At 38.0% G+C, this 72089-nt stretch overlaps 1 protein-coding gene and 1 pseudogene across 2 annotated transcripts; both read left to right on the forward strand.

Moving 5' to 3' along the window:
- Positions 1-30047: 30047 nt before the first annotated feature.
- On the forward strand, positions 30048-46598 carry LOC107824789 (uncharacterized). 2 transcript variants are annotated; one of them, XM_075225480.1, is made up of 20 exons: positions 30048-30276; positions 32784-34313; positions 34633-34944; positions 35031-35189; positions 35325-35418; positions 35510-35670; positions 35784-36417; positions 37191-37255; positions 37411-37512; positions 38191-38333; positions 38522-38577; positions 39942-40603; positions 40696-40886; positions 41043-41337; positions 43213-43482; positions 43562-43671; positions 44143-44452; positions 45355-45762; positions 45885-46125; positions 46203-46598. In XM_075225480.1, the coding sequence occupies exons 2-20, from the start codon at positions 32844-32846 to the stop codon at positions 46226-46228; spliced, it is 5709 nt and encodes a 1902-aa protein (XP_075081581.1). In that variant the 5' UTR covers positions 30048-30276; positions 32784-32843; the 3' UTR covers positions 46229-46598. The 2 variants fall into 2 exon arrangements, with proteins under 2 accessions (XP_075081581.1, XP_075081582.1); XM_075225481.1 differs by lacking the exons at positions 45355-45762; positions 45885-46125; positions 46203-46598 and adding an exon at positions 44577-44732.
- A 5459-nt stretch (positions 46599-52057) lies between these two features.
- On the forward strand, positions 52058-52899 carry LOC142166376 (chromatin remodeling protein EBS-like; annotated as a pseudogene).
- Positions 52900-72089: the final 19190 nt, after the last annotated feature.

Consider the following 72089-nt stretch of genomic DNA (forward strand, 5'->3'; position numbering starts at 1 on the left):
ATAACCCGGATATCAACAAAGAATCAGAAATCAACAAATGCACGACATCACCCTTCGTGTTTTTACTCTCGTCCTCACCAAAGTAATCATATAATAAAAATGTGCGCGGCATCACCCTTTGTATTTTTACTCTCTTTCCTCGCCATATAATCAATAAAATCAGCACGGAATGGTACATCGTGCGGCACAGCATCACCCTTCATGCTTTACACTCTTTCCTCACAAAACAAACAATCCACGCCATCACTCTTCGTGTTTTAACTCTCTTCCTCACCCAAACAACAATAACAAATAATAGGGCAAGGAAATAAAGAAAATTTGCAATAAGAATCCCGACAAGGGAGCAACAAGTCAACAATTTAATCCCGACAAGGGAACAACATCAATAACATCCACATCCCGGCAAGGGAGATAAAAGAAGTAAATCAACAATAGCCCGGCAAGGGTGACAACATAATGATCTCTTCTCTTTCTACTTTTACTTCACAATTCACTTCACAACTCGAGCCAATGCACTAAAAGTTCAATTGTCACTTATGCTTTCATAATTCGTTATACAACTTGAGCCAACGCTCCTCAATGTTCATAGGTCACAATTCATTCCACAAACTTTATACAACAATTAGAAACCATCAATACATGTTCCTATGCCCATTCCAATCTTGTCTAACTTTGCTAACTCCCCCTTCTCAACCCGTATCTTGTTCGTTCTGGAAACACGTCTTCCTATTCCATCTTTTCTCGAATCTTCTTTAACGGAAGAAATAGAAGCTCGAGAAGGAATACCAAAACCTATTTCACTCGCTGAGTCTTTTTGCATCCATGGCACATCACAAAGGCATGAAAGATACAACAAAGTCATGATAATCACAATATAAAGACTCACGGGCATGCTATACACCAACGTATAGATACTCGTCACCATGCCTATACGTCGTACTCAACAATTACCACATACCAAATAAGAGTCAACTCCTAATCCCTCAAGCTAAGGTTAGACCAAACACTTACCTTGATTCCACGGACACAATTCACGATTCAATTATAGCTTTACCCCTTGATTCCACCACCAATTCGCTCGTATCTAGTCACAAATTACTTAATTACATCAATAAATGCTAAATAAATCAATTTGAATGCATGAAAATGAGTTTTCTAAAGTTTTACCCAAAAAGTCAAAAATCGCCCCCGGGTCCACATGGTCAAAACCCAAGGTTCGAACCAAAACCCGATTACCCATTCCCATACGAACCCAAATATATAATTTGTTTTGAAATCGGACCTCAAATTGAGGTCCAAATCCCCAATTTTTTAAAACCAAGGTTCTACCCAAAACACCCAATTTCCCTCATGAAAATTATTAATTTGAAGTTGAAATCATGTTAAAAGATGTTAAGGAGTGAAGAAAATGAGTTAGAAATCACTTACCAACGTTTTGGATAAGAAAGGTTGTTTGAAAAAAATCGCCTCTTATGTTTTTGGGGTTTTGAAAAATGAAAATGACTGAAAATCCCGTCTATTTATACCCCTCGCAGACCCCTTGTGCGGATCGCACAAAATGGACTACGGCCGCACAGTCCTTCCTGAGGATACTGCAGTCTAGTGCACCTGTGTGGACCGCACAAAGTCGACTGCGGCCGCACAGCCCTCCACCGCGCACCGCACAAGGTCGATTGCGCACCGTACTGGCTCCTTCCGCGGTCGCACACGTTTTCTTGCGGACCGCACTGGCGGATTCAAAGACCTGCAACTTTTGGTTTTAAGTCTAAGACATCCCGGAACCTACCCGAAACTAACCCGAGCCCTCGGAACTCCATACCAAGTGTGCATACTAACTCAAAAACATCATATGGACCTACTCGTGTGATCACATCATCAAAATAACATGTAAAAATCATGAATTAAACCTCAAAACTCAACATTTTCATCAAGAACTCTCAAAGTTCATAACTCTCCAACCGGAAGTCCAACTCACGTCAAATAAACTCCGTTTTTCACCAAACTTTACAGTTATCTTTCAAATACTATAACAAGTTTGTACCAGGATCCAGAACCAAAATATGGTCCCAATAACAATGGTTTCAAACATTAATTCTTTTCTTTATTTCTTAGATAATTTAGTAAAACAATTTCTTTCAAAAATTGATTTCTAAGGCTTGGAACCTCGAAATTCATTTTCGGGCATACGCCCAAGTCTCATATTTTACTGCGGACCTCCCGGGATCGTCAGAACACGGATCCGGCTCCGTTTGCTCCAAATTTGGTCAACCATAATCAAATGTTTAACTCTATAGATTTCTATTTCTCATATTTTCACATAGAAGGCTTTCTGGATATAGGTCCAGACCATGCACGTAAATCAAGGTAAGGTAAAAGGAGGCTTTTAGGCCTCGGAACACTGAATTCACTTGCAACACAAGTGATGACCTTTTGGGTCATCACATTCTCCACCTCTAAAACAATCGTTCGTCCTCGAACGGACATAAGAAGGAAGTACCTGAGTCGGGAAAAAGATGGGGATAACGGCTCCGCATATCGGACTCAGACTCCCAGGTCGATGCCTCAGGAGGCTGACCTCTCCACTGAACACGAACAGAAGGAAAACTCTTCGATCTAAACTGACGAACATGTCGGTCTAGAATAGCTACCGGCTCCTCCTCATAAGACAAGTCCTTGTCCAACTGGACAGTGCTGAAATCTAACACGTGGGATGGATCGCCATGATACTTCTGAAGCATGGACACATGAAATACTGGATGCACGGCTGATAAGCTCGACAGCAATGCAAGTCCATAAGCCACCTCTGCCACTGGATCAAGAATCTCAAACGGGCTAATGAACCTAGGGCTAAGCTTGCCCTTCTTCCCAAATCTCATCACGCCCTTCATAGGCGACACTCGAAGTAATACCCGCTCACCGACCATGAATACCAAATCACGAACCTTGCGTTCGGCATAACTCTTTTGTCTGGACTGAGCTGTACGAAGCCTATCCTGAATAATCCTAACCTTGTCCAAGGCATCCTGAACCAGATCCGTACCCAACAACCTAGCCTCTCCCGACTCAAACCATCCAACCGGAGATCGACACCGCCTACCATAAAAAGCCTCATAAGGAGCCATCCAGATACTCGACTGGTAGCTGTTGTTGTAGGCAAACTCTGCTAAAGGCAAAAACTAATCCCACGAGCCTCCAAAGTCAATGACACAAGCTCAGAGCATATCCTCCAAAATCTGAATAGTCCGCTCAGACTGCCCATCCGTCTGAGGATGAAACGTGTGCTCAACTCAACCCATATGCCCAACTCTCGCTGAACTGCTTTCCAGAAGCACGAGGTAAACTGCGTACCTCGGTCCAAAATGATAGATACAGGCACACCATGAAGACGAACAATCTCCTGGATATAGATCTTAGCTAACTTCTCGGAAGAGTAGGATACTGCCACAGGAATGAAATGCACTGACTTGGTCATCCTATCAACAATGACCCATACTGCGTCGAACTTCCTCCGAGTCTGCGGGAGTCCAAAAATGAAATCCATAGTGATTCGCTCCCACTTACACTCGGGAATCTCAATCCTTTGAAACAAGCCACCAGGCCTCTGATGCTCATACTTAACTTACTGACAATTCAAACACCGAGCCACATATGCAACGATATCCTTTTTCATTCTCCGCCACCAATAATGTTGCCGCAAATCCTGATACATCTTCGCGGCACCCGGATGAATAGAGTACCGAGAGCTATGGGCCTCCTCTAAAATCAACTCCCAGAGCCCATCCATATTAGGCACACAAACTCGACCCTGCAATCTCAAAAATCCACCATCACCTAAGGTAACCTACTTGGAACCTCCGCGCTGCACCGTGTCTCTGAGGACACACAAATGGGGATCATCATATTGCCAATGCGGATACGCTCCAATAATGAAGAACGAGCAACTGTGAAAGCTAACACATAACTGGGCTCAGAAACATCCAACCTCACGAACTGATTGGCCAAAGCCTAAACATCCAAAGCAAGCGGTCTCTCACCGACCGGAATATAAGCAAGACTGCCCATACTGGCTGACTTCCTACTCAAAGCATCAGCCACCACATTGGCCTTTCCCGAATGATATAAGATGGTGATATCATAATCCTTCAACAACTCCAACCACCTTCTCTACCTCAAATTCAACTCCTTTTGCTTGAACAAATACTAGAGACTTTTGTGATCCGTGAACACCTCACATGCCACGCCATATAGATAATGCCTCCAAATCTTCAATGTGTGAACAATGGCTACCAACTCCAAATCATGAACCGGATAGTTCTTCTCATGAATCTTCAACTGCCGCAAAGCATAGGCAATGACCTTGCCACCCTGCACCAAGCCCAATACATGATGCATCGCAAAAAATTGTATAAGGCCCTGAACTTGTGGGCAAAACCAACACCGGTGCCGTAGTCAGAGCTGTCTTGAGCTTCTGAAAGCTCATCTCACACTCATCCACCATCTGAATGGGGTACCCTTCTAGGTCATCCTAGTCATCGGGGCTGCGATAGATGAGAACCCCTCCACGAACCGACGATAGTAGCCTGCCAATCCCAAGAAACTCCGAATCTCTGTAGCTGATGCTGGTCTAGGCCAGTTCTTGACTGCCTCGATCTTCTTCAGATCAACCTGGATACCCTCCGCTGATACAACATGACCCAGGAATGCAACTGAACTCAACCAGAACTCACACTTCGAGAACTTAGCATATAACTGACTATCCCTCAAGTTTTGAAGAACCACTCTAAGATGCTGCTCGTGCTCCTCCCGACTGCGGGAATATATCAAAATGTCATCAATGAAGACTATCACGAATGAATCCAAGTAAGGCCTGAACACTCTGTTCATCAAATCCATAAAAGCTGCTGGGGCATTTGTCAACCCGAATGACATAACCAAGAACTCATAATGCCTGTACCGAGTGCGGAAAGCTGTCTTAGGGACATTGGACGCCCTAATCCTCAAATGATGGTAGCCAGATCTCAAGTCAATCTTCGAAAATACCTTGGCACCCTGAAGCTGATCAAATAAGTCATCAATCCTCGGCAATGGATAATTATTCTTGATTGTAACCTTGTTCAACTGCCGGTAATCGATACACATTCTTATCGATCCATCCTTCTTCTTAACGAACAACACCGGTGCACCCCAAGGCGAAACACTGGGTCTAATGAAACCCTTCTCAAGCAAGTTTTGCAACTGCTCCTTCAACTCTTTCAACTCAGGCGGGGCCATACGATACGGCGGGATAGAAATGGGCTGCGTACCCGGAGCCAAATCAATGCAAAAGTCAATATCCCTGTCGGGTGGCATACCCAGCAGGTCTGAAGGAAAAACCTCAGGAAACTCACGAACAATGAGCATAGAATCAAAAGAAGGAACCTCAGCACTAGAATCACGAACATATGCCAAATAGGCCAAACACCCCGTCTCGACCATACACCGAGCCTTCACATACGAGATAACACTACGGGTTGAATGACCAGGAGTCTCTCTCCACTCTAAACGAGGTAAACCCGGCAAGGCTAAGGTTACAGTCTTTGCATGACAGTCCAAGAAATCATGGTAAGGTGATAACCAGTCCATCCCCAATATAACATCGAAATCTAACATGTCTAGAAGCATCAAATCTACACGAGTCTCAAGACCCCAAATCACAACTATACATGAACGATGGACACGATTTACCACAATAGAATCTCCCACCGACATAGACATATAAACAGGATCACTCAAAGAATCACTAGGCATAACCAGATATGGTGCAAAATAAGAGGACACATACGAGTAGGTTGGATCAAATAACACTGAATCATCTCTATCACAAACCAGAACCATACCTGTAATAACTACATTTGAAGCCTCAACCTCGGGCCTGGCTGGAAGCGCATAACATCAGGGCTGGGCCTCACCACCCTAAGCTACATCTTTGGGATACCCTATTGCTGGCTAGCCTCCACCTCTAGCGGCCTAAGCTCCACCTCTAATACATCTACCTCTACCTCTAGTACCTTTACCCCCACCTCTAGCTGGCTGGGCGGGCTGTGGGACACATGGTGCCTGAACCATGGCACGGGAACCCTGATGCTGAGAGCTACTCGGTGCTCAAGGGTAAAACCTAGTAATGTGACCCATATCACCACAAGTGTAGCAAGCCCTTGGTTGCTGAGACTGCTGGCCCTGACAGCCTGAATGACCACCCCAAAAACTCTAGAGCGGCGGCGTACTAATAGGAGCTGGTGGTGCACTGTAGGACTGCTGATCAGAATACTGCATCTGAGGACCACGTCTACCTGAAGCACTATGAGAAACCTGAAGTGCTGACTGAAAAGGACTAGGAGGGTGGCCTCTACCATATGAACCCCTACCTCCAGACGAGGTACCACTAAATCTGCCTGAATGACGGGACCTCTTGTCCGACCCATGACCACCTCCCTATGACAGAACCATCTTAACTCTACGGGCCACATTGGCCGCCTCCTGAAAAGTAATCTCACTCCCAACCTCCCTAGCCATCTGAAGACGAATCAGCTGAATAAGACTGTCAATAAACCTCCTCACCCTCTCTCTCTCTCTCTCGGTGGTAAGTATGACAAGGGCATGACGAGCCAAGTTGATGAATCTGGTCTCATACTATGTAATAGTCATGGAACCCTGCTAGAGACGCTCAAACTGCCTCTGATAGGCCTCTTTCTGAGTAATAGGGAGAAACTTCTCCAGAAATAGCTGTGCAAACTGCTCCCAAGTCAAGGCTGGCGATCTGGCTAGTCTAGCCAAGCAATAATCTCTCCACCAAGTCTTGGCGGATCCAGACAAGCGAAATGTAGCAAAATCGACCCTATTGGTCTCAACAATCTCATGTTCTTGAGAACCTCATAACAACTGTCTAAATAATCCTGGGGATCCTTAGTAGATGCACCGCTGAAAGTAGTAGTGAAGAGCTTGGTGAACTTATCCAGCCTCCACAAAGCATCGGCAGACATAGCTGCTCCATCACCGGTCTGAGACACCACACCCGACTGAACTGCTCCAACTGGCTGAACCGCTGGAGTCTGAATCTGGGGAGCTTCCTGCTCCAGAGTGCGAGTAGCAGGAGTCTGGGCTCCTCCTCCATCCTGAGAGACGGCTAGTGCTACAAGAAGCAAGTCTGCTCGGTGACACTCTCCATAAGGCCCACTAGTAGGACCAGAGCATCCTGAAGAACTAAGGTGGCAATAAACCCCTCTGGTACCTGAGTTGGGCCCACCGGAACTGCTGGGTCCGGAACCTCATCATCAAAGTCAACCTGAGGCTCCACCGCTGGTGCTGCTACTCGGGGCTGAGCTTTGTCCCTACCTCGGCCTCTAGTATGGCCTCGCCCTCTGCCCCTTGTGGGAGCTGCTACTGGGGGCTCGGGCTGCTGGTCAGTAGATGAAGAAGCGCGTGTTCTCGCCATCTGTGAAAGATCAGAGTAGGAATTCAATTAGCATTGACAAACCAAACCGCATGATAGGAAAGAATAAATGTGAAGTCTTCCTAACTCTGTAGCTTCTGAGGGATAAATACATACGTCTCTGTACCGATCCCTCAGACTCTACTAAGTTTGTCTGTGAACTGTGAGACCCATGTAACCTAGAGCTCTGATACCAACTTGTCACGACCCGGATTTTCCACCCTCGGGAGTCGTGATGGCGCCTACTAATGTGAGCTAGGCAAGCAAATCATTTAACTACTGATTTCATTACTCAATTATTTCTTTAAAACAAATATAAGACTATAGCATGAAAACAACGGAACTTTAAATAATTAAGCGGAAGATAACAACTAAATATCTAAAATATGCATCTATTACAACTCTTAAAACCTAAAGCACCCAAAACCTAGTGTCACAATGTCAAAGACGGTCTAAGATTTACTACATAAAAAGTCTGAAGAAAATGACAATACATTGTTTCTGAATAAAAGGAAAATGAAACAGGAAATAGGAGTAGAGGGGACGCCAGAGCCTGCGGACGCCTGCAGGTCTACCTTGGATCTCCGCGTGAACTGAAGGTAGCCTCAACACTACGGTCTGAAAGCTGCTCCGGGATCTGCACACAGTGCAGAATGTAGTATCAGCACAACCGACCCCATGTGCTGGTAAGTGTCTAGGACTCCTCCTTCCATTGTATAGTTTGTATAGGACTCTATTCTTTATTACGTAGTCTATTAGATCACGTTTGATAAGCCTGTATATATATAGTCTTGCTTATTAATAAAATCAGTGAAGCAAGCAGCTTCTTCTCATAAACTCTATCACTAGTTTTCACATCAATATCTATATTTATATCTGCTTAATATAAAATCCAACTCTCTTTTCTCCTTATTAGTACCCGCAGTGCTAAATTATCAGTCTTTCTGCAAAGATAACTCCAGATGAGTTCGCATGATTTGGCTTATGGGAGTTTCAAGTATTCTGTTTGGGTTATTTCTCTCCACATCTAAATGGAAGAACAAGTAATTAAGTAAATATAATTTCTATGCATTGAAAGACAAATCTAAGAGGTCGTTGTTACCTGTCACTAACTTGAACCTATGCACCATTATGTAATTTATGTTTAACATCAACTACACGAAATTAAAGCGTAATTGTGAAAAGGTCAAGGTTACCGTTAATTGAATTGTAATATATGAGTTTGAATTATTTAATAGATTACTATGGAGTAGAATTTATGTGAACCATTTGGTAAGGTGCTTAGAACGACCATGGTGTTTATTGGTTAAAGTCTCCTAATATTAGTGTCTCAATATAAAAGGAATTGCTTCTAATTGTGCTATGCCGCTGTCGGGGTAATTGGTTTTTTGGCTCTTTACAAACTTGTTTTATTTTTATGACCCTACCTCTTTTTCTACACATGAGAGATTTGATTTTACACGTATCGTAAGAGATCTGTCTTTTACACATAAAAAATCTAAAAAGATCATTTTCTTAAATTCAAAATTGTAAAGGGTCATAATATACAAATAGCACGCCGGCTATCCCAACAAAGATGAGCTCATCATGAGTGTCACCAAGGCCTTCATTCGTGAAACGTTGTTATAATTTGTAGCACTTTAATAGGCTCTATGTCACAACCCGGATTTTCTATCCTCGAGAGTCGTGATGGCACCTACTAATGTGAGCTAGGCAAGCCAATCATTTAACTACTTATTTCATTACTCAATTATTTCTTTAAAACAAATATAAGACTATAGCATGAAAACAACGGAACTTTAAATAATTAAGCGGAAGATAACAACTAATATCTTAAATCTGCATCTATTACAACTATTAAAACCTAAAGCACCCAAAACCTGGTGTCACAGTGTCACAGACGGTCTAAGATTTACTACATACAAAGTCTGAAGAAAATGACAATACATTGTTTCTGAATAAAAGGAAACTGAAACAAGAAATAGGAGTAGAGGAGACGCCAGAGCCTGCGGACGCCTGCAGGTCTACCTTGGATCTCCGTGTGCACTGAAGGTAGCCTCCACACTACGGTTCGAAAGCTACTCCGGGATTTGCACACAGTGCAGAGTATAGTATCAGCACAACATACCCCATGTGTTGGTAAGTGTCTAGCCTAACCTCGGTGAAGTAGTGACAAGGCTAGGACCAAACTACCAAATAACCTATGCAGTTCAAATACATATACAATGGAAAGAAATACAGAAATAACCAGTCAATATGGGAAGGGAAGCATGCTGTGGAGGAGATAACAATTCCAAATAGAAAGACATCAAGTAATGAAAGAAACAATATAACCCGAATATCAACAAAGAATCAGAAATCAACAAATGCACGGCATCACCTTCGTGCTTTTACTCCCGTCCTCACCAAAGCAATCATATAATAAAAATGTGCATGGCATCACCCTTCGTGCTTTTACTCTCTTTCCTCACCATATAATCAATAAAATCAGAACGGAATGGTACATCGTGTGGCACGGCATCACCCTTTGTGCTTTACACTCTTTCCTCGTAATAATACACGGTATCGCCCTTCGTGTTTTACACTCTTTCCTCACAAAACAAATAATGCACGGCATCTCCCTTCGTGTTTTAATTCTCTTCCTCACCCAAACAACAATCACAAACAATAGGGCAAGGAAATAAAGAAAATTTGCAATAAGAATCCCAGCAAGGGAGCAACAAGTCAACAATTAAATCCCGGCAAGGGAACAACATCAATAACATCCACATCCCGGCAAGGGAGATAAAAAAATAAATCAACAATAGTCCGGCAAGGGTGACAACATAATGATCTCTTCTCTTTCTCACTTTTACTTCACAATTCACTTCACAACTCGAGTCAATGCTCTAGAGGTTCAATTATCACTTATACCTTCACAATTTATTTCACAACTCGAGCTAATGCTCTAAAAGTTCACTGTCACTTATGCTTTCACAATTCGTTATACAACTTGAGCCAACGCTCCTCAATGTTCATAGGTTACAATTCTTTCCACAAACTTTATACAACAATTAGAAACCATCACCAAGGCATGAAAGATACAACAAAGTCATGATAATCACAATATAAAGACTTACGGGCATGCTAGACACCAACATATAGATACTCATCACCATGCCTGTACGTCGTACTCAATAATTACCACATAGCAAGTAGGACTCAACTCCTAATCCCTCAAGCTAAGGTTAGACCAAACACTTACCTCAATGCCACGAACACAATTCACGATTCAATTATAGATTTACCCCTTTATTTCACCACCAATTCGCTCGTATCTAGTCACAAGTTACTTAACTACATCAATAAACGCTAAATGAATCAATTTGAATGCATGAAAATGAGTTTCTAAAGTTTTATCCAAAAGTCAAGAATCGCCCCCGGACCCACATGGTCAAAACCCGAGGTTCAAACTAAAACCCGATTATCCATTCCCCCACGAACCCAAATATATAATTTGTTTTGAAATCGGACCTCAAATTGAGGTCCAAATCCCCAATTTTTGAAAACCAAAGTTCTACCCGAAACATCCAATTTCCCCTATGAAAATCATTGATTTGAAGTTGAATCATGTTAAAAGATGTTAAGGAGTGAAGAAAATGAGTTAGAAATCACTTACTAACATTTTGGAGAAGAAAGGCTGTTTGAAAAAAATTGCCTCTTATGTTTTTGGGGTTTTGAAAAATGAAAATAACTGAAAATCCCGCCTATTTATACCCCTCGCAGACCCCTTGTGCGGACCGCAAAAAATGGACTGCGGCGATCACAAGTGTGCATACTAACTCAAAAACATCATATGGACCTACTCGTGCGATCACATCATCAAAATAACATGTAAAAATCATGAATTAAACCTCAAAACTCAATATTTTCATCCAGAACTCTCAAAGTTCATAACTCTCCAACCGGAAGTCCTACTCACGTCAAATAAACTCCATTTTTCACCAAACTTTACAGTTATCTTTCAAATACTATAACAAGTTTGTACCGGGCTCCGGAACCAAAATACGGGCCCGATAACAATGGTTTCAAACATTAATTCTTTTCTTTTTTTCTTAGATAATTCAGTAAAACAATTTCTTTCAAAAATTGATTTCTAAGGTTTGGTACCTCGGAATTCATTTTCGGGCATACGCCCAAGTCCCATATTTTACTGCGGACTTCTCCGGATTGTCGGAACACAGATCCGGATCCGTTTGCTCAAAATATTGACCAAAGTCAACCATAATTAAATTTTTAACTCTGAAGACTTCTATTTCTCATATTTTCACATAAAAGGCTTTCCGCATATAGGTCCGGACCACGCACGTAAATCAAGGTGGGGTAAAAGGAGGTTTTTAGGTCTCGGAACACTGAATTCACTTGTAACCCAAGTGATGACTCACACTATAGGCACTAATTTGAGGTTGAAGTTTTAACTAATACTTAATACTATCCAACATAAGAACCACTACTGATAGATCTTTGCTTAAAATCAAAATTGATCTTTAGTTAGCCGAACATGTAGTAGAAGTCTAAAGCAGCATTTGAATAAATCAAGCAAGTCTACTAGCAACTCATGTACAATAAACGTCTTAGATTGTTCGAAGTTACACTTTAATACCTTATGTATGCTCCAATAATGCCATGTGCATGTTTTTTTGAATTATACTCCCTATGTGACCTAGAGGCTAGAACACATTTTAGATTTTAATTTGAATATTTAATTTCAATACATTTTCTCTTTTGAAATTTATACTGTTTTTAAACAGTTCAATAATTCACCATATCTCTATATGTCTTTACATATTACTTTTAATTTAAAATAGTCCATCCGTTTTATTTTATACATTATTATTATCACATGCGAATCTTGTCGAACTTTATCTGTTTTACAATTTGAATACAAACACAGAGCTAACACAGCGGAATATTAATAGGAACGTACCTTCAGACATGGTTGTTCAAGTAATGTGAGGAATTCCTTGGCAGAACCTTGAGAGAAAACCTAATGAGTCTTCTAGCCTGTGCCTATCGTAGAATGCCAGACTGATGGAGTCACCGGTGTATTTATAGGTAGGTTAGGGACTCTTAGGCAAATACTTTAGCCCTAAGGACTTCTCCATTAATTATAATTACTCTAGGGACTCCTAATATATGGTAATTTCTTTCCATCAAAGAAACTACCATATATGCATAACTACAGAATATTATCTAATATATTATTTCCTTTGGAGACAAGGTAAATAATTTATTATCTTATATGTGGGCCACACTAGAAGTCTCTAGAAGAGACGGTAATTTTTAACATTCTCCCACTTGGCCCACATATTAAAATCAGATAATCCTTTATGAGAAATAAACGTATAATATGGCCATAAACTTTATCAATCAACTAAAAGTTATGCGACAATCACTTTAACTAGAATATATTATTACACGAATTATGGCGGTCATGCTTTTAGACAAACACTTCCTTCTATTACAATACACAATATATTCTAATAAAGTATCTAACAACTTATGAATGAACTTAATACAAGTCATTCAGAGTCCAACTTTATTAATCCAATGATCACAAATAATACATGAAAAACCAAAAGTGTGCACTGTCATGTATATCAAAATAAACATAATGTCTAGACAAACTATTAGAGAGCAAAGCAAGACTAAATTGAGCTACTAAGCCCCATATGGGTTACATGATCCTTGAAAATATTAGCCGGCAGACCTTTAGTCATAGGATCAGCAATCATCAAAGTAGTACTAGCATGCTCAAAATTCACATCTTGCTTCTTCACATAGTTTCTAACCATCAAGTACTTTATGTCGATGTGCTTGCTTCGGCTGCCACTTTTATTATTCTTAGAAAAGAAAATTGCAGCTGAATTGTCACAAAAATTCTCAATGGCCTTGAAATGGAATCGACAATCCTAAGGCCGGAAATAAAGTTTTTCAACCATAACGCTTGTGATGTAGCTTCATAGCATGCTATAAATTCAGCTTTCATTGTGGATGTTGCAACAATGGTCTGCTTGACACTTCTCCAAGACACAACACCTCTAGCAAGAAGGAAAATGTATCCTGAAGTAGATTTACCAGTGTCTTTGCATCCACCCAGATCAGAGTCTGAATATCCAATCACCTCCAATGAGTCAGAGCATTTGTATGTGAGCTTAAAATCCTTGGTTCCTTGCAAATATCTCAAGACCTTTTTACCAGTTTTCCAATGGTCAAGACCAGGGTTACTTTGATATCTGCCAAGCATTCCTGCCGCAAAAGCAATATCAGGTCTAGTACAGACTTGTGCATACATAAGACTCCCAACAAGGGAAGCATAGAGAATGTCTTTCATTTGCTCCTTTTCCAATGCATTTTGTGGACATTGATTCAATGAGAATTTGTCACCTTTAATTATGAGTGCTGCTATAGGTGAACAATTCTTCATCCTGAATCTTTCCAGAATTCTTTCAATGTAGGCCTTTTGAGACAGTCCAATTAATCTTTGGGATTTGTCTATGTGAATCTCTATGCCAATGACATAAAAGGCTTCACCCATATCCTTCATCTCAAAATTCTGGATAAGGAACTGCTTAGTCTCGTGCAACAATCCTAAACCACTACTTGCAAGCAAAATATCATCCACATATAGGACTAGAAAAATATATTTGCTCTCACTTATCTTAAGGTATATACACTGATCAATGATGTTCTCCATAAATCTAAAAAAAGAAATAATATTATGAAATTTAATATACCATTGGAGGGAAGCCTGCTTTAGCCCATAAATGGATTTATTCAACTTGCAAACAAGGTGACTTTTGTCCTTATCACAAAATCCTTCAGGCTGACTCGTGTATACTTCCTCTTCAAGATCTCCATTCAGGAAAGCAGTTTTCACATCCATTTGATGTAACTCTAAATCAAAATGAGCTACTAATGCCATGATTATTCTCAATGAATCCTTCTTTGATACTGGAGAGAAGGTTTCATTGTAATCAATGCCTTCCCTTTGAGTAAAACCCTTGGCTACAAGTCTGGCTTTATATCGTTCGATATTACCCTATGAGTCTCTTTTAGTTTTAAAGACCCACTTGGAACCTATGGTAGAGGATCCATTTGGTAATTCGATGAGATCCCAGACTTTGTTTTTAGCCATAGATTCTAACTCTTCTTTCATGGCATCATACCAAACTGTGGAGTTTTCTCCACTCATGGATTGTGAAACGAGCATGGACCATCTTGTAGTCCAATATCATAATCAGACTCTTGGAGATATACAACATACTCGCTAGAAATTGCTGATTTTTGAATTCTTGAGGATTTTCTCACTCCCACTGGTTCAGACACTTCTTCAGTAGGTTCAGGTAAAGCGAGTTGATCTTCATGTGGATCCTCAAGTGGTGGTAGCTCTTGAACTTGTTGTTGTTCAGATAATTCATGAGAATTTTTCTGAGCAGTATTCAAGTTCCCAATATATAAAGGTACCACAGGTGGTTCCCTTATTTCTTCCAACTCCACCCTTTGAGTCAAACCACTCCCACTTTCTTCATGTTCCTCAAGAAATTTAGCGTTTCTAGCTTCAAAAATTTTAGGAGAATGAGAAGGACAATAAAACCTAAATCCCTTAGAGTTAACTGCATAGCCTATAAAATAATCGCTTATTGTTCTTTCATCCAACTTCTTTAGCTGTGGGTTATAAACCCTCACTTCAGTTGGACATCCCCAAACGTGTAAATAATTTAAACTAGGTTTCCATCATTTTCATAACTCAAAAGGTATCTTGGGGACAGCCTTGGATGGAACCCTATTTAAAATACACACAGTGGTTTTTAAGGCTGCCATAAGGATAAAGGTAAACTTGATCTGCTAATCATACTTCTTACCATGTCCATTAATGTCCGATTCCTTCTTTCTGCCACACTATTTTGTTGTGGTGTTCCTGGCATGGTATATTGAGCAATTATACCTTCACTTTCAAGGAACTCGGCAAATGGACCCTTAACTTGTCCCTTATCTGTGTACCTACCATAATATTCTCCACCCCTATCAGATCTTACAATTTTGATCTGAGCACCAGTTTGTTTCTCTACTTCTGTTTTGTAAACTTTAAAAGCATCAAGTGCTTCTGATTTGTTAAACAGAAAATAGAGATACATATATCTTGAATAGTCATCAATAAACGAGATAAAATATCTCTCATCATTCAAGCAAGGGGTAGGAAAAGGTCCACATATATCTGTATGTATGATCTCAAGTAATTGAGAACTCCTTTTGGCACCTTTAGTTGATTTGTTGGTCTGCTTACCCTTTATGCAGTCCACACAAGTCCCAAAGTCAGAAAAATCAAGAGCTTTTAGAACTCCATCATTAACCAACCTTTTGACTCTATCAATATAGATGTGTCCCAATCTCTTGTGCCAAAGACCAGATGAGTTCTCATTGATAATTAATCGGTTAGTGCCAATTTCTTTGTCATGCAAAGTTAAAACATTGCATTCAAATATGGGGTCTAGCTCAAGTTTATATAAATTTTCATTCAAATTTTCAAAACTAATAACTTTATTATCTTTCAAAAGTTTCACAGAAGGATAATGAAAATTCAAATCATATCCACTAACTGATAGTCTTGAAAGATAAATTAAATTTCTAGAATATTCTGGAACATAAAAAGTATTTTCTAAATCTAAGTGAAACCATCCTTCAAAATGAGCCTATAAGTCCCCACGCCTTCCACACGTGAATGCGTCCTATTGCCAGAATAGACGTATTGTTCACTTCCTATCGGCTTCCTCTGAGTTAGAAAGCCCTGCATGATTTTGGCAATGTGAATTGTAGCACCAGAATCAATCCACCATGTATTATCAAAAACTTCAGTAAAATTAGATTCATAACATACAAAGGTAAAATTACCTTTCTTCTCAAGCCATTTCTTGTATTTCAGGCAATCCTTCTTCCAGTGTCCCTTCTTCTTACATAAACGACAAGCATTTTTGTCAAAGGTGCTTTTCTTCTTCATGGGAACACTTTTGCCCTTCTTTGCATTTCTCTTACCAAGAGTCACCATATTAACACTTTCAGGTATCTCATGTTTCAACCTCTCTTCTTCTTGAACACACATAGTCAAAAGTTCATTGATTGACAATTTATCCTTATGTGTGTTGTAAGAAATCTTGAACGGACCATATTCCGCAGGAAGGGAGTTGAGAATGAAATGCATAAGAAATGGTTCAGACATATCCACCTCAGGGGACTTGAGTTTAGCAGCAATGTCTCTTATCTCCATAATGTGCTCACGCACTGTACGACTTCTGTCGAAAGTCATACTTGAGAGCCTCTTCATAAGGGTGTTGGCCAATGCCTTGTTAGAGCTAACGAATTGTTCATCAATTGCTTTCATGTAAGCTTTGATCTTATCGCTATTAGGGATAGAACCCCTAATGCTTTGGCTTATGTGGGCTTTTATGAGCATTAAACTTAAGCGATTAGATCGCTCCCACCGCTCATAATTAGCCTTAGCAGCTGGAGTACTTGATTCCGTGGGGATAGGTGGTTCATCCACACGGAGTGCCAGGTCCAGATCCGAGTACCCTAAAGTGAGAAGGACCTTCTCCTTCCATTCAGCATAATTGTCACCAGAAAGCATTGGAATTCAATCATTCTCATTAAAAAAAGCGGTAGGAAAAGCGATAAAGACTGCAAAATAAGGATAAACATACATAAAATATGAAGTACAATCCATCAAAGGTGAATTGCGTAAAATACCGATTTATAGTAAATTCTAAACCTTCATGTGAGCAGAGGTTGCAACCCATGCATAGAATTTACAACTTGATTAGACTAGTAAACCAAAATACATAAAAAAAAATTATCTATACCTGTGGGCATAAGATAATTTTAACTTAAAGGTTTACTATCTCATTCCAATTAATCTAACCAAAATGGTTACCTCCTTGTAGGATCGGGTTAATATTTTAATAAGATAACTGGACTAAATAGATATTATAACCTTTAATCACAAACGTTATGTGATTAATTAACCCAATTTCTTTTATATTAAGTACTCAAGATGCTGCGGCCACTCCTAAATACATCATATAAAAGAAAACTCAAAAATGACATCTTAGTAATTAACCTTAATAACCAACTTAAATAAAAATGTTGATTCATCTCAAAATAGGCACACAGAGTATAGGCAGGCTGCCTATATCACCCCTTAAAAAAAACTTAAACTAACCACCTTAAAAAGTAGCAAGACTAGTTACAGATTCCATGTCATATAATGAACTACCAAACATGCAGAATGCATTATAGTTAATTCAGGACTTGTTAAAAACTGCATTCGACATTGTTATTATCAAATTCGGATTTCTCTTCAAAGGGACAAAATTAGATATATTCGGTCAAAGGTTTAACAATTATTAAAACTGAAAACAAAGTCATTTAATTGACAGAACCAATCGAATGAAGTTCCAGTGTCATCAATTTTTCAAAACAGACATGGAACTTTCAATTAGTCATACCGTAAACTTTGGAAACCAAAATTCGTCGAGAATTCACACAAACAGTAGGTTTCTTCCATATATTATAAAATTAGCGGCATATAATATTTTAACAGAAGCCTTGAACTATATAGTAACATAGATCTTTCCAAGTATGCATACTTGATTTACGTATTAAGCCAAGTAATTTCATGATTACAAGGAAAGGAACAACTTTGAATTCCATAACATATAGATCTTCATAAAACACTAAAGCAGCCAGAGATTCTATCATTAAATAATCTATTTTATTGTGTTTAATGCTTCAAGAAAATCTAAAAATACACTACATTAGCTATGACACAGTACACAATAGAATCAATTCATAAGTCAAATAAGAAATTTATAACATAGAAGATTTAACTGTGCTGCCGAAAATACTTCGTTAATGGTCTATCAATTCTCATCAATCATACAGTCGTTTTAAAACACTAAACAAAGTAAATATGAGTCGTTTTAAAACACTAAACAAAGTAAATATGAGTCGTTTTAAAACACTAAACAACCGGCTAAAGTCAAGCTCTGATACCACATGATGAAAAATTCGAATACAAACACAAAACTAACGCAGCGGAATATTAATAGGAACGTACCTTCAACCATGGTTGTTCAAGTGATGTGGGGAATTCCTTGGAAGAACCTTGAGAGAAAACCTAAAGAGTCTTCTAGCCTGTGTCTATCGTAGGATGCCAGACTGATGGAGTCACAGACGTATTTATAGGTAGGCTAGGGACTTTTAGGCAAATACTTTAGCCATATGAATTTCTCCATAAATTATAATTATCATAGGGACTCCTAATATATGGTAATTTCTTTCCATCAAAGAGCATAACTCAGAATATTATCTGATATTTTATTTCCTTTGGGAGACAAAGTAAATAATTTATTACCTTATATGTGGGTCACACTAGAAGTCTCTAAAAGAGATGGTAATTTCTAACATTACGCACTTTTAACTTTGCATGGGTCTTATTAAATTAAACCCGTTAAACTTGTTCAAAATGATAAAAGTACCACCTTTGAAGCCCATGTGGCACGAGCAATGTCTGCACTGTGCAACACGCGAAATGAAGAAAAAAAGCTCAAAATTTTATTTTTTTCTTGTATTTTCTAATTATAAATATGTATTTTTTACTTTATTTATTTTCTTTTGTGTTATTTTAGTTTGGTTTGATTTTAATATTTTAAAAACTAACGGTTTGGTCATGGTTTAACGAAATCGATATCATCGAACTGTGAACACGGCTATTTTGACCATTTTCACCTTGTTTCTATCACAATGTCCTTTGAACGAGTACTTTGATCAAACAGAAATATAATTGGCTTCTGAAGTTAGCAGTATTTTTTATCTTGTAGAATTTCGTATAATTGAGTTGGTTTAGTGACAAGAACTGAGTGAGGATAATATTTTATTATTTTTTTACAGTCATACTTTTTTAACAATTTGGTATTAAACAATATTGACCAAATTTATCTAAATTTGTAAGGCGTACACTACTAAAATAAGCGGAAAAAACGACAATCAAAATCGACCGAAAACCGACAGATTCGTGGCGGTCGGTAATCGTGTTGTCGGTAGAGCCAACCAACCGACTTCGGTATTTTTCGGTCGGTCAATTAAATTCCACAAATGACCAGTAAAGAAAAATCTGTTGAAAAAACTTACCAAAATCACTCGGTATTTTCAATTATCTAATTAAAAAAATTACACCATCTGAGAATCAAACGGGGGTCTGTACTATGGCAGGATAGTATTCTACCACTAGACCATTGGTGCATTTTGATATAAGAATTTTTTATTATTTTATTTATACTCTTTAATTGCATTTCGCGCCAAAATAACCGCCCGATTTCGTTTAGTTTTATTAAAAAAGTAAAATTACCAACCGAAATCGATTTATTTTTTAAAATGACCGACCGAAATAACCGATCGGTTTCGATCGATTTTTTGAATATTAATTTAAATTTATTTTAAATGAAAAACCCACCAAAGTTAGTCGGGTTCATGAAAAATAAATTTTGAGGGGTGCAAAAATAGTTTTTCGCATTTTTGCACAAAAAAACGATCAAAGTTGCTCCGTTTCGTAAAAAAATTTGAAAAATCGACCGACTTTAATCGGTTATTCGGTCAATTTTTTAACCGATCGATGCAGTCGATTTTGACCGAATTTCTAATAGTAGTAGGACCTATTTAAGTAAGAAGTGAGCCTTATAAGGAATTTTTTTTTCATTTTTAAAGCACAAGGATAAAAGAATTTTATCTATCCCAAGACATTCTTAGTTGTAGTTCAAACTCCTTTTAAAAGAAAGCTAGCTAGACAAAACAATGATATTTTTTGCATTAACATATAAAAATAAAGCAACTTACAAATACTTAATAATACATCTAATTTAAACCTAAATATAAGTTAAACTTTAATTAGTTAAGTAAATTATTTAGAGATGTTTTAATAAAGAAAACTTCCAAACTAATCATTTTACAAGGCATAAAGTTTCATCCATGAGTAAGACTCCAGCCATAACATAATCGATAAATTCAAGATGTACTTTTACAAGTGAATGTGTCATGATCCAAATCCCATAATAGGTTGTGATGGCGCCCAATGATATTGTTAGGCAAGCCAACGCTTGAACCTCCAAACATAATTATCCATTTTAACTTTTTAAACCGAAATTTCATTAAATAAATAGAATTAAATTCATATCTCATATAAACATATGTTATTCTTTACTAAATTATCGAGTATGAATAAATCATAAAGTGAAGTGATAATAATAATATTAGGTACAACTTTGAGCATTCACTAAAAATTTCACAAAACCCGGTGTCACAAGAGCATGAGCATCTACTAGGGAGTACAGTACTAATACAACCTCTTTCTAGAATAAAAAAAATAGATAGGATAAAATAACGAATATGATGGAGATTCTATGTGCTGCGGATCGTAGAATGGAATGCAGCTCGCTATAAAGTTCCCTCAGTAGCTGCACCTATGCGCCAAGATGACCACCAAATGAACCTGTCTCAGTACCTGCTCAATTAGTGCAGAAGTATAGTATGAGTACGTAAATCAATGTTTACCCAATAAGTATCTAGCCTAACCTCAAAGAAGTAGTGATGAGGGGTCGGCATCGATACTTACTAGTGGTCCAATAAATCAGGTATAATAAAAGTAGACAGGAATGAGGTATAACAGGTAAAAATAAGGAAACAAATATATGTGCATAAGAAGCTCCTCAACAGAAGAATAAATACGAAATCCTCGATGACCGGTTACAACCTCGAATAGAATACATAATGGTCAACACCAGATAAAAATATCACTTCTCAAGTCAGGAAAACTCATAGGTAAACTGACTCCTTATCAAATATTATGCACGATTCTGCTGAGGCGAGTGGCCCGTTCCCGTAAGAGTAATGGCATATTTTTTGTTATGGTGTACGACCCGATACCAGCTGAGGCGTTCATCCTGATTCCATAATCGTGTACACTGTCGAGGGTCGATCGGTGCGAACCATAGATGTATCTCATAATACTATCGGGGTTGTACGACCCAATCCATAATAGTACTGTTAAGGCGTTCAGCCTGATCCCATAAGAATAGTGAAACTTGACGGGTCACTGGCCCCACTCATGAATATATGTATGAGTTATGAAATTCAAGAAGCCTTTCAGACAATTTCGTATAACGCGGGAGAAATCTAAAAAAAAGTACAAATTATACTTCTAATCAGGTAGCTCGCCAAATATCTCAAATAGTAATTCGATATTTTATGCAAGTCTAGTTTCAGGAAAAAGTGTGAAAGTTTAAACATGTAAGAATAACTCAAGTATTACAATTAAAGCATGACATGAGTATAAGTCTACTTAGTCCTTATCAGGAATTCTAGCATACGAATGGACACTCATTATCTCATATGTGCGTAGCCTCCACAAGATGTAGCACATAATAAATATAACACCTACGGGGTAAATTCCCCCTCACAAAATTATACAGGAGACTTACCTCGTTCCGAAATCCGATAATTGGCTCCAACGCCTCTCTAACACCTCAAACCGATGCCAAACGATTCGAAACTAATCAAACAACATCCAAACCGATCAAAATATACCTCAATACTCATAATTTAATAATTAGAAAATGTGACCGGATTCCAAAAATTATGAAAAATAAATATTACATATAACTTATATAGTACATATCCAGAAAATCATCCAATTTCGTCCATGAATTGACCCTCAAATCAAGGATTTACCATTTCACGACTTTGGGGCTCAAAACCCCAATTTCTACAATCTAAATACGGATAAAAATGACAATCAACGAATAATCATGGGAAAACATCAACATGAAGATTATATATTTACCCTCTTGTTTAAATGAGAAAAACACCGTGAAAATTACCTCAAATGAAGCTCTAAAACTCAAGATATGCTCAAAATACTAAAATACGCGATATAAAACACTGCCGAGTTGATTTTTGTTCATCTCCTTCGCGGGACACCTTCGCGTTGATCAGTCAACCCAAAATTCCTTCTTCGCGTTCGCGAAAAATAAAAGCTCACATTAGAAACCAGCAATCTTTTCCAACATGAAAAAGGGCATAACTCTTTTTTACAATCTCGGAATTCAATGATTCTTGCTAATATGGCTCTGTAATTATGATACGGATCTACTGGTTCAATCCAATCATAAATCAAAGATTTTTTTCTCAATATAGTACCCTTTACGCAAAAAAAACGACGCCGAAACATCAAACAAGAGCGCGACCCAATCCAAACTCATCCAAAGGTCACTGAAATTTAACCAAAACTTGCTGAGAAGTCTGAAATCATCATAAAATATGTTGAAACTTTTAAATCATGAATCCAAACTTATTAAGTCCATTATTTGACCATGGTCAACTCATTTTCTTAAACCTAACTAGCATACAACTTAAGTGTTTGAATCACTCTTAAACATTCTGGATCATGACCAACTTCACACACAAGTTCCAATCAATAACGTGAACCTATCGAAGATCCCAAAATACCATCCGAGTCCGATAACACTAAAGTACACTCTAAGTCAAACTTAGCAAATTTTAAACCTTTAAAATGTAAACTTCCAATAATAAATGTTGATTCGCTCCCGGACCATCCGATACTCAATCCGAACATACGCCCAAGTCCAAAGTCACCTTATAAACCTATAGGAACCTTTAAATCTCGATTCCAAAGTTGTTTACTCAAAAGCTAAACTTTGGTCAACTCTTCCAACTTAAAGCTTTCGAATTGAGAATTAATCTTCCAAATCAACTCCGAACTTCTCAAAAATCAAATCCGACTACATGTGCAAGTCATAATACATGAAGTGAAGCTACTTAAGGTCTCAAACCATCGAACGACATGCTAGAGCTCAAAAAGACCAGTTGGATCATTATAGAAGAAATTTCAAATAGAGATTGGTTGTGGCCCAAAAAATTATGAATCAATTTACAAGTCCAATGCCTATATCTTGGTTGTACCCATTAATCTAAAATTTCAATTTAATCTAAAACTACATAAATAATGTAAATCAACTATGTATCCGTAGCATTTAAAATTATAATCAAGATGAGGGATATATATTGGTACTAGTCTCTATTTCGCGTGCCACACACGTGTAGCCCTAGCAATTACTGTAAAACTTATGTTTAAAGATAATGAACTTTTATAAATAATTTAACTATCTATTTTACGTTAAAAATGTCATCACAACATATAAAGATTACTTAAAACTTGTATTTGTTTGATCATTGATGGAAGCGACTCTACTGTGAAAGTTGTTCTAGTAATTGTCAATAGTAACTTAGATTTTTGACATGTTTTTCGCATGAATTTTAAAGCTTAAGATTGATTTTTGTTAGGGTTTGAACTAAAAAAGAATTCCTAAGAATGCCCGATCTTTGCTTTCCGAAAGGCACTATTAGTTTTTTATCTTTAGTATAATTTTATATATCATCTAATATTTAATTAAATATACTATTATTTTCTCCTTCTTTAGACAGTAAAACTTTTATTGTATGCAGTAAAACATGTGCTTATGAGCCATAGGCTTAGTATTAGACTATTAAATGCATCTCGTCTTTATTTTTTCCTTAAAATAATCGACGTGCATGGCTGCAATTATTTTAATCAGATTTTACCCATTCGTTTGCTTGTAAACTATATTTAGTGTATCTTTTATTAGTAAACTGCGGGATATTTTATTAAGGATTGTTTAGGTAAACCAGAACTTATAGATTTCGCCTCAGTTATTGACACATAGCATTGCATTTTGAAAAATACAAAAACTCTTCCGATGGTAAAATTTGTCCAGCTAAAAATAGATATACTATTTACAGTAATTATAAATATTTCTTGCTCAAGCTCAAAAAGTCTCAGAGAGGTACATACTTTTCCAATTAGGACCGGATATATTAGCTCATCCTCTCGAATAAGATCCATCCTACAAGTAGATAATTATTTTATTAAAGCTCTTTAAGATACTTTATCAGAAAAGCAAAAGCCTAAAATTCTTTAAGGTAAAGAAAATAATACAAAGATTAATTGCTAGCAATAATTACCATCATTAGCATCAAACAATGAGAGCACCATGTTTTCTATTCATAATATTTTCTTTTATTGGTTGTTGGGCACTGATTTGATTCGAGATACTTTGGAGAAGGTGAAGCTGATTCAAGATCGACTTATGTTATGTGGTATTTCGAAGTGATTCTTGATGTTATTCCCATGTTGGAATGGTTTGATGAGTTGAACATGTCATGGTTTTCCTTAAATGGTTTCACTTTGTATTTTATAGGTTTTGGTTAATTTTTCCGTGTTATCACATGCCTATTCCTTGTTGCTATTAATTAGCTATGCTTCTGTTGTTCGTTTTATATTGATATTCTATACAGGTTATTGTCTAGTGAATGTCTTGACTTGAAGCTCGTCACTATTCTGCCGAGATTAGTCTTGATATTTACTGCGTTACCGATTGTGGCATACTCATACTACCCTTCTGCACATTTTTATGCAGATCTAGGTACTTCAGAGCGAGCTGGTCGTTAGTAAGATAATCTCTTCAAGTTACTGTGGAGACTTCAAGGTATGCCTGTTATTCCGCTCGCAGGCCTTAGAGTCACCTTCTAGTATTTGTTACTGTTTGTCGTATTTCCAAACGATATTGTATTTTGAGGTTTTTGTTTACTCTCTGTAGAGCTTATGACTCGATATTACTGGATTTTGGGGATTTACGGGACTGTTGTATTCCACTTTTGAATATGCCATGATACTCTTCAACTTTCATTAATATTTCAATTGGTGTTTTGATTTGTTGATCTCATTATGTGTTATGCTTACCTAGTCCTAGGGACTAGGTGCCATCATGATCCTCGAGGTGGAATTTTGAGTCGTGATATTATTACGGGTTCAAACAAATACACTTGGTCAAGTCAATCTTTTTTCATTTCTAATTATGTTTTACGGTAAAAAGGGAAATGTCAAGTAATTTTTTCCACATTTTTATGGTTGCTTACTTTTTATTATTAATGCTTGATTTCTTATTGTGCTTGTGTCCAAGAGACTAGGTGGGTAGGGTCTAAGGTGCCGGAAGCGGACGGGGTTAAACTGTGGCACTCAGGAGGTAAGAGGGGTAGGAGCGGAGTGGGCATCTTCGTGGACAAGGATCTCAGGGAGCTAGTAGTAGAGGTTAGACAAGTGAATGATAGGCTGATGGCTATTAAATTAATGGTTGGAGGGTGTACTTTGAATGTTATTAGCACTTACGCACCCCAAGTGGGTCTGGATGAGGTTGTGCATGGTATTCCGCCCACTGAAAGGATATTCATAAGAGGGAATTTTAATGGTCATATTGGGAGGTCTTCTGGGGGCTATTATGAGGTGCATGACGGCTTTGGCTTTGAGGTCAGAAATAGAGGAGGTACGTCGTTGTTGGATTTCGCTAAGGGGTTTGATTTGGTAATAGCAAACTCGAGTTTTCACAAGAAGGGGGAGCACTTGGTTACCTTCAAGAGCACAATGGCCAAGACGCAAATCGACTATCTTTTTCTCCGGAGGTGTGATAAAGATCTGTGTACTGATTGTAAGGTTATTCCGAGTGAGAACCTCACGATCCAGCATAGGCTTTTGGTGATGGACTTAGACATCATGCTGAAGAAGAAGAAGAAGAAGACAGTTGGGCGTGGTTGACCGAAGATAAGGTGTCTGACTAAGGACAACGCTTAGGAGTTGCAAGAGAAGTTGTTGGTTGTAGGGGTTTGGAGAAGTAGTGGGGACGCGAGTAGTATGTGGACGAGGACGGCGAACTATATTAGGGAGGCTGCGAGAGAGGTATTAGGGGTCTCTAAAGGCTACGCTGGAGGCCACATAGGAGACTGGTGGTGGAATGAGGAGGTCAAAAGGAAAATAGAAGCCAAGAAAGTAGCATATGAGTTAGTAGAGAGCACAGACGAGGATGAGAAGAGGAACATCAGAGAAGAGTATAAGAAGGCTAAGTTGGCGGTCACGGAGGCTAAAACTGCAGCATTTGCTCATTTGTATGAAGAACTGAGGGACAAAGGCAGTGGTATAAATTTGTTACGTCTGGATAAGGTGAAGGATAGGAAGGATCGTGATCTGGACCAAGTGAGGGCATCAAAGACGAGAATGATAGAGTTTTAATGGAGGAGGCACAGATCAAGCGAAGGTAACAGACTTACTTCCATGAACTCTGAATGAAGAGGGGGATAAGAGCATTGTGTTGGGCAATTTGGAGCACTCCGAGAGCCATTGTGATTTTAGGTACTGTAGGCAATTTAGTTTCGAGGAGGTCATAGGGGCAGTGCATAAGATGAGCAGGGGCAGAGCGACCAGGCCAGATGAGATCCTAGTTGAATTCCGGAGGTATGCGGGTAGGGCTGGATTAGAATGGATAACTAGGTTATTTAACGCTATTTTTAGGACGAAGAAGATGCCCGAGGAGTTGAGGTGGAGTACGATGATCCCGTTGTATAAGAATAAACGAGATATCTAAAATTGCAACAATTATAGGGGTATCAAGTTGCTTAGTCACACAATGAAAGTGTGGGAAAAGGCGGTAGAAGCGAGGTTAGAAAGACGATGTCTATTTCTGAGAACCAATTCGATTTCATGCCGAGACGTTTGACTACAGAAGCCATCCATCTTATTAGGAGGTTGGTGGAACAATATAGGGATAGGAAGAAAGATTTGCATATGTTGTTTATTGACCTAGAGAAAGCGTACGATAAGGTCCCTCGGGAGGTCTTTTGGAGATGCCTGGAGGCTAGTGGTGTTCCTGTAACGTACATTAGAGTGATTAAAGAAATGTATGATGGAGCTAAGGCTAGGGTGAAGATAGTGGGAGGGAATTCAGAACATTTTTTGGTTGGGATGGGGTTACACCAAAGATCTGCGCTCAACCTCTTATTTACTTTGGCGATGGATGCACTGATGCGCCATATTCAAGGGGGGGTGCCATAGTATATGTTATTCGTTGATGACATAGTACTGATTGAAGAGACGCGAGGCGGTGTCAATGAAAAGTTAGAGGTTTGGTGACAAACTTAAGAATCTAAGGGTTTCAAGTTGAATAGAGCAAAGACGGAGTATCTACAGTGCAAGTTCAGCGTAGTGTCAAAGGGAGCAGGTATAGACGTGAGGCTTGATTCATGTCATCCCTAAGAGATGAAGTTTCAAGTATCTCGGGTCAGTTATCCAAGGGGACAAGGAGATTGACGAGGATGTCACACACCGTATATGAGCGGGGTGGATGAAATGGAGGCTAACATCTGGCGTTCTGCGTGACAAGAATGTGCCACCAAAACTTAAGGGTCAGTTCTACAAGGCGGCGGTTAGACCGACTATGCTGTATGAGACAGAATTTTGGCCAGTCAAGAACTCTCTTATCCAGAAGATGAACGCAGCTGAGATGAGGATGTTTCGATGGATGTGTGGGAACATTAGGTTAGACAAGATTAGGAATGAGTATATTCGATAGAAAGTAGGCGTGACCCCTATGGAAGATAAGATGCGTGAAGCGAGGCTTAGATGGTTCGGGCATGTTGAGAAGGAGAGGCATAAATGCTCCAGTGAGGAAGTATGAACGACTGGCGATGACAGGTAGGAGAAGAGGTAGAGGGCGGCCTAAGAAGTATTGGGGAGAGGTTATCAGACAGGACATGGCGTGACTTTAGCTTACCGAGGACATGTCCCTTGACAGTAGGGTGTGGAGGTCGAAGATTAAGGTAGAAGGATAATAGGCGGTCATGTGGTTTTCTGATCTGTTCCAGGTTTATTAGGGCTAGCTGCCTAGTACATTGTCTTCGACTCTTAGAATATTAGTATTAGGGTTGTTTTAGTACTATCTTTCCCTTCGGTTTTCTAGTACCCTGTCGTGTTACTGCTTGTGGCTATTACTTTTGCTATTGCTACTACTTTCTTCCATTTATTTTTCTCCGGTCCTTACATTGTTGATATCATTTTCCCGTCCTTGTTATTATTATTTACTTATTCCTATTCTTGCTCTCGAGCCGAGGGTCTTTCAGAAACTGCCTCTCTGCCCTCCAAGGTAGGGGTAAAGTCTGCGTACACATTACCCTCACCAGAACCCACTTGTGGGATCTCACTGGGTTGTTATTGTTGCTTGTTTATTGTGCTGAATTACCATTTACTGCTCATGATTCGTAAATATTAAATTACTCATTGCGATGATACAAGTACTAAATAAATTACTCCCTTCAGTTCATAATAAGTGACATTTTTGCTTTTGGCACACCCCTTAATAAAATACTAACTCCTACAAAATAAATAAGTATTTTGACTAAATTACCCTTAAATAAAATTTGTATATTGTTAACTTGACATATTGAGATATGTAAATAAGGGCAAATTTAAAAAGTTAAAGTTAATTCATTCTTGATTATATGAAAAAAAATACTTATTTTGGATCAAAATAAAAAAAATCAAAAGGTCATTTATTATGGACCGGAGGAAGTAGTATACTACCTAAAGGTTAATGACGTAATAGGAGACTTTGAGCTAGCTACCCAATAGATTTTCAACGTAAATTTGAAAACTTGGTGAGGAAGTTCCTTGACAGGGCACCTAATATTAAAGGGATAAAATATAATTTCTCAACTTTCTCTGACCTGTTTGGCCATAGATTTTGCCAAAATATATTTGGGGTTTTTTGGCAAATACATATTTGGCCATAGATTTTATCTACATTTTGGCAAATTCCCAAAACCCAAATTCCAAAATCAACCAGCCCAAAATATTACTATTACATTTTTTAAAAATTGCCCCAAACTTTTGTATTTTATAAAAGAACCCACCATTTATTATTTTGTAATAATGTTATTTCGTGTTATCGGCCATCTGATAGTGTATTATGTAGTTCATTATAAAAATGATAATTTTGTACTAAATTTATTTATGTTCAGGATTATGGTTTGCGATAATATAATGAATGTTATTGATAAAGCTACTGTTGAGTATTTGTGATAGTTTTTAGAACTTGTGGGTATAAGTCATGTTTCATGTTTTTTCTCAAAAAAGAAAAGTGAAATATATTTTGAAATCTTATGTCCAAACACATTTTCATCTTCAAATCAAACTTTACCCAAACCAGATTTTTCAAAATAAATTTAGAAATCTACTGCCAAACGCTAACTTTATGTATCTCATGTAACTAAATACTAGCAGTTTTTTCAGTTTATTGAATAAATAAACTACGGAAGGCCCATTTCAGAGAGGGGCTACCTTGGGCTGACTAAACGGTCTGGTCCCATTTCATCTGTTGTGAAAGTCCGCCTCGTTTTGGTTGAAGAATGAAGTATTTTTAGCCCCTGAATTCCTGACAAATTTCATTTTTGTTCTTATTTTTTCTCCTTTCACATAGTTCAGTAATTCTGTTTCCTTTCACATATTGAAATTTGAAGGAAGAAAAAAGAAAAACCCAACTAAGGATAAATAGGATTATTTTGGTATACCAATAAAGGAAACAGTTTCACCTTAGCGAAGGAACCGGGTCGAAACATACCTATACCCATTGTTATTCTCTAACTTGGCAATACTCTTCTCCTTACTTATTCTAGAAAATAAACCGAAGGAAGAATACATTTATGAGTACTATTTATCTTTGATCCGTGTGTATTAAAAATCACTAAAGTGAAGAGCTTTCAAATTGGGCCAAAGCCACTCTCCAGTTCTTCTTCCAATCAAGGTAATCTCATGCCTCAATTCCTTAGTTTTTTGGTAGAATTCGTGCTAGATTTTCTGATTGAAGCGTTTTAACTTTTGACATTGGGATTTAAAGAATTTATTTCGTATTTGTTAATATATGATGGGAGTTTTGGTATTTAGTGGATTAATTTTGGTTTTATTCCTGATCTTTTGATATTCGAACCTTTCTTGTATTCAATGGCAACTGCTGGGTTTTGTATCAAAGAAAAAAGAGAGTACTTTATGCTCTTTGTGTGTATACATGATAGTAAATGGTTTTAGCTTTGAATTACTACTTGAGGTCTTCTCCTTCTTGTTCTTCACTGATCCATATTCAAATTTCCCTACACACTTCTGCTTAATTCAAGTTTACTGAGCTACATGATCTATATGTACATACTAAGTTAGCCCATCTGTTTTTCATAGATTAATTGAGGTGTGTTCAAGCTGATTCGAACTGTAGAGTTCTAAGAGAAAGTGTAAATAAACTTACATAGTCTCTGTGTGTGTATTCATGAAGTTACAATGTCGCACAAAACCCTAGATTCATGTCACGCCACTGAATCCTGTACATCCATTCTTGGATGCCCTTTCAGCTTCAAATCCAAATCCCTAGATTCTGATTCCCCAAAACCCTACTCTACATAATCCCATGGGCTTCAAACTAGGCGCCAATGTCCAGCTGATCGAGCCACTTCCTTTCCCATTTAAGCCTTTGACATGTCCAAACTCAGTTTCTATGATAGTGATAGCTGTTTATCGCTAATAACAAATGGAAAAATCTCGGTTTGATAGCTGCTAAGCGGCTACGCAGGGGAGGGGGGTGGTGGTCCTGCTCCGTTTCGGGGAGGCACAGTGTTTGGTGTGGGACCTGTCGCCATTGTTGCTCTGTTGGAACTTCTGCAGCTTATGGGACTTGCTCGGATTTCCCTGTAGCTGTTGGGACTGATTCATGTGGAGAGTTGTTTGTGAATGGAGATTTGAATTTGGTTTGTATGTAGTGAGATTAAGAGGAATTCGAAGTGGGAGAAGGAAAGTGGGTTTGTTGAGAGAGAATTCTAATGGTTCGTGCAAATTCAGGATTTCTAGAATTAATCAGGATATGGGAGTTTGGACTTTGGATATGGTAATGAGTTTGATGAAGAAGAGGATGATCAGAGGCTCTCCGTCTGGGGCAATTGGAGGTATACCCTGCAATCTGCATTTGGCGTTCTATTGTCGTGAATTATGCAATAAGCTTTAATCCCAAACTAGTTGGGGTCGGCTAATGAATCTGTATATCCATTTAGCTTCATTTGGACCCGTTGGGCTGATTGTTCTATTATGATACTTAAATTTCCTTGAAGTATTTGTCTTTTGAGACAAAACATTTAAATGGTCAATCTGCAAAAAAATATAAGCAGAAAAGAGAGGACGAAGTGCTTAATCTGATTTAGTCTAGTCAATATTAATTCAATGCAAGTATGTCATTGAAATGTGAAATTTTTGGCTCAAGTGGGTTTTTGGGTGATATTGTGGGATCTCTTGACTCGGTTAAAATGGACACTGTATAGGCTGATGTAGTTATAAGAGTTAGTCCTACTACTTTGAAAAAAGTTAAACAATTAGTGAATTAAAATTTTCTGTCAGAAAGGTCAGTTTCATCCTGTCCCAAGCTTAGACGGCTGCATTGTAGCCTCTGAAATAGCATGTAAATAGTTCCTCGTTAAGGGTGTACAGCAGTCTCATCCACTCCTTCAGCATATATATAATGGAAGTTATTGCCTTTTCTGTAAATTTCTTATCGTTCACTATTATAAAATATGGGTTCCAGTACCGCCTAACTGAGTTTGTATCACTGCCTAAAGATTACAGTGCTTTTAGTGATATTATCCAACTACAGAATATTGCAGGTTTTAATTAATGTATGGTTAATTTGGATTGTGATCTGTTTTATTTTGTGTTTCTGATGTTTTATTTTGTGCTTCCTACTTGTCAAAAATGTTATTTTTTGTGTTCCCTATTTATTTGAAGTGCTAATTTGCTGCCTTTATAAAACCCTCTTGTTATCTTGTCCTGTTTCCTGCTAGTGCTATTGGCTTTGTTGAATGCAGAAGTTAATCTCTTCGAAATGAATAAGATTTCGTTGGCTCCTTTATTGTTGTTTTGATGTGTTTCTAGTGTTGGGTTTGTCGTTCTGAGCAGTGATTTTTCAGGTTGTAGATTTGGGTTTCTCTTTGCATTTTTTCTTTCTTTTTTGAAATTTTGTTTCCCTTAATTTCTCCTGCGACTAAGCAACTTATGTTTTGCAACTGTAAGTTATATGGCCTTTGACTTGTGTTCATTCAGAGTTCATATAATTCACATAATTTAGATATTCGTTGTCTCTGAAATACTAGCTAATTATGTCCCTAACTTAAGTAGAGGTCTTTAGTTATTCAGACTCTAAACATACGACAACCTTCTAGACATTCTACCTTGTATAGATCTCCTTTATCATAAACTAATTTCATTGGACCTTGTTTACAGGGGCAAAGAGCTAATTGGTTTTGCGTCATAGATAAAAGCAGTAGTGAGTGAAGACTTGAAATGGAGCTTGACCTCGATTCGTTTTTAGAGTCACATGCTGATGACGACGACGATGATCACTTACTACGTCATCGCACTGTTGATGAAATTCTCCTCAACCACTCCTCCTCCTCTTCTTCTTCTTCTTCTTCTTCTTCACCTTCTCCTCCTTCTTCGCCATCTGCTGCACATGGACACAATTATCTAGATCGTCGCAGTCTCTCTGTAGACTCGTCTTCCCAATCTACAGAGCCAAGAGCCAAGTCAATTAGTAGCAAACAATCCAGTGAATTTTCTTCACCACCGGCAGGCCAGAGTGTGTTGCCACCATTTTTTAACGGGGTCATCAGATCAAATTCAAAGCCCGGGGATGCCTTGGCTGCAGCAGTCGCTGCATCACGCTCCATTCCTGCACCTCGTGCAGCAGCCATCAAATCCAGAAGAGCAAGCTCTGCAGTGTTGCAAAGGGCTTTGGAAAGTGATGCATTGCCTTCCATAGCTCCTCCAACCCATAATGAAACCAACGTTTCGGACAAAAATCTTAATACGTTTGGGCGCTCAGGGTTTTTACACGAGATTGGTTCTGAGAATATTGACTTGGAAGTTGACAGAAAGGATCAGTTTCAAGCTGCTCAAGCTCAACTAAGTGATATGGACAAGACTAGTAGGGAGGTTTCTACAGTGGATGCAGGTCAGGATAATACGAGCTTTGCTGGAGATGATGTTTCTGAGATGGAAGAATTTTCAAATAAAAGTAATTTGAAGGAAGCTCCAACTTATACCGGAACTCTAGTGGAATTTCCTACTAGAACTGAAAAAGACTTGATTTTTAATGAGAGCTCTGGGTTGGATGAGATTGAAGATAGGAAAGTTCAATCTTTATCTGGAGGTGAAGATAATGTTGCAAGTGCTGATAGCAGTGAAGAAGCTGCTACAAATGAGATACTCTCTTCTCCAGTTTATGGAAGTCTTTCTGATGAAGATTCGACTGAAAAGGATGGTGCTAAACATGAGCTTGAGAATGTAATTTCTCAATCTAAAGAGGAGGATATCAGTTCCCATGGAGATGAAAACGATTCTCTAAATGATGCTGCAAGCATCATTGAGGAGTTAGTTCTACAAGGGGAAAGTATGAGGGATAGTACAACGCCTCTGAAAAAATACCACTCTGCCTTGAAGCCCCTAGAATTGGCTGAGGAAGCTGAAAAGAAGCAGGCCTTCACGGCTATGCACTTGGAAGAGGGTGCTGCTGCTCAACCAATGAGGCTTGATGGAGTTCATAGGGGTTCTAATGTCTTGGGTTACTTTGATGTAGATGATAACAACACTATTACTCAAACCCTGTTATCTCAAGCTTTCAGGCGAGAACATGGATCTTCCCAGGTCTTGGCTGTTCACCTCAACTACATTGCTGTGGGAATGTCCAGAGGATCGATTCTTGTGATGCCAAGCAGATACTCTCCACATCATGCTGATGACATGGATGCTAAGGTTTGTTTTTGTGCTAATTAGCTTTGTGCACCAGTACCTTATTACAGTGACTGACCACATTCTGAGTTAGGTTTCAACAAAAAGCATTGGTCTATTCCAAAATATATTATTCTTTCTTTCTTCTTTGAACTTATGTGAATTTAATTTAACAAATATTTAGCTATATGCACTTCTGAGAAGGAAATTACTCATTGCTTATTGTAGAATCTCTATATCTGTATTGTGGATATTTACTTGTTACTTAAAGTTAAAGCTATTAGATGCTACTGAATTATTAAATATGTTTCTTTCTGATGGCAGAAATGTCTATATATTTCAGATGTTGGTTTTTGGGTTGCCGAGAGATAGACCTCAAGTCCCTGTAACTTCCTTGAGCTTTAATCAGCAAGGGGACTTGCTCTTTGCAGGATATGGTGATGGGCATTATACTGTATGGGATGTGCAAAGGGCCTCTGTGCTTAAAGTTGTCACTGAACATAAAGCTCCAGTGGTGCACCTTTTATATTTAGGGCAGGATTCTCAAGTTACTCGTCAGTTTAATGTGCTCAGCGGTGATACTAAAGGTGTAGTTAAGTTAAGCCGGTTTAAAGTGCTTCCCTTGATCAATATGATCTCCCTTTCGAAGTCACAGGTAAAAATATCCTTTTCATGCTTCTCAATTGACATGAATAACGTGAATGGCAAGATTGAATAATATACTTTATGACATTTGATCAGGAAATACTAACGGAAAACAATAGCACCACAATATGTGCTGTACCACTACTATCTGGTGAAAGTTATGGAGGTGCAATGGTGGCTTCTCTAGATGGAGGCAACCCTTCTTTGATTGAGGAAGGTGTGGTCATATTTGGCACACACCAATATGCTCTTGTGGTATGAAGTTTTTAGAAGATTCATTTCCTTGGAAGGACCTCACAATCTCCTCAAAACCCAAATTCTTTTTAAATGATCAGTTTAACCTTCATTCCTACTTCTTGCTCAGGACTTTTGTTTCACTGTCTATTGCAGGCAAAAATAAGCCCCACATTTAAAGTTTATGCTAAAATTGCACGCTCTGATGGTGCTAGGGAGGGTTCAATGCCATATGCTGCTTGGAAAAAATGTATGGGATCACTTATTTCTTCAGGTGTTATGTGTGAATTCCGCCTATGGTTACTTTGCATTGAGGCTTGCTAAGCTTGTTTTTCTTGCAGCAGAAAGTATGTCCATTGAAACATCAGAAAATGTTTCACTGCTTGCAATTGCTTGGGATCGAAGAGTTCAGGTGGCTAAGCTGGTGAAATCAGAGCTAAAAGTTTGTTGGAAATGGACTACAGATAGCTCAGCAGTTGGGCTGGCATGGTTGGATGAACAGGTGTATAAATTTCTTGGTGCTTTATCAGGAACTTACTTTTTTTGTCATTTATCTGCAATATGTGGCGTACTTGCATTTAGTACAAAGATTACAAGGGTCTTTTACTTGTCCAGATTTTGGTAATTCTCACGGCAACTGGACGACTTTGTTTGTTTTCAAAAGATGGGAATTTGATCCACCAGAGAAGTTTTGCTATGGATGGATCTTGTGGAGATGATCTCATGTCATACCATGCCTACTTCAGCAATGCTTTTGGAAACCCTGAGAAAGCGCATCACAATTGTTTAGGTATCAGGGGGGCAACTTTGTACATTCTGCGGCCATCCCAGCTTGTTGTTTCACGCCTTCTTTCCTGGAAGGAACGAATAGAGGTTTTGCATAAAGGAGGTGACTGGACGAGTGCGCTGAACATGGCAATGTCTCTTTATGATGGTCGAGCACAAGCAGTTATTGACCTTCCAAGTAATTTGGATGATGTTCAGAAGACTCTTATACCATATCTTGTACAGTTGCTGTTGTCATATGTAGATGAGGTATTCTCCTACATAGCAGTGGCATCTGGCAACCAACATGGACAGTCAGGCCAATCAAATGAATCTAAGTATGATGCTAACTTTGTGCATCCTGATATTAAGGAGCAGTACACTGTGGTTGGTGGTGTTTCCGTTGAATTCTGTCTTCATATCAAGAGACTTGATGTTCTATTTGATGAAATTTTTCCGAAGTTTGACGCTGTGAATCACAAGGGTATGTTGCAATGTGTTTAGACTTCAACTTCCTGCAGTATGTCTCATGTCAACTATTTGCAAGCTTGCTTCTGCGTTTGATGCCTCCTTGATGAAAAAGAAAATTGCTTATCATAAAAACTGTAAAATATTAGTGATGGCTCCAGTACCATAGTGAATTAACTAGGTTAACGATTTATGAGGAACTGATTATAATAGGGTGAGCATATTGTTAAGCAGAGAGTTTGAATCGAAGGGACAAACCATAGTTTGAATGAACAGTTATTTCACGTCTGTTTGGTAACTTTTTCTTTCCCCCCAGTCTCCACCTTTCTCCTGCCTACTAAAACAAATTAAAAAAAATTCTTCCAGAAACTAGTTATATATGGATAGGAAAAATAGGGAAAACTGATGCGTATTGGAGCCCCAACGGATTGGCCTTGTAGTCCCTGGTCTGACAACCTTGAAAGTTCAATTTCTGACAGAGGCGACACACAGTAAATTCTTCTCATCTGCTTAAGACTTAGCCAGCAAAGTTACCGGTTCCTGTGCTGGTGGGAGTTAGTAGGTACATGAAAGATTAGTTGGTCTGCTCAGGCTAGTTTGGACACCACTGTTATTAGAAAAGATAATAGAATAGAGACGTTTAACAGATTGTTATTTAATCCTTTAATTCCATTCGTGTTCCCCTAATGGAAGTCTGGGCTTTTACTCTTCTTATTTTACTCCAATTTGCAACATGTGTTATCGTGATGAAGTTAATAGTCTGTTCAAACTATATGTTTTCATGTACAGATACTTTTTTGGAGCTTCTGGAGCCATATATTTTGAAAGACATGCTAGGATCTTTACCACCTGAGGTATTTCCGTGGTTTTGATTTGTGACGAACTTTTGAATTGGGTTTTTTTACACTCTTATTACTTTACTGTGTCACTGTTGCACACTTGCTTTGTGGTTCATTTATCAAATTTTATAATATTGCTGTTGATCTACTTTGATCTGTTATTGCTGAAGATAATGCAAGCACTAGTGGAGCACTACAGCACTAAAGGTTGGTTACAGCGTGTTGAACAGTGTGTCCTCCACATGGACATGTTGTCCCTGGATTTCAATCAGGTATTGCTGCATGTTTTATACCCGTCATCTAAGTTGCTTGGACACAGGGGTGGGTGTCCAATACGGGTGCGGATTCTTCAAGATGTAAATTCTAAGATTCGGGGATACGGATCCTAGTATGGATACGGGTACGGAGATCCGGCTAAAAATAATTCAAAAAAATAAAAATATAAAAATATCTCTAAATTATGAGAAATTTTGTGGAATACTTACGTATAGCTTGTAAAGTATGGACTTCTTTTTTATTCACAAATTATAGATAAGTAATGGATTGATTTCCTAGATAAGATATGCTATTTTCTTCAAATTTACCCTAGTTTGGTCCTGATTTCAGGAATCAAATTGCATCTCGTCTCGAATTTTTCCGTCGTGATCAAAGTACCCAAAATTGTTTGACCAAATTCGGTACGGATCCCATGCCCATACCCATACTAGTGTCATGTCGACACGGATGCGGCACCTAAACTGCCGTGTTGGAGCAACTTAGCCCGTCATGAATGTTTTGGTTAATAAGACAGAAGTGCAAAGGAGATTGTCCTTAAACAGGGAAAATATTGCATATAAAAAGTTGCATGAACGAAATAAAGCTTGCATAATAGGCTTGATCTGCAATTGTTTTTTCTCTCTTTCCTGTGAATTTGTTGGGCTTTAACTGTTAAATTTTAATCTACTTTGTAGGTTGTTCGCCTATGCAGGGAGCATATGCTGCATGGTGCATTGATCTACTTGTTCAATAAAGGTCTTGATGATTTTAGGACTCCCTTGGAAGAGCTCTTTTTTATTTTGCGGGATAGCAAAAGAGAAAGTGCTACTGCTCTTGGGTAAGTTGATAAATGTGTATAATTGTTTGAACATGTCTCATAACTTCTACAAATTTAATGCCCCCATCTAATGTAAATTTCTGCTAGAGTAGGTGATCCGCTTCCTAAAGTTTCATCCATTTTTTGACATCTTTTGAAATGTACTTGGTGTTTCAAGTAAACAAACTTCACTTTCTTTGTGGAAACAGGTATAAGATGCTCGTTTACCTCAAGTACTGCTTCCAAGGTCTTGCTTTTCCTCCAGGTTGGTCTGCTGTAACTTATACACAATTAAATTTGAGATGGTTTAGCGCTTGATAAACTTCTTTTTCTATGCTTGCTTGAACAGTAAACTGCCGTTAGTTATTCCGTGCTTTAATAGATTGATAACAGAAGAAAAAGGAAACAGTCTCTCTGCCCTTACAGGGCAGGAGTAAGGCTGCATACATCCTACCCTCTCCAGACCGCACTTTGTTGTTGTTGATACCAGAAGAAAAAGGGTTATATTTTGGGTTTCACTTCCTAGCAACTCTATTATTTTTCTCTATTGTGGTGGTCGATTCTTGTGATATCAGTTAAATTTGAAAGATTTGACGGTTAGTTCAACTGAGGAAACGAGCTCGATTAAAAAAAATATGGAACTGTCAAATGTTGTATGCACATGTGATGTTAAAACATTCAGCTTCACGTATTTTAAGGGCTATTGAATGCATTTGACATTTCCCTTGTTTGTGTGAGCATTAAAGCCGTCGAGGAGACAATTACTTTGGTTGGTATATGGTTGTGTTGGTTTCTTTTGTTTGAAGAAGCTGAAGTACTTTAAGGAGAAGTTTTTGGATAGATAGTAGTTCATGGAGAAGTTGAAGGATAGGAGCAAGAGATTTTAGGGACTTATAAACTGGGATAAAGGTGTTACAGAGTCTTGAGAAAGTTAAAAGATGAGAGGAATATTCCCTCAAGACATATGGGGCTATTTTCAAAATCAATTTCCATAGTTTTTCTATTTCCGTTACATATTTTCCCACAATATCCACCGTGACATGTTGCATTGCCTATATCCTATTCTATTTTCATATTTAGTCTTTGAAGACTGGCACAGTAGATCTCCTAATGATATATGCACCTCGGCATCTTGTCCAGGGGAGAAACAAGGACTGGGGATGGGGAGTTTATGCTGAAGATAATGAAACTTTAATTAAAAAGATTTTTTAGCTATTCTGCATTTCTGTTTTTTTTTCTATATGAGAAAAGTGTATTGAAAAACAGTACAAAGGCTGTGCTGGAGCCATATTTGCAATACAAAACATTAAAAAGGTGTCGTTTTCATCTTACAAGGACTCAATAATCTCTATTAAAGGTTGAGCATCTTCTAAAAAGCTTTCTTTACACCAAAAGTGAAACAGAAATATATAATTCATTTTGATTTTCTGTATTAAATTACTGCTTCCTTCTGAGCATCTTGCATTTCTTTCCCTCCATATCGTCCACCATATGCATGCTGGAGTTGTTTTCCACCGCTTCTCTCTGCTTCTTGTGTGGACCTTCCTGTGGTATTTTTACACGCTATCTTTTACTTAGCTGTGCCTTTTGTGTTTAGCCTCAAGCAATTGATGATGAACTGTGTTGCAGGGCGTGGAACTCTCCCTCCCACACGTGTGCCGTCTCTTAAAAGAGAGCTTGTGCAATTTTTGTTGGAGGAAGCGAGTTCTCCAAATTCTTCTACAGCAATGTGCTTACCATACAGTGTACCGCACCCAAACCTGCTCTCTCTGTTAGAGCTCGACACAGAGGCCACCTTAGATGTTTTCCGATATGCATTTGTAGAAGGTGGAAACGAAAGTTTCAGTCCTGCATGGAATCCAGCTAATTTAAAGACGGAAACAACTGAAATAGACATTTTAGCTATCGAAGGCGAAAACTTAGTTCAGAAAGTAGTAGATGTTCTTGCTGCCATTCTTGATATGAGTTATTTCCAAACTGGTGGTTCTTTTAACAGTAAAGATGAAAGATGTACCGACATTTGGCCTACAAAAAAAGATATTGAGTACATATTAGATTTTATTTCCTTTTTTATTACCTTTGAAAAAGCTACGGTTTCAAAAGATACCCTTCGTCAAATTCTTGAGTACCTGACACTGGGGAACGAAACTTACCCCAATGTGTCTGGGCGGATTGTTGAAACCTTCAACAGAAGACAGAAGCAACTGACTGCACTGTTAGAAGTTTTGCCAGAGGAAGACTGGGATGCACATTACTTACTGAATTTATGTGAGAGGGGTCAACTGCATCAGGTACTTTTCTTTGTTAACTGTTTCTTTTCCTCTCTCTTCTATCATGTATCAACAAATTCAATTTATTTAAGAGGACATGCTTATTATTTTAGGTCTGCGGCTTAATTCATGCCATCCGACATCAGTATCTTTCTGCTTTGGACAGTTATATGAAAGCTGTTGATGAGCCTATTCTTGCTTTCATATTTATTGATAGCATGTTGCGGCAACCGAGAGGCAAAGAATCTGATGCTTTTAGATCAGCAGTCATTTCTCGAATCCCAGATCTACTCAAGTTGAACAGGTTGCTATACAATTCCACAAAGCTTGTCCTTCATAGTCAAGCTGGATTTTCATGAGATGAAGTTCATTCTATGCAAGCGACACGTTATTTAACCTATTATTTTAGAGGAGAATCACATGGTGCTGGAATATCTTTGCTAACTTTGGTATTCTGCAGGGAAGGAACCTTTTTTCTGATTGTCAATCATTTAGGAGAGGAGAAGGATTACATTTTGTCTCAGCTGCGGTCTAATCCGGAAAGTCTTTTCCTTTATCTGAAGGCGCTCATTGAAGTTCATTCAACAGGCACCCTAAACTTCTCTTCTCTAAGAAAAGATAATGCTTCAGACTTTCGTGGAAGCAAGAAACTTATGTCGTCTGAAGTCTACCTGGAAAGCTTGTCTGACTTACCTAAGCTCCTGCAGAATTATCCAATTCACATAACTGATGAAATGACAGAGCTTTATATTGAGGTGAGTATTGTTCTCAACTGAGTAATGTGTACATCGAAACTTGTTCAGGGGCATCTTTTACTCCTTCGCATGAATATAAGTTACTTGCTTTTATTACAGTTACATATTTTCAGCCTTCTGTCACTCTCTCCTGTATATATAAGTTTGGCTTATGTGCTGTCCTAATGCCAAGTCTTTCCTAGGCGCCCTCCCTTGTTTACTCACATCCTTGCTCCTATCCTGTACCTTCTGCAAAATAATTCAACATATTATCAGAAAAGCTGCCTTTGGATGTTCTGAGCAACAGTCAAATGTTGTCTAAACATAGAAGAAAAGTTTGTTTCGTACTGACCTTTTGATCTGGTACTCATACATTGGTAAAAACGCTCCATATTAGAGGTCTACCCTTTAGCCTATATAGGTAAGAGAGCCTTTCTACTTCACTTTCTTTTCCTTCAACTTTAGCTTATCGAGCATGAACTTTTCTCCTGATATGCCCTGTCTTGATGGAATACCTCCTCTCTTTTTTTTTTAATCAAGTAAGTGGAGTTTCACTGAAAATGCCTCAAGAGGATGCTAAAAATTACAGCAGAGAGCAAAAGAGAGAAGCTCCTACATGGTGCTTTGCTATATGTTGTCTAAGGAGCTCAAAGTCAAAAAACTGATAAAAATTATTAGCATGGAATCTACACCAGCAAAAAACGTTTACAAGGCATCTAGGTTTTAGAATATTTTTTTATAAGGACCATCAAATCATCTGCAATTTCTTTCAGTCCATAAGCACCAAAAAGTGCAAGCTGGTACCATCTGCCATATCTTCCGGATGGACTTACTTTCCACTGCCTCCAACTTCTGTAGGCTTCTTTGATTTGAAAGGGCATTAGCCAGTGTACCCCAAAAGGCAGAAGAACATACTTCATATCTCTCTAGCTATCTGACAGTGAAGTAGGAGGTGACATGTCAGATGCTATAGGCACATATAGCATCTACTGCTGAGAGGCTTCTTATCAAATTTTCATGTGTTAAACAACCACCAGATAAGGCTATCCAACTGAAGCAAGCTATTTTGGTAGGATTTTTGACCTTCTACACTATCTTCCATGTCACTCTTCTATGACTCTGCTGCTGCTGGACATATCGAAGTAGCAGCATTTCACAGTAAAAATACCACTGTTACCACAACTCCACCCCAACTTACATCATGAGGGGGTTGACTGTTACTTCTAGCCTTGATAGAAGATTTACTACTTCCTCCAGTTCCCTGTCATGAATATTTCTTCTGAATAGTACGTTCCAGTTGCCTTCTACTCTACAATGACTTACAGCAGCATGTGGGGATGAGGGCAAAAGGTATAGGTTCTGGAAATTCCTCTTCTAAAGAGTTATTTCTAAGCCATCTATCTTCCCAGAACCTGGCATATTTACTATTACATATCTTGAATGAGTGTTTTGGCTAAATTCATCCCACAACTAACTGATGTATTTTCCATGGACCCTCTCTTTTGCCTCCAGCAGATATGATCGACTACTTGTCAGCCTATTTCTTTAGAGCTATCTTAGTTTATATTCTCAGTCAGTGTTTTATTGCATCTAAATATAGTAATCTGGCAGTTTTGGTACAATCCCCTGCTGTTAGTGATAATAACTACCAGATTGTGTTGTAAAAACCAGAGTATATAGCTTTTCTTGAAAGTCTGCTTCAGAATAAGAGCTCTGCAGGACCTTCATGCTTTACAACTAAGGCTTTAAATGAAAGTGGCTTCTTTCCATGTCAAAAAGAAGCCACTTCCATTTAGAGCCTTAGTTGTGAAGCATGACTTAGGTCCTGCAGATGCAGTTTAGTCTTATACTGCCATTTAAGTCCAATATCTTCCTTATACAATTTCTTTTGTGTAGCTGTTATGTAGGTATGAGCCTAAGTCAGTCCTTGGATTTTTGGAGACTTTTGAAAGCTATAGGGTGGAACGCTGCTTGCGTTTGTGCCAGGAGTATGGAATTGTTGATGCAGCTGCTTTCTTGTTAGAAAGGGTTGGTGACATTGGAAGTGCCCTTTTGCTTGTTATATCTACACTTAATGAAAAATTCATCCTGCTTGATACTGCTGTTGAAAGTAAACACTGTGATGCAGCTCCCGAGCATTTCAAAGCTATTTTAAGCAAGAAAGAGGTTTTTTTCCCTCTTATACTCTTTTATGATAAGGTTTGTCTTGTTAGCTCTAGTCCTTCAACATCTTATTCTCTTGCAGGTCACTGACATACTAGATATTTTGCGCACTTGTATTGGACTGTGCCAGAGAAACAGCCCCCGATTGGACCCTGATGAAGCAGAAAGTCTCTGGTTTCAATTGCTTGATTCGTAAGCCAATTTCCTTTATTTGCTTATTTTCTTGCTTACCTTTACTATTCATGTTCGCCCAGTTTCACTATAACGGGGCTTCAAATGAAAGAGGCAACTGCTTCCCTTCAGGTCACTTGAAATCTTTAGTTCCATTTTTCATTTACTTCGACAGGTTTGTATTCCCGTTGGTAACTTTACACCTGAACATTGATCTCTTACTTTATGTGAAAATATCAAGATTCTTAATTAGTAATCTCTCTTTTTAGCCATTTCACTGAAATTGAAAATAGAAACAAGTTCTTTAACAATATCTAACTACTTAATGTTTTTTCTGTCCATAATAATCTTTTCTATTTACCCAATGGATTTCAAATCACCTGAACAAAAATGGATCCTTACATAAATGTTACCTTCCCAAAAAAAAAAAAAAGATCCTTACATCATCTTCATCACCTGCTTATTGATTCCCTCTTTTTATTCCTGGTACAGTTTTTGTGAGCCTTTGATGGATTCACATGATCATAGTAAAATAAGGTACAAAGAAGAAGAATGCATGCAAGAAGGTCAGCAGGCTTGCAAAATTCAGTGGAAGGTATCAAAATCTCATATAAATGCTCACATCCTCAGGAAATTGCTTTCTGTGTTTATCAAAGAGATTGTCGAAGGAATGATTGGATATGTAAGCCTCCCAAGGATCATTCTAAAGCTTCTTTCAGATAATGAGACACAGGAATTTGGTGATTTCAAACCTACTATACTGGGGATGCTTGGAACATATGATTTTGAGAGGCGGATTTTGGTAGGTTTCCTTTTATGTTTCTTCCTCATCTTTCCTATCTTGTGAGTACGGCGTGTCAATAAGATTATCATTGCACGCCATTCATTTACTCTATGTAATTTGCTTGTGGTGTTTACTTAAATAGGTTTTTCCTTGTTGTTTGGTGGCTGAATGTATATTCTTTGGCGTACACCTTTTTCTTCATTTGGTTGCTGAAGAATTCCCATATGCTAATCAATGTGTTAAACCCTTCAAGCCTGTGAGTTCTCTCAAGCAAAGATTTTGATTAATTGATGAAAATATGAAAAGGCGAAATAAATAATAAATGTACACTTGTGCATGAGTCATCGAAGTCCGTTTTCTTTTTTTTTTGTTGTTCATTTTAAAGGTTGTATTCTTGCGTCGGTGACATCCTGTGCAAGTAACTCTTTCTGTTGCTTGGATCCCAATTTCAAAATATCTCTAACTTCTATGTAGAAACCTCAATGTGGAAAACTGATTTGCTTCACTACTTGATGTATTTTGTTTGAATAACCTGAGAGGCGGCGAAACCTCAATCCTGACTTCTAACCAGAACAGCTAACTTGAAAAGGAAAAAAAAAGAACAAAAAAAATTTGGTAATTTTCTGTGGAATTAGTTGTTCATATCAGCAAAGTAATACCACTGCATTAAACATTCCACTTGCCATTTTATCCTGTTAAGGTTTTCAGGGTTTCCCCTTCTTTTTTTTTGGGGTGGGGGGTGGGGGGGTGGGGGGGGGGTGGGGCGCTCAATAAGTTCTAGGTCTTCAAGGCTCCACTCTTTTCTGATAAAGGATTTAGACCTGGACTCTTAAAGTAACTTTACCTACCTATGACACTGATTCTTAGTCAAAGCTGTCATGCAGTATTTTCATAGTGACAACTTCCATACTCTGTTACAGGACACTGCTAAATCATTGATTGAAGATGATACTTATTCCTCCTTGAGCTTACTTAAGAGAGGAGCTTCTCATGGATTTGCACCGCGGAGCCTCCTATGTTGCATTTGTAACTGTCCCCTCACAAAAGATTTCTCAGCTTCTAGCATTCAAATTTTCAGTTGTGGTCATGCAGTACATCTCCAATGCGAAACTCAGGGAAATGAAGCTTCATGCAGGGGCAACTCAGCTGGATGTCCTATTTGTATGCCAAGAAAGAATTCAGAGAGGTTGAGAAGTAAATCTGTGCTTGTGGAGAATGGATTGGTGAAGACTCTATCAAAATCCCATCAAACACATGGGATGACTGCTCTTCATCCCCATGAGAATGATGGTATCGACAACTTCTATGGACTCCAGTCCATTTCAAGGGTATGCAAATATTTCACTTTGTTATAATTGTGTACTTGATATTACCATGTGCTTCCCCCCCCCCCTCTTCCGCACGCACCCCAAAATTTAGGCTCCACTGATCACATGTGAAATTTTTACAGTTTGACCTCCTGCTTAATCTTCAAAAGAACCATCAGTCAATGCAAATAGAGAATATTCCTCAGTTGAGGCTTGCACCACCTGCTGTGTACCATGAAAAGGTTAAGAAAAGAAATGTTCCCTCAGCTGGAGAAAGCAGCAATGGTCTGCCAAAAATGGAGAAACCCAGCAGGAGCAAGCATCTCAGAGATGTAAAACTTAAAGGATCATCTTTAAGGTTCCCCCTAAAATCAAACATATTTGGTGAGATTGCTGTTCTGCACATGCTTGATCCTTCAATGTGTACCTCTAATTTCTAAAGCTTGTTTAAATGTCTGTAGGAAAAGAGAAGAACATTAAGCTGTGACCAGCTCATGGACGGCCAAGGTTAGGTGGTTTTTCCTCTCTGGAAGCTGCTAATCTGATCATTATTTTCTGGGTTTATCTTCATTAAGCTTGTTGTTATAGCAGAAATTGAATTAGCGAGAGGAACAAACTGTGGCTAGTACTGAGCCTGAGGTTAGATATTAGGATGTTTCTGCTCTGTACATTTGGTATCTGCCCCATTTTATTTATGAGATAGGGGGACAAATGAATTGGAACTGAACTCAAGTTCTGTATTTGATTAAGTTTCTCCAGTGAGCCTTTAAGGTAAACTCAAAGTTAATTGTAAAATTTTATCTAATTTTCAACACTAATGAAGTGGTATAGATGATATTTTGGTAGCAAACAATAAACAGATGGGAGGACGTACTATCAACTAATTTTGAGAAAGGAGAACTAAGATTTTTAATTGCATTTGAATTTTAAGATGTTGAATTGGTCAAAATAAAATAGGTTCCCTGAAAGATAATACAGATACTTATCATCGACACCATGAACTAATATGTTTATTGGTAACAACAATTTCACCAGAATGATTATCGACTTCTCAACGTATGACCTCTCTTAGCCAAGACAAATTTTACCTAAGCATCTTCGAGCTCTCCTATATTCAACTGAATTTGATGGATAATTTAGGAACTAAATGGTAAAGATAAGGAGAACCATATCCTAATAGTGGTATTCTATTAAGATACGTTAAGTCACACAGATCTACTATAGCAAGCTTTAGGAAGAATATTGCCACACAAATGGCTGGATCTTGAATGGGTTTCAAATTTAAATGAAGCGAGAAAGATCTATTATGCAAGCTTTAGAAGGATGTTACCACGTGTATGGTTGAATCTTCAATGAGTTTCATTGGGCCCCACCGCAAAGTAGTGAGAACAGTTCCTCTATTGAGAAATGGACTGCCTGAAACCTAAACGAGCTCCAAAAAGAGAGGATGACAATCACCTTATGGGACTTCTTTGTTTGTTTTTATGTCATTTTCGATGTTAGTTTGAGCTTAATAGTCATAGTAAATGTTTGGCACATGTTATGGTGATGATGGGGGCTCATCATTTTGGTCGGTGAGATTATTAGTGACAATCTTGAATGTAATGTAAAAAGCATATGGATATCGAGTTGCAGTAGATTGAGCAGTACCTACAACTTACCATTGCTGGACTTCTACTGTTTTCCTCTGCATATTATGTTTCTAACTTGAACATATGAAAAAATAGAGCTTCTAAAACCAACAATAATTTAATTATATGAAATGGCTGAAATGTTTTTGAAGAATAATTTTTAATTAAGCTAGGCTAGCACATCAAGATAGAACAGCAGGAAATACAATCTTCTAGCTAATTTGTTTGACAATTTATTCCTAGGATAATATCTTGGGTGAGTCAGAGATCGAGAATCTAGTTAGTGCTATTTGAACTAATTCAAAACAGTGGGGATGCTTAAGTAAAGTACGATGCTGGAAAACAGCCTATAGGAAAGAATATGAAAATAGCAGTTTTAAAAGTTTTCTGGAATGACTTGTAGTAATCACATTACTTGTTGCAGTACAATCCAACTTCATCTCCTGAATGAACTTGCCAATTTCTTTCCAAATCCATCCATCCATGGACATAGAATTCGTCACTTGACCCTTTCTCTATGAAGGTAGTCACATTTCTGTATCTTACTGGTTGATTTTGATCACTCACATACCATATGGCAGCCTTATTTCCCAGCAGCAATATATAGTTGATGATGATCATTTCATAAGTCCAGAACCTGAAAACATAATTGAACATTTTGCTATGTGACACCGCCATCCTTCTGATGGTGATATCTCCATCCGCTGATGTCCGGAGTTTCGGCCAAGGCCCGATTTACCTGTGCAACATTACCCCCTACCTGTCGTTGAGTTGTTTTTGGAAAAAGGGTCATATTTACCTCTCTACTTTCAAATATTATCCTCCGTTTCACAATTCAACTATAAAAACCCCTACCGTTATACTTTGGTCCAAATATACCCCCTATCCGTTAAATAATCTGGTCCCAGCCTAAAAATAGACACGTGGAGTGCTAGGGATTAGTTTAAAGGACCCTTTCATTTTGCCCAAATCAACACCCAAAATTCCCATAACCCGACCCATTTGAACCCATTTAATCACCAAAGAAGGGTCTTCTTCACGAAAGATTTTAGCTTTCACTCTTTCCCTATATTTCTCGTCCCAAGTGGAGCTGCTGCTTACATTTTTTTCTGAATTAACATCATTTAATTCAACATCCACCACATCGTACTGAAAACTGTCGAAGACTGAGAAGGACGTGTCATCTTCTTCAGAGGAAGAAAGACTAGTGCTTGTGGGGTGGTCTTGTTGAGGTTAGGATGGGTCAAGGCAAAGAAAAATGGTTGAATTGAAATGGGTTTTGCTTGGATTTGAAGATAGTGATGAGTTCAATGTCCTAAAAATCTCAAGGCTTTCATATCAAGATATTCACGAAACTTTTCAGCTTGAGTTATGCAGAACCCAAATGGTTGAATTGAAATGCTTTTTGCTTTATTCTGCTGGAGAGGGTGTTGTTGCGCCGGCGTGGGTGGTTGCAGAGAGGGGGTGTTGAACTGTGAAATGGAGAAAGGGTTTTTTGAAGAAGGGATAAATGGGGATTTGTTTTGTCATTTTGAAATTGTTTGAAATTTGGGCTTATGATCAAATTCAAATTTGCTTTTTTGCTTTTACTTGTTTTTTTGTTTGAATTAATGGGCTGGGTTAAGAGAGTATTTTAAGGGAGGTAATGGGTCGGGTTATGGAAATTTTGGGTGTTGATTTGGGCAAAAAGAATGGGTCCTTTAAATAAATGTCTAGCCCTCCGTGTCTATTTTTAGGCTTGGACCGGATTATTTAATGGATAAGGGGTATACTTGGACCAAAGTATACAACAGTGGTTTTTATAGTCGAATAGTGAAACGGAGGGTAAATACGAATAATATTTGAAAGTCGAAGGGTAAATATGACCTTTTTCCTTTTCTACTATATACTTCACATCCCTTCTAAACTTACCAACCTCACTTCTTCCTCTTCCTCAGCCTATTTTTACTATATACTTCACATCCCTTCTAAACTTACCAACCTCACTTCTTCCTCTTCCTCATCCTTGTGAGTTTTTGGCCAATATTGTCCCTTATCTTTGAGGGTAGGTCTATTTTGGTCCCTCAAATATATCCCTGAGCATATTTAGTCTCTTAAGTATGCTAAAGTTGAGCACCTTTAGTCTCACTGACAGAATCTGTCCAAGATCAATTACGGGGTTGGTTTCGGCACTCACTGTCTTTTTAATTTACTTATCAAAAAAATTTATAAACCAATCCCCACTAATAGTACAGAACTGATAAATTTTAGATTTTAACGTTGAAACTTTTACTTTTAACAATTTCGGTTGATTTTTTCAAAAAGAAAAGTTAAAAAAAAAAAAATAGAGTTGCCAAGATCACTTCTAGGCATATTATTAAAGCAAACGAATAACCATATTGTATTATCACTTTTAGCCAGCGCCAAAAACTATTTACATCTAATAGCTGAAAAAGTATATAAAATTTGTATAATTATTGTATATTAACATACAAAATGTATATATACACAAAATAATATACAAAATGTATACCTTTTTTTGGCTATTATTTTTACAACGGCTATACAATATCATTTTCTCATTGAAAACTGGCACAGAAGGGGATATTTTCAAGGTCAAAATTTTAGAAGACATTATCTAAAAATGAGGAATTAAAGTGATAATTTGCGTTATCCAATAAAAGGAGAGAAACGTTTTGCTTCAGAGCAAAAGATTTGCTTCATGAATCAGAGTTGGTTAACACTGTTAGTTTTTTAACACATTCTGTCAGTGAGACTAAAGGTGCTCCACTTTAGCATACTTAAGGGACTAAATATGCTCAAGGTTATATTTGAGGGACCGAAATAGACATACCCTCAAAGATAAGGGACAATATTGGTCAAAAACCCCATCCTTGTAAAGTTTCCCATGCTTCTGTTTCCCTTCCTGGAAAAGTAGGAAAATTCTTTCTTCTGATATAAACTCAGTTGGCATGTGTAATACTGGAAAATCACTAGAAAAACAGCAAACTTGAGATGATAATGCAGCTAAGGTCAGGAAAAGTGGGAAAAGATAAAGAAGGTGAACTTCTTGTTTTTTTCCCCCATTTCTCATTAACATTAACCGATAAATGATTTTGAGGCATTTCCATTTCTTCTTATTTTTATATAGTTGGAGAAGGTGACCTTTAAGGATTCTGATCAGTCAACGCAGGATATTAATGAAAACTGTGGAAGCAGTGGCTTTACTTGAAGGCTAGGAAGGTTCTTCTACTTGAATTTCTCTCCAACTCTACAATTGAACTTCAGGCCACTCATCGAATTGAGTGTCCTGATGCTCGAATTGAGTGTCCCGAAGTTCGAACTTCAGGACATTATATAGGTGGAGTAGCGTATTCGATGATGGGTGTATCAGTGGTTTTTATGTGTTTTGTGATGCTGTTATGATAAACAATGGAAGCAGACTTGAGGCAGAAGGATCTGTCATCGAGAAGGTTTAGTGGGAGTAAATGTGAATCTTGCTTGTAATGAAAAAAAACTCATGGCATGAACATTCGTTACTCGGTTAGTGCCTTTACTAGAGAACTTCTCCTGTTTCTGATTATTTTCTGTTGCATCCTTGCTACACCAAGTAAGTATCCATAACAACTTGGTTGAACAGATTCCGGAATTACCACTGCAAAAAGTTATTGGACTGGTTTCAGGCTCTTTTTTTCCCGAGCTTTCTTGGAGTAAAGTGAGTTTTGTCTGTGTGAAACTGTAAGTAGCTCTGTGAGAAAGTTTGATGTTTTGAAGTTTGAAAGAAAGAAGAAAGTAGAAGAAGAATAAAAAGAAGAGGGAAGAAGGTACAGCAGAAGAAGCAGTAGAAGAGTTTTCCGTGTTTGGCTAAATTTTCAACACATTGCAAATGCTGAATATCTTTTTCACAGCCGCTCTTTTGAAGTTGCTATTGCTGCACTTAGCCCTTGTTACCATGGTTAAGTGATAAAATTAAAATAAGAATGGGTCTGAATTAAATACTGTTAAGTGGTAAAAATGCATCTAAATATACATGATATATTTTGGTGTACAATAGGTGCGAATAAGTTTTCTTTTATGAGCCATATATAATAGTTAGGCAGCTTTGATTACTTTGATCTGTTACTGTGCTAAAGTTGTTAAAATAGCATGGTCTAGCCAGTTTTCGGACTGGTCATTTAAAAATAGCCAACGTTTGCCAAGTTATTGAAAAATAGTCACTATTTTGCTGCAGCAAAGACCAGTCCAGCATAATATACTGGAGTTCGGTGCACCTGTGTATGAACTTGCAGCATATTATGCTGGACCGCTATACTTTACTGGCTCCAGTATAATATACTGGAGACTGGAGCACCGATGCTCCAAACTCCAGTATATTATGCTGGACCGGTATAATATTATGCTGAAGTATTTTTCCGGATTTTGAACAGTATTTTCGTTCAGATTTATTTTTACATGAAAAGTGGCTAAATTTCGATTACTTTTGAAACTGTGACTATTTTTGAATGACCACCTGTAAATCTGGTTATTTTTGAATTTCTCCCGCTAAGTTGGACGAGTTCATCATCATATTGTTGCATTCTGGCCGTGCAATCGTTTAAAACTTTCTTTTCTTCGCTAGTAAAATGGTTTGCGGGTTAGCAACTAGGGCTTTTGCTCCTTTTCTTCTTCTGAAGGAGTGGTCCCAGTGCTTACCCATTTCCATTTTTACAGTTGTCATCTCCAAAATAGTTTCTTTTCTTAGTGGGTCATTGATTTTCATTAAAGAAGTGGGAAAAAAGACCGAGTCTTTATTGTAAAAACAAAAAGAAATTTCTGGGTTTTGAAGAGTGAGTTGAAAGATTGATGGCTAAGACTAACCTGGGAAGAAAGACCTTGATTCTTACACTTAAGGGCACCAACAAAGTCGTTAGACCTGGTGATTGTGTTAATGAGACTCTTATTCTGATAAGCCTCCTTATGTGGTAAGAGTGGAGAAGGTTGAGGCTGACCACCACAACAATGTGATAGTCAGAGCTGGATGGTGTTACTAACCTGAGGAGTCTCTTGGTGGTTGCAGATATTACATGGGGCCAAAGAGCTGTTCTAGTCAGATCACTTTGATATGCACCATTGAAAGGAAGTGCATACTTCTCTCGTTTTAGAACTACACCAAATTGGAGAATGTGGGTCCTAAGGATTAGTTTTGTAGGTTCGGGTACAAAGCTACAACAGGGGGTTTTACTGCTACCTTGTCGCAGGGTATAAAGCTACCACAATGCAAAGACTGGTTCCATCCCTCTTGTATGGGTATGACCATTGAAGAAGCAAAGAAATTAGAGCGTTTCTTTTTGTTTTGACTGTTCCTCAGAAGATGATGGTGAACGTTCTTTGACCTCATTTCATGTTTCACCACCTATTGAGCCAAAGCGCAGGAATAGATAAATGGCTGACCTTGATGCAGTATGTAGGATGTCTTGGTTAGATGGAAAGCTGTATGTATGATTACAAGCCTCTAAGAACCCCCAGTCTTATATCCAAACTAGTGAACTCACGCAGTTAAATTAACGATATGATCAATTTCTAATATCTGAATAAAAAAATAGCAAAAGTAGTCAATCGATTTAGTCTTATTTTCTTTTCATAAATAGTTATATCCAATAAATGGTGTGGTCAAATTTTTTTTTCTCTACTTCTTGGAGGCACTTATATTAATTTGACCTCCTATCATGATTATTTTCTTAAGATTTCTAATAGATATATTTAAGTTAGAAACTTATATTTTCAAAATTTTAGGAAGTGAATAAATCTATGTCCAAGTGTTGCTTTTCTTCTCCTTACTTTCATAAAAATAAAAAATAAAAGAGACTTTATTCTATTTTAAGGAACAAAGAAAAGGCAAAAATGTTTTTACTATATTCTCATTACAGTTTTGGCATTTTGAGATTTTATTTTTCTCCTTTCATTATTTTTCTTGTTTATCTATTATTCTTTTCACGATCTTATATTCATTCCAATATTATCTTCCACTTCCCACAATTTGTGGCCCTCTTTATTTACTTACCTTTGCTTATCTTTTCTATTTATTTTTTTTGCTTTTCTTTCTTATATTTACACCCTTCTATCATTTCTATTACCGATTTCCTCCTACTAACTCATGAAAATCCAAAAATTTAATTTCTCTCTTGATTTTTTTTCCTTATACTTTCCTTTATTTATGTACCATATTTAAAAAATTCAAATATCACTTTCTAACATATATTAGTATACCTCCCTCTTTTCCTCCTTTTTTTCCTTCTCATAGAGTGCATCAACACTTAAATGTTTCTCCAGAGTTATTCTCTTGTCCTTATTGATCTTGCTCTTGTAATGTTTTATGCCTCGTTCAAATTTATCCTTTTGAATTTAGAGAGACCAAAAAAATTAGATAGCTCAAAATGCCAAATTCTATCGTCCTCCTTGTAAACATTTGCGATGATCCAAGTGGCGCCAATTATTATTCTAGGTTTTATTAGCCTAGAAAACTAGAAAAACTAGAAAAAGAGTTTATTTTTAAAAAAGAAAGATTTCGTATAGAGAGTGAAGGATTGATGAGAACAATAAATGAAAGTTATGTGATGGAAAAGATTTGCTTAAATATTTATAGTAAACCAATTCAATTTGTAACTTTCATTGAGTATAATAGGAATAAATTGTAACGTAAATTAGACAGAGCAATTGTAATAGAATCAGTGTTAGTGTATTAATTAGTAATAATAGGATCATAATAACCAATTGAAACAGATATTATAATTGATTTGGTAGCTAAAAACGGATGTCTTTCAGTTATGGTATTATTGTTTTCTCTTTTCCCTTATTTATTATGGAGCTATAATTAAAATTTTATTTCTTTGGGTTCAAAAATTAAATATATTGTATTAAAATGAGAAGAAAACCCCAAAAAACTGAGAAAATAGATAAATATATTTCCTAAATTAGGAGAGATGCCACATCAGTTTTTTTATTCCCAGCTTTATTATATACTGTATATAGATTCGGGTGCAAAATAGGTTATAATATTAGTTAACGGATTTAATTTCACTACTAGAAATTCGGGAAAAAGCGACCGCAAAAAGCGACCAGAGTTGGTCGCTATTGGGCTAAAAAGCGACAAAAAGGGCCTGATAGCTATATTGATGGTCCCTTTTATTTAGGGACCAAAGTTGGTCGCTAATTAGCGACCAACTTTGGTCTCTAAGCTAAATGGACCAATTTTTTCGGATATTGACTATAGAGACCAACTTTGGTCGCTTTATTAATTTAATAATATAAATTTGGCGACCAAAGTTGGTCTCTAAATATAAAATACGTTTATTTATTTATTTATTTATTATTAATCATTAAAAAGCGACCAACTTTGGTCTCTAATCCAAATATTATATTTTAAAATCTGGAAACTAGAGACCAATGTTGGTCGCTTTTTTATTCAATTATTTATTTATTTTATTAAACTAGCGACCAACTTTGGTCCATAAATACATGAATTTAATTTATTTTTTAAATATTAGCGACCAACTTTGGTCGCTATATCACCAGAAATTTTATTTTTTTAATGAAATAGCGACCAAGTTTGGTCGCTTTTTGTAGAAATCTGGGTAAATAGCGACCAACGTTGGTTGCTATTCTCCAAAAAATTATTTTTTTTAACATAAAAAGCGACCAAATAGAGACCAACTTTGGTTGCTTTTCTGTGTATTATTTTGGCAGAAACTGCCTGTTTTGGCAGCTACACCACCTGCCAGTCATACCAAAACCCTAACAAGCAACAACAACAACAATTCCAATAACAATACCAAACAACAACCCAACAACAACAACAACAACAACACAAAAACAACATTAAAAGCTACATTAAAACCAAGAAAGTGTAAATTTCAATAGAACTACCAAACTAAGTTAACTCTTATTACAACCCAATGGAAAACAAATTGTATTTGTCTAGTTCAAATTGTCTAAAATTCATTCATTGTTTGGTACATCATTATCATCAACGTTTGATGAAGTTTCATCATTATCACGGTATTGAGAAGGGTCTACTTGTCGATGACGGGAAGAATGATCATGGGGAGGACGGGAGGAACGACCACTTGGAGGACGGGACGAACGAGCACGGGGACGGGCAGCCTTTGGCGATGATGGCCGAGACCGGAGAATCGAAAAAGATCCAGCTAGGAGATTTTTGATCTGCTCTTGCATGCTCTGGCACTGAGCGACCACGCCAATATACTGAGCATCTCTAAGCTTTTCTCTTTCCTTGGACGCTTCTAGCTCGGATGTGAGCTTTGTCACAGTCTCCCGCATAGCGGAGAGGCTCTCCCCATCAAGTTGCTCGGCTTGCGAGGAAGTCCCTATTCCTTGCATTCCACACCTATAGCGATGGAATGTCTTAGTAGGAAGGCCGTATACCTTCCCCCATTTTGGACCGCCTGCAGCCCGCGTCCATAGTCTTTCAACATCCTTGGCCGAAAGTTGGAATGGCGTGCCCGACTCATTAGGTGGCTGGCTGCGTATGAATTCCTCAGCTTCAACTCTGAAACGATCCTATAAGAAAAAGTAAATTGAATTAGTATTTCAAAATTTATATAAAAGTAAATGAAAAGTGAAAACTTACATGTACAGTCGAGGCACGTCCCTCGACCCACCTTTCTTGATCCGTTTCTTTCTTCTTCTTCACAATATGAGTCTCCCTGAATAGCTCATCTTGGTTCATCGGACGACCCAACTTCTTTTCCTGAAAATTCATAAATTTTAATTAATAAATAGAATAGATATACTTTGAAAATTAAAATAAATTAAGCAATTACGTACCATTCTTCTTTTTATTGTCCCCTGGCTGACCGCACCTCCAGTGTGCAATGATCCTCCCTTCTCAGATGCGCGAGCTTTCTTTCCTTTTTCGCTCTTCTGTAAGAACTCTGCAGTAAGCCATTGCCTTTGCAAATCATCCCAAAACTCCTGAAGCAACCAACCAGACTTCTGGTTCAGCTGTCTAGCTATGGAGAAAGAATGTGACAACCGCTTGCGAGCTTTGAGATTAAAATTTGCAGCCACGTCCGCGCTATACTGGTGTTCCCATACACACTTGCTCTGTATTTCAAAAGTTAAATATTATATGGAAATATCATAAATATAAATAATTATACTGCTTAAAAGAACATTTATACCTTAAATTCATTGAAAATTGCCTCCTTCAGTGAGAATGGGAATTCACGCCAAGACGCATAAGGGGCATCATAAAGCTTTCTGGTTGCTTTGGTGATTATCCTCGTAGTAATATTAATCGGGAGGAACCTGCAATTTAATAAATAAAACAAATTAATATCTTAGTAAAAACTGTACAAAAAAATAACAAATAACTCTTACCCATCACCCTCAGGGACTATGATGATCCTGCCATACTGATCATAATGCACCTCATCGTCAGAAGCAGTAGTAGCATCAGCATCATCGTCCGAAACATGTGTATCAGAGGCATGTGTGGAAGGAGTAGGGGTGGTCAGAGCTACTATCCCGCAAGCGAAGGCCTCCAATAGGTGGAGTCGCTGATGACGATAGATGTGATCCCTATGACTGTGACATAGCTGCACGGATCGCAAGTGGCTGTGATACTGATTGCTGTGACCCGAGTGGCTGTGACCAGACTGGCTGTGACACTGATGGCTGTGATCCATATGGCTGTGACACGGATCGATGCGATCCATGTGATGCTGCTGGGTGGGATCCACGTGGTAGTGAGGCAGGTGGACTGTATGTCGGACGCACAGTCTGATGGCCTTGTGAAGAAACACCCGGGGTCTGCACGAAGGTGTAGGGCTGGTGATGTTGTGGAAGCTCAGTATAGCCATGGGGTAGAGGCTGTGGCATAGTGATAGGCAAATCAGAAGATGGTGGAAAAGATTGATGAGTAGTATCTTCTACCCTTCTCTTTTGCTTCCTAGCCTTTTCTCGACCCCGAGAACCACTACCTTCATTGTTACCTCGACCCTTGCCTGTTATCTGCATAATATAATACATATTTAGATTGAAACATATAAGGAAACTATCTATAAACCAGAGTTATCGAAGAAACCAACTTTTTAAAGCTCATCGACGTATTCTTCCTCGTCAGAGAATTCTTCTTCCTCGTCAGAGAATTCTTCTTCCTCACTAGTTTGAGCTTCATCAGTTGATTCTTCTTCCTCGTTTTCTATAATTCTTACTTCATTTATATCAACTTCTTCCAATATGTGTTCAAGATGTTCCAAATCATTTTCTAAAAGTTCGTCCACTATTTGGTGAACACTGGAGATATCGTTTTGATATGCAACATCCAACACATTCTCGACTTCGACCCTACCTACAGGCTTAGTTTTGATTACAACCCACCAATCAGACTTATTCCGCCGAAATGGATAAGGAGCATAATACACTTGCCTAACATTATGTGCAATTATGAAAGGATCATAGCGATCATACTCCCTCGTATGATTAACCTCAATTATGTTGTATTGATTGTGTACTCTCGTACCTCTTGTTGGATTTGGGTCAAACCACTTGCATCTAAAGAGAATAATTTTCTTAAATGGCCTACCTGAATATTCTAGTTCTATTATTTCTTTGAGCACACCATAATAATCAATATCTCCAACTTGGTTGCCATCACCACCTTGAACCCACACCCCACTGTTGTTGCTTTTTTTATTTTTAGAGCAACCCTCTGTATGAAACTTATAACCATTCACAACGTACTTGGAATATGTTGTGACCTCAACCCTAAGTCCCCAAGATATATCTTTCAAAAATTGATTTACACCATTATTTGGATCATTTACCTACATATTGTTAACAAAATTCATAAGTTAGCATAACTTCCAAACATTGTTTACCTACATAGTGTTAGAATATTTTAAGGATATACTTACAAATTGTTTGAACCACCTATGAAATGCCGTATATACAACATCTTGGCCAAATTGACCCACGAAGTGACTGTGACACATCAAATATTTTTAGTAGTTGCATTGAGATGTAATCACAGTAAATTTTATATTTTGATAACTATTAAATCAATACTTACTTGAGAAATGGTACTACTTCGGGACAATTTAGCAACACATGAAGTGTAGCTGACTTGAACTCCATATCACTCAAATTTCTCTTTCTACCATCCTTAGAACATCGGCCTGGTTGATTGAATATGGACATAGGCGGATATAATGGATCATTCGTAAGGTCGACCGTGTGCCTGTTGGGCCTATTCCTAGCACATGGCACGTTGCTCTCAAAATAATAAAAACAAAAATGAGCAGTTTCCTTTGCAAGATAAGCTTCGCATATAGATCCTTCAATTTTATTCCTCTGCTTAACAAATTGTTTGCATTTGCCAATTGTCCTACATAATTTCAGGTTAGCCAAGAACATTCAAATAAAACAGAAAATTATATATGGACTATAATATTACCTCTCAAAGGGATACATCCATCTGCATTGAACAGGCCCTCCAAGTCGTGCCTCGTGTACAAGGTGGATTGGAAGTTGTTCTATCACATCAAAAAACCCACATGGAAATATCTTTTCCATCTTACCCGAAGTTACACGAATGTTCTGATCCATCCGGCGTAGGTTTTCTTCCCTTAATATGGAAGAACACAAGTCTTTGAAAAGCAAACTAATCTCAGTGATGGGTTTCCAGATTCTTTCAGGCAAACCAGAAAACGCAATAGGCACTAAGGTCTCCATGAAAACATGACAGTCATGACTTTTCAAATGGCTCAACTTCCCTACCTCCATATCAACTTTTTTCTCAAAATTCGACGCATAACCCTCAGGCATCTTCAATTTCGTTACCCAATCACAAATCTGCCGTCTTTCCTCCAAAGTGAATGTGTAACTTGCTTTGGGCTTGAATAACTTACCATTGTTTGCTATCTGCAAGTGTAATTCAGGCCGCCTGCAATATTCTTGTAAGTCCATTCTAGCCTTCGGGTTATCCTTTGTCTTACCTTTAACATCCATCACTGTGTTGAACAAATTGTCAAAATAATTCTTCTCAATATGCATGACATCAAGGTTGTGACGGAGAAGATTATCCTTCCAATAAGGCAACTCCCAAAATATACTCTATTTGGTCCAATTATGAGTAACACCGTATCCGGGGAATCTATGCGGTGGAACTTCAGTAACTTTACTGAAGTTCTGGACCCTCTCCCAAATTTCATCACCTGAAAGTATCGGAGGTGGATAATCGTATTCTAGTTTATTCTTTTTGAAAGCATTTTTCATCCTTCTAAACTCATGACCCTCAGGCAAGAATTGACGATGACAATGAAACCATGATTGCTTTCGGCCATGTTCCAAAGTGAACGCTTTACTATTTTTCATGCAGTAAGGACAAGCTAGCTTCCCAGCAGTCATCCACCTAGACAACATTCCATACGCAGGAAAATCATTAATTGTCCACATTAAATTAGCACGCAAATTGAAATTCTGCTTGGTTGATATGTCATATGTTTCAATACCATCGTACCACAATTGTTTTAGCTCATCAATCAAAGGTTGCAAATATACATCTATCAAACTTTTCGGATTACGTGGACCGGGGATAATACAATTTAAGAATATATATGGACTAGTCATGCACAACTCGGGTGGTAGATTATAAGGTGTAAGAAAGACAGGCCAACATGAATACGGTATCGCAGATACAGAAAAAGGCGTGAAGCCATCCGCACACAGACCTAACCAAATGTTCCTTGGTTCACTAGCAAAACATGGATATGTCCTATCAAAGTGCTTCAAAGCTTCTCCATCTGAAGGATGGCACATAACACCAAGTGGTCTTCTATTTTCAAAGTGCCATCTCATATGAGGAGCAGAACTCATCGACGTATATAACCTCTTTAGCCTAGGTATAAGAGGTAAATAATGCATCGCCTTGATAGCGACCATCTTCCCGCTGGAAAGCCTCTTGAAACGAGACTTTCCGCAAAATTTACAAATGCTTAAATTTGCATCATCTTTATAATATAACATGCAACCATCTTCACAACAATCAATTCTCATTGACGAAAGTCCTAACTTAGAAACTAATCTCTTTGCCTTATAGAAATCACCAGGTAATTCGATTTCCTCGTCAACTAGTTCACGCATAAGGTCAATGAAAGAAGCCATGGCTGCTTGAGAAATATTTCAATCAGATTTGATACTTAGTAATCTAACTGCAACAGACAACTCAGAGTGCGGACGTCCTTCACGTAGTGGACGACTAGCTTCCTCTAACTGTTCATAAAAATGTCTTGCTTCATCATTAGGAGTTTGTTCAACATTTTCGTTGGGCTCACCCCCAAAGTGCATTCCAAAAGCATTCGCAACCATATCATGAATTCTGGAATTACTATTTCTATTCTCCCTCGACCTACTACTTTCACCAACAACCATGTTATGAAATATCCCATGGCTACCATCCATCTCTTCATGATTAGTCCACACAAAGTAATTCGCTATAAATCCCACCATATAAAGATGAACCTTAACTTCCTCCGGTTTTCCAAACTTCATACAGTCGCACTTAACACAAGGGCACCTAATTACTCCTTCTTTTATGTATGGCGGAAGTGACATTGCATGTCTAATAAAGTCCTCAACCCCTTCTACAAAATCCTCCCGCAATCCCCGCCGATTAGGATAATTCCTATTGTACATCCAAGAACGATGTTCCATCTATTTAAATAAAGCAAGAACAAATTAACTTAGTTAATTCATAGCCTAATCTTTTTTTAGTTAACTAAAACTCCAATTCATATCCTATTATTGTTGTTTCATAAAATGAAATTTAACCCCATATATAAATTAGTCTACCTAAATAGTTAATTTATTTGAACCCTAAAAGTATTAATAAGAACCCTAAAAATTGCAAGTAATATATAACATGGAGAAATTGAACCCTAACATGGAGAAATTGAACCCTAACATGGAGAAATTAAACTCTAACATGGAATTAACTTTGAACTAAACATAGTTGAACAAATAATATATAACTTTGAACCCTAATATATTGGAATTGAACCCCTAAAATCACTGTTTCTCGGAAAAATAAAAGAAAGGAGAGAGAAACTAAACTTGGGAGTGGAGGTCGCCGGAATTTGCTGCTGCCGTCAGGGGTCGCCGGTGGCGGGGGCGTCGCTGCTGCTGGAAGTCGGAGGGGGGAAGGGGTTTTGAGTGTTAGAGGAGAAAGATTTTAATTTGGGGAATAATTTTGAAAGAATGGACCTGAAACCCGTTTTGGCTCCTGTTAAAAAAAATAGCGACCAAACTTGGTCGCTATTTTGGTAGCCAAATTATTTTTGACTGTTTGACCAAAATAGCGACCAACGTTGGTCGCCATTTTTGACCGTTTGACCAAAATGGCGACCAACTTTGGTCGCTATATTTGAAAATAAATAAATAAAATAATTATTTTCCTCTTTTATATATATATATATATATATATATATATATATATATATATCCTACAAAAGCGACCAACTTTGGTCGCCTTTTGGTCAAACGGTCAAAAATGGCGACCAACGTTGGTCGCTATTTTGGTCAAACAGTCTATACTTAGTGCATAGTATAGCGTAAGTATATATATATATATATATAAGCTATATTCGATACAGTATTACCTAATACACTTATACTTAGTGCATAGTATAGCGTAAGTACATATATTATATATATAAGCTATATTCGATACAAGTATTACCTAATACACTTATACTTAGTGCATAGTATAGCGTAAGTACATATATTATATATATATAAGCTGTATTCGATACAGTATTACCTAATACACTTATACTTAGTGCATAGTATAGCGTAAGTACATATATTATATATATAAGCTGTATTCGATACAGTATTACCTAATACACTTATACTTAGTGCATAGTATAGCGTAAGTACATATATTATATATATAAGCTGTATTCGATACAGTATTACCTAATACACTTATACTTAGTGCATAGTATAGCATAAGTACATTGTCACACCTCCTTCTTGCGCGCCCGCCCCCGAAGGGTTAAATGCGCGAGGGGAGTTTTTCCAATTTAAGTGACAATATTCGAAATGAGATTATTTATTTAATTCAGAGTCGCCACTTGGGAAAGGTTTGGCTTTTGGTGTCCCAAGTCACCGGTTTATCTTGAATCCCAAATCGAGGAAATTTTCGACTTTTCCAAATGAAGTCTGCGAACCAGAAATTCTAAGTAAGGAATTCTGTTGACCCGAGGGAAGGTGTTAGGCACCCTCGAATCCCGTGGTTCTAGCACGGTCGCTTAAATTGTTATAATGGCTAAATATCTGATTTAAATACATGTTATGACTTACGTGCTTTAATTAAGTTTAAACCGCTTTTATTATTATCATTTATTTTTATAGTATTGCAACGTCGTGAAAATGCATCTCGAACCACGTCACAATCAATGCACCCGTAGTTGTTAACACATTTCGACTCCGTTGAGATTTGAATTTGGGTCACATAAATGCGCACCCGAATTTAAGAATGTAATTTAATTAAGTCGCGCCTAAAAAAGTCTAACGCGTTATTATCTTTGGGGAATGCAGTGGAATTCACTAAACAGTCCATCCCAAATTCTAAGTATTTATTATGATTAATCATTGAGGGCCCCGCAATTTGCATTTTTTATTTAGCGAGGCTCGTCTCATTATTTTAGAAGAGGATATCCTAAAGTGACTACATTTCTATTGTGTTTGTCTCTAATAAAATGAAAGAAGGAGGATTACATGCTGATTACATGCTTGACCAACTTCGGATCCTTATTTGACTATCTGATTTTATGAGGCGTGAATTATTTTGTGCTTTATTTCATGGATGAACGTGTTGTTAATTGGTCAGGGGGAATTAATATACAAGATCAATATCACTACTAAAAGCTTATGATAAATGTTTTTTAGATCCGAGTTTGAAACCCACTTATTTAAACCAAGTCAATAGAATTATCCTATCGAAAACTATTGCTAATAGAGTTTGAACAGGATCATGTGAACTACCTACAAAGATTCAATGAAATCTAACATCATATCTGGCAAGATTAAGGGCATTCTATTCTATACATACAGAATATTAATTGAAAGGTTACCTAATTGTCTGTGTGCCAAAACACTCATACATGCCTTATCAGACAATCCATTAAGCAAACGAAATCACAATTTAGGGTGAACTAAGCTGCGATTAAGTACAAGGCTACCTAATGTGCTTCTTTTGCTGAATCACAAACTAAACAAATTACATAAATCTAATAGTATTCATAAAAAAAAACTGTAATTGCAGCAAGCGAATGATTAAACTCCTGCATATCTTTGATTTCATGCTTTAATTGTTACATCAGATGCAAGTCTTAGTATGTACCTGGATATTGGATACAACAGAATAAGCAAGGGGTCAGTAGAGCAATAGAAGCAATACCAAACAGCAGCAGTAACAACAGGTACCAATAGAACAAAATCCCAGTGCAAGAAGCCACTAAAGCCAATGGAGGAAGGGCAGAATGAAGCAAATTCCCAGTAGTATGGAATCAGAGATCCAAGCAATCCAATTCCAGGAGAAACAAACAATACAAATCCAAACAATAGACTTAGCCGATACTTGAAAGAAGACAGAACTGATTTGGACAGTTTGAACAAACTAAGAATCGAACAAACAGTAGGAAGGAAGCAGTTTCTGATTTTTGTGATATCCCTCTCCCTATCTCCTTTCTTTTCAAAACCTAATGTCAATCTTCAGTTTTGAAATTATACTGAAGTTATCAAAAGAAATCTTTTCCAGTTCTCTCTGTCTGTCTGTGTGTGTTAATATGTATGTATTTCAGCTCTCTCTTCTCAAAATCTCTATCTGATGTCTTCTATCTCCTCCCTCTAAAACTGATGGAAGTCCTGCCCTTTTATAAGCCTAAAGTCATCCCTTTAACAGCCTGTTTAGACCATCAGAATACCCTCCCATGTGCTGTCCCTTTTCAGTTTCCACTTAGCTAATTAAGTATAAACAAAACCCCATGATATTCCCTTGGCAGGCTTACCTTTAGTAATGTTTATTATTTCTGAAACTAAAGTAGGGTGTGGGCAGCAGGATGTAGTCTGACAGCATATGCTGTCAAACTATTTAATTCAAAAAGCCCTTAGGCAGGGCACAGGCTATTCACAAATGCACATGTTGTGCACAAGTGCACATGCCCTCCAATTTCAAAACTGTAACTAAACAAAACATTGATTTTACATTTCTGATTCAAATTAACAATTATAAGCACTAGATTCAGTTCTTAATTGATTCAGGCAATGTTTAACTGCAGCAGGTCAATTTGTTATTGTTCAGATAGTTAAAACTAATTGACGACATATGTCGACTCGACTATATTAATCATAACAGGTACAATCGTAGCCAAAATCAGACATTTAAAAGTATCAAGCACATGATTTGAATTATACTGACTAAGCAGAATTGGTATTCGAGGAATCAATCAGTCAGTTCAACTTTGAAAATCAGCTAATTGCACGACACTTACATACACATTATCAGAACAAATAGAAAGACTCAATCAAACAACAGAGGTTCAGGCAAAGTGGACAGGGCACAGTTGATAAAATTCAGGGACACAAACAAAACATGAACAGACCTTTAAAACAATCAAATGAACCAAAACAAATAAAGAAAAGAAAGCAAAACTTACCTTAAACCCCGAAAAATCAAAATCTTACTTGGATTCGAACAGACCTTTCTTAAGGCTGAACGGAGAAACACTTCAATTAAGGTCCATTAGACCTTAATCTCTTCGGCTTAAACGGATATGGACCAGTGACGAGGAACCCTAAGGTTCCAAAAATCAAATCTAGGATTCATGCTTCCCTGATCAGATTCGGACCAAACCAAGCCTGGTTTGGTCACGATGGGGGTCTGGGGAGTGTCTGGTGTGAAACTGGGGTTAAACGGTGTAAGTCAAGTTCCGACTCGAATCTTCAAATGAAGATTCGAGAAGGTGGGAAGTGATTCGAGTTAAGTGGTTAACAGATCCGTGTTCCGGATGGCAAGGGGGTTCTATGGTGTTAAGGGTAGGGTCACCGGCGTTCATGCCGCCGGGTTTCTGGTGAAGGGAGACGGGGGCGGCTAGGGTTTGAAGGGGAAAGGTTCGGTGAAGACGAATGTTGGGGTGTTGGATAGGGGGCAGGGTATGGTAAAGGGCTTATATATGGAATGGGTGGGTTGATTTCAGCCGTCGGATCAATCGAAATCAATGGCTTGGATCTGAAGGCTTAGGGGAAACGGTGTCGTTTCATCTAAAGAGGGTTTGGGTTGGTCCGGGTGGAAATGGGTCGGGTTTATCACGGGTTATGAGGAAGTGATCTTGGCCGTTGATCTATCTGAGATCAACGGCCCAGATCAGATTGGATTAAAACGGCGTCGTTTGGACGTTCTGGGTGTCAGCTGGTCACGGACCGGGCAAGCCTGGTTTTGGGCTGGGTTTGTTTGGGCCAATTTGTTTAAAATTGGCCCAAGTCCGAAAAAAGAAAGGTTTTTTATTATTAATTTATTTTCTTCTTTATTTTTTTAAAAAAACAAAATCTAAGTAAATCAAATTAAAATTAAATAAACACTTAATACAATTAATTGCACACACATTAAAATATTTTAAAACAGGTAAAATCAAACAAAAACAAAATCACGGACAAAGATGCCTATTTATGATTTTCTATTTAACAACCGTGTTATGGTTCAGATTACGCATGACACATACATTTTTTGTATTTTGTTTTAATAAAATAAAAATGGGCAAAAATCATAAATAATTAACAAAGTGCCATGTAAAAATCCAAAAATTGTGCAGCAGGACCAATTATTATTATTTTTTATTTCTTTTGGAGCGATTGTCGCGCGAAACAAAAATCACGTGCTCACAGCTGCCCCTCTTTGTTCGGAAACACGAAGAGTTTTCGTGCAAAGATAAAGTGAGCGTGTATGAGCGATTTTTGCCTATGGACTACTCCGTATGAAGCATGTTTTTGAAAGATCTGACCGAATCTTGCTTCAAAGATTTCCTACATATCCTGGGCTAAACAGGAATCAGGTCAATGTAGTTCGGGAAGTTTTGGTAGCTGGGACTACCATGGGATTGCAATGCTTGCTGTTACTGCTGTTGCTGTTGTCACTGCTGCATCACTGACCGCCTTATTACAACCAAAGGAAAATTGGAAACTGAACTAACTACTTATATGCATGTCAACTGCTAGTTACAAGATTCCTATCTATCATTCTTTTGCGACTTGATCTTGGGTCTTAGCTGATTCTGCTTGTAGACTCCGATCTGAATCTTGATGCTTGCGAGTTGCGGCGACTTGTTTAATCTTTGGGATACTTAGTGAGACGCGATTGGCAGGGTTCAGGACTTTAATCAAATGTTGGAGTCAATCTGCCTTCCATTTACTCCGATATCTCGGGACATCTTTTTTTTTCTTTTTCTTCTTTGTCTTTTTTCTTCTTTGATTCTGAGTTGAGACTCATCTCGTGGGTCATTTCGAATCGTGTGGCTCGAGGTTAGACCTGCGGGAGAAAACAAACAAACGAACGAAATTTTCTGCCCCAGTTTTACTAGGAAAATTTCGTGAATTATTCGCCAGGAAGTTCATAAAATTGATGAAGGAAGATAAAAATGCTCAGTTCAGGGTTGGAGCCCTAATACCGACTAGCTGGGGAGAAGTTCAGTTTTAGAGTTGAAACTCTAATACTGGCCAACTGGGGAAAAGTTCAGCTTAGGGTTTAAAACCCTAATGCTGACTGAAGGAAAAGTTCAGTTTAGGGTTTAAAACCCTAATGCTAATTACAGGAAACAGTTCAGTTGAGGGTTTAAAATCCTAATGCTGGCTGAATGGAAAAAGTTCAGTTTAAGGTTTAAAACCCTAATGCTGGCTGAATGGAAAAGCTCAGTTTAGGGTTTAAAACCCTAATGCTGGCTGAATGGAAAAAGTTCAGTTTAGGGTTTAAAACCCTAATGCTGACTAAAGGAAAAATTCAGTTTAGGGTTTAAAACCCTAATGCTGACTGAATGGAAAAGCTCAGTTTAGGGTTTAAAACCCTAATGCTGGCTGAATGGAAAATGTTCAGTTTAGGGTTTAAAACCCTAATGCTGGCTGAATGGAAAAGCTCAGTTTAGGGTTTAAAACCCTAATGCTGACTAAAGGAAAAATTCAGTTTAGGGTTTAAAACCCTAATGCTGATTGCATGGGAAAAGCTCAGTTTAGGGTTTAAAACCCTAATGCTGGCTGAATGGAAAAAGTTCAGTTTAGGGTTTAAAACCCTAATGCTGACTAAAGGAAAAATTCAGTTTAGGGTTTAAAACCCTAATGCTGACTGAATGGAAAAGCTCAGTTTAGGGTTTAAAACCCTAATGCTGGCTGAATGGAAAATGTTCAGTTTAGGGTTTAAAACCCTAATGCTGACTAAAAGGAAAATTCAGTTTAGGGTTTAAAACCCTAATGCTGATTGCATGAAAAAGCTCAGTTTAGGGTTTAAAACCCTAATGCTGGCTGAATGGAAAAAGTTCAGTTTAGGGTTTAAAACCCTAATGCTGACTAAAAGGAAAATTCAGTTTAGGGTTTAAAACCCTAATGCTGATTGCATGGAAAAGCTCAGTTTAGGGTTTAAAACCCTAATGCTGGCTGAATGGAAAAAGTTCAGTTTAGGGTTTAAAACCCTAATGCTGACTAAAAAATTCAGTTTAGGGTTTAAAACCCTAATGCTGACTGCATGGGAAAAGCTCAGTTTAGGGTTTAAAACCCTAATGCTGGCTGAATGGAAAAAGTTCAGTTTAGGGTTTAAAACCCTAATGCTGACTAAAAGGAAAATTCAGTTTAGGGTTTAAAACCCTAATGCTGATTGCATGGAAAAGCTCAGTTTAGGGTTTAAAACCCTAATGCTGGCTGAATGGAAAAGGTTCAGTTTAGGGTTTAAAACCCTAATGCTGACTAAAAGGAAAATTCAGTTTAGGGTTTAAAACCCTAATGCTGATTGCATGGAAAAGCTCAGTTTAGGGTTTAAAACCCTAATGCTGGCTGAATGGAAAAAGTTCAGTTTAGGGTTTAAAACCCTAATGCTGACTAAAGGAAAAAGTTCAGTTTAGGGTTTAAAACCCTAATGCTGATTGCATGGAAAAGCTCAGTTTAGGGTTTAAAACCCTAATGCTGACTGAAAGGAAAAAGTTCAGTTTAGGGTTTAAAACCCTAATGCTGACTAAAAGGAAAATTCAGTTTAGGGTTTAAAACCCTAATGCTGATTGCATGGAAAAGCTCAGTTTAGGGTTTAAAACCCTAATGCTGGCTGAATGGAAAAAGTTCAGTTTAGGGTTTAAAACCCTAATGCTGACTAAAAAATTCAGTTTAGGGTTTAAAACCCTAATGCTGATTGCATGGGAAAAGCTCAGTTTAGGGTTTAAAACCCTAATGCTGGCTGAATGGAAAAAGTTCAGTTTAGAGTTTAAAACCCTAATGCTGACTAAAGGAAAAATTCAGTTTAGGGTTTAAAACCCTAATGTTGACTGAATGGAAAAGCTCAGTTTAGAGTTTAAAACCCTAATGCTGGCTGAATGGAAAAGGTTCAGTTTAGGGTTTAAAACCCTAATGCTGACTAAAAGGAAAATTCAGTTTAGGGTTTAAAACCCTAATGCTGATTGCATGGAAAAGCTCAGTTTAGGGTTTAAAACCTTAATGCTGGCTGAATGGAAAAAGTTCAGTTTAGGGTTTAAAACCCTAATGCTAACTAAAAGGAAAATTCAGTTTAGGGTTTAAAACCCTAATGCTGATTGCATGGAAAAGCTCAGTTTAGGGTTTAAAACCCTAATGCTGGCTGAATGGAAAAAGTTCAGTTTAGGGTTTAAAACCCTAATGCTGACTAAAAGGAAAATTCAGTTTAGGGTTTAAAACCCTAATGCTGATTGCATGGAAAAGCTCAATTTAGGGTTTAAAACCCTAATGCTGGCTGAATGGAAAAAGTTCAGTTTAGGGTTTAAAACCCTAATGCTGACTAAAAGGAAAATTCAGTTTAGGGTTTAAAACCCTAATGCTGATTGCATGAAAAAGCTCAGTTTAGGGTTTAAAACCCGAATGCTGGCTGAATGGAAAAAGTTCAGTTTAGGGTTTAAAACCCTAATGCTGACTAAAAGGAAAATTCAGTTTAGGGTTTAAAACCCTAATGCTGATTGCATGGAAAAGCTCAGTTTAGGGTTTAAAACCCTAATGCTGACTAAAAGAAAAATTCAGTTTAGGGTTTAAAACCCTAATGCTGATGGCTGGGGACAAAATTCGAGAACAACCACTGACTTCTTTTTTTGAATTTTCTTACTTTAGTAAAAGAATAAAAGGGAGTTTCGTGGAAACTTACCTTTCGAGTGAATTCCTTATTGCCAAAATGTTTCTTGTACCCATGTACCTTCTTCTTTGGGCGACACCTGCCTCTTGCACGGTTGTCTTGGATTAAGCTTGTTTGAACTTTTCAGACAAAGAACATTTGTTAGTTCGGAAAATGACGGTCGGTTTGGTGACCTTGATCGTTCCCGGTTGCCTTGTTGCGTCTTCATTTCTGTCGCGAAGTCCCGCTATTGATTTGATTCATATGTCAGAACCCTTTAGACTGCTCAGGCTTGCATTTCCAGATTCTGTGATGATTTGCCCCGTAAGGCTCTTTTTCTTTTCTCTTTCTTTTTTGTCCCGTTTTGATTGGAGGTTCTCAACGGGGATTTTATTGGAGGTATTCTGTGGGAATTTGTACAAAAGGAAGCTTTGTGGGGGAATACTTACAAAGTGGATTCTTTGTGTGGATTTTGTACAATGGGGTATGCTGAGTATTTGTTTCAAAACGAGCTTTCCAGGGTTTGTTGGGGTAAGCTTGTTGGGGAATATTTACAAAGGGACTCGCTGGGGATGTGCTGAGGAAATTCCAACGTGGATTTTTTTTTTTTTTTATGTATTGGGGAGATTCTGCGGGGGATTGTACAGGAGGAGACTCTGTGGGGATTTGTCTGAAAGTGGACTTGCTGGGGAAAATTTCTCTTTTCGTCTTTACTTCGAACGCCATCAAACATCATGATTCATCAAGTTTGGACAGACGTACCAACGAAACGGGGTGTTTTCCTTCATGAAACGGAACTCCGTGAAAACGAACCTGCCAACTATCCTTTCCGGTACATCTAGAACTTGGGCTTAAACATGAAAGAGATTCGACAAAAAAACAAAGAAAAGATAAAACGAATTTCAGAAAAGGAGTGCCCCTTTCGGGACGAGAAAAACTTATCTGAGGAAGATAATGCTGGCTTTAAATGACATGACATGCTCTTTGGCCTGGACGCCTGACCTTCCATGAACTTGCGTTTCCCTGAACCAGAACGAATCTGTGATTCTAACCGGTGGAACTTTGCCGAGACCTCTTTGGGGTGGAGTCATTCTTTTCGGCCAACAGCGCCCTTTGCGGGTTTTCGCTGGCTGACCTCTCTCATTTCTCTTCCTGTCATCGCTTGATAGCACTCTTCGTGAGTTTTTACTAAACAAGCTCTCTCATTTTTGTTTCTCTGCTCCCGTCGCCTCGTGGTGCCCGAAAGTTTTCACCGACGAGACTCTCTCTTTTTATCTCTCTCAATTCAGCGTGTGCCGGTCTCCATTTGCGACGCTTATTGGTTCCCCACCATATTTGGTAATTGATTTGAAGGCTTGTGCTTGGTAAATAGAGGTAGATGATACTAACTTCCCAACTGTTCGACGTGCCCCGGTTTCAATTTCAGGGTGAATGGGATTTTATTGTTGGTGTGACTGAACCTCAGGGAGAGGCTGCCTACGTATCCTTTCGGAATCAAGTCAAACGTAGTTCAGGCCTCAAACAATTTTTTGTTTTGTTTTTTTTTTTTTTTTGTAAGCGGCTCAAAGGTTTGTAGAGAGAATTGGGTAGTGTTTGGGGAGTAGTGGGGAATAAAACCTTCGTCATTTTCAAATGTGTCAGGACCACTGGAGTATGATTTAGACGTAGTATCTCTTGACTGCATCTGCATTTACTGCTGTGTCGGGGTCATTTCCTTCGATATCACCTAAATAAAATGCTCCTCTCGGCAATATCTTCCTTATGATGTACAGGCCTTTCCAATTTGGAGCAAACTTCCCTTTTGCTTCCTCATGATGCGGCAGAATACACCTTAGTACCAACTGACCTACTTCGAAATTCCTAGGCCGGACTTTCTTGTTGTAAGCACGAGCCATTCTTCGTTGGTACAACTGTCCGTGACAAACTGCGGCCATTCGCTTTTCATCAATCAAAGTCAATTGCTCTAGCCGAGTCTTGACCCACTCGCTGTCTTCGATTTCTGCTTCGACGATGGTTCGAAGAGAAGGAATTTCTACCTCTGCCGGTATTACAGCCTCAGTCCCATAAACCAAAAGGTAAGGAGTCGCCCCTACTGATGTGCGTACCGTAGTGCGGTACCCCAACAATGCAAATGGTAACTGCTCATGCCACTGTCGGGAACTTTGGATGGTCTTCCTCAAAATCTTCTTGATGTTTTTGTTTGCCGCTTCCACAGCACCATTGGCCTTTGGCCGATAAGGCGTGGAATTCCTATGCGTTATCTTGAATTGCTCGCATACATCTCCCATCAAGTGACTGCTCAAGTTTGCTGCGTTATCTGTAATGATAGTCGCAGGAATACCGAAACGACAGAT

This window comes from Nicotiana tabacum, chromosome 11 (assembly GCF_000715075.1).
Source record: "Nicotiana tabacum cultivar K326 chromosome 11, ASM71507v2, whole genome shotgun sequence".
Lineage (NCBI taxonomy): Eukaryota > Viridiplantae > Streptophyta > Magnoliopsida > Solanales > Solanaceae > Nicotiana > Nicotiana tabacum.

What these genes read in the sequence shown, in the direction of transcription:
- LOC107824789 (XM_075225480.1), top strand. Translation starts at nt 32,844, where the DNA reads ATGGAGCTTGACCTCGATTCGTTTTTAGAGTCACATGCTGATGACGAC. An exon ending in TGGCATGGTTGGATGAACAG is followed by an intron (nt 35,671 to 35,783) that starts GTGTATAAATTT and finishes TTACTTGTCCAG; the next exon opens with ATTTTGGTAATTCTCACGGC. An exon ending in TGACGCTGTGAATCACAAGG is followed by an intron (nt 36,418 to 37,190) that starts GTATGTTGCAAT and finishes TTTCATGTACAG; the next exon opens with ATACTTTTTTGGAGCTTCTG.